This window comes from Phalangium opilio, unplaced genomic scaffold (genome assembly GCF_054372755.1).
Source record: "Phalangium opilio isolate 3A_F unplaced genomic scaffold, DU_Popi_V2 ptg000040l_1, whole genome shotgun sequence".
In the NCBI taxonomy this organism is placed as follows: Eukaryota; Metazoa; Arthropoda; class Arachnida; order Opiliones; family Phalangiidae; genus Phalangium; species Phalangium opilio.
Window position 1 is genome coordinate 1202610 of NW_028324164.1, and position 60948 is coordinate 1263557.

The 60948-nt window shown below is 38.3% G+C and overlaps 5 protein-coding genes and 1 non-coding gene across 6 annotated transcripts; 5 read left to right on the forward strand and 1 right to left on the reverse strand.

Moving 5' to 3' along the window:
• Nucleotides 1-28558: 28558 nt before the first annotated feature.
• LOC149679998 (uncharacterized) lies at nt 28559-30452 on the forward strand. Its single transcript, XM_089834724.1, has 2 exons — nt 28559-29972; nt 30334-30452. The coding sequence occupies exons 1-2, from the start codon at nt 28559-28561 to the stop codon at nt 30450-30452; spliced, it is 1533 nt and encodes a 510-aa protein (XP_089690850.1).
• Nucleotides 30453-41146: 10694 nt separating this feature from the next.
• On the forward strand, nt 41147-42655 carry LOC149679999 (uncharacterized). Its single transcript, XM_089834725.1, has 4 exons — nt 41147-41476; nt 41552-41657; nt 41721-41928; nt 42368-42655. Exons 1-4 carry the CDS (start codon nt 41149-41151, stop codon nt 42653-42655), a joined length of 930 nt encoding a protein of 309 aa, XP_089690851.1. The 5' UTR covers nt 41147-41148.
• Nucleotides 42656-44499: 1844 nt separating this feature from the next.
• Nucleotides 44500-44572, forward strand: TRNAV-CAC (transfer RNA valine (anticodon CAC)). Its single transcript has one exon. It is a non-coding gene; the product is annotated as a tRNA-Val (tRNA).
• Nucleotides 44573-53624: 9052 nt separating this feature from the next.
• On the forward strand, nt 53625-55943 carry LOC149680001 (uncharacterized). Its single transcript, XM_089834727.1, has 7 exons — nt 53625-53789; nt 53883-54467; nt 54587-54750; nt 54828-55325; nt 55473-55498; nt 55604-55857; nt 55914-55943. Exons 1-7 carry the CDS (start codon nt 53625-53627, stop codon nt 55941-55943), a joined length of 1722 nt encoding a protein of 573 aa, XP_089690853.1.
• Nucleotides 55944-57559: 1616 nt separating this feature from the next.
• On the reverse strand, nt 57560-59212 carry LOC149680002 (uncharacterized). Its single transcript, XM_089834728.1, has 4 exons — nt 59146-59212; nt 58636-59005; nt 58225-58522; nt 57560-58120 (listed from the first exon to the last, which is right to left on the reverse strand). The coding sequence occupies exons 1-4, from the start codon at nt 59210-59212 to the stop codon at nt 57560-57562; spliced, it is 1296 nt and encodes a 431-aa protein (XP_089690854.1).
• Nucleotides 59213-60243: 1031 nt separating this feature from the next.
• LOC149680003 (uncharacterized) lies at nt 60244-60698 on the forward strand. The gene is made up of 2 exons (XM_089834729.1): nt 60244-60428; nt 60539-60698. The coding sequence occupies exons 1-2, from the start codon at nt 60244-60246 to the stop codon at nt 60696-60698; spliced, it is 345 nt and encodes a 114-aa protein (XP_089690855.1).
• Nucleotides 60699-60948: the final 250 nt, after the last annotated feature.

Sequence of the window (60948 nt, forward strand, 5' to 3'; positions counted from 1 at the left end):
GGTAAACCTTGACGCATAATTACGCCCATTTTTTTTAAATTTATCGTAGCAAGGCTGATATATACTATAATGCCAAACAACTAAATCGACTTTAGGTTCAAACACTTAATCCTTATTTTCAATTATTAGTTTACATAAAACGGTTTTACCAGATCCCAAAGACCAAAAATAAACAAATTTCCAGGTGTAGTGAACGGTATCATAGCTAATGCTCGAATGAAATTATCTGTAACTATCATTCGTACTTAAACGTATTCAATTAATACGCGAACGCGCGCGTGCACCCCGGGTCGCGAACCCCAAACGCGTGGGGGGGGGGGGTAGGGGGCCCACCGCGAACACGTTGAAATAATTTTGAAAAGTAAGGACATCATGCTGCCTTTCACTACAGTAGCCTCTATAAGCTTTTAACATGTACTGTCACTATTTGAGATGGTAAATACGGTTAAACCAAAGACCCTCGTACGGTCAATCCAAGAAACGCTGAAGGGGTTTCTCTAAATGTCCCCAAAAAAAAGAAAAGTCACCTGAGAAACTATAGTCCAATGGCAAGGTTTCTGATAATTTTGCCCGCGAAAATTTTCTACCCTCGTACATGTTAAATACCTCGAAGTCACTTGTCTGTTCTCGAACACGCCTTGACTCTAGTAAAAAGTATACAAGTTGGGAAACCAAAATAAACCTCTCCGAGCCGAGACGAATTTACTTTCTAAACACAGGTCCACCAGCCAATGAGAAAAACCGGAAATACAGAGTTCAAATTGGCGAAATATTGCCAAGGTCTTTAGCAAAGGCTTAAGCGTTTAACAATTTCCTTTGTATCCTCAATAATTCTAATGAGGACCTAAAATATATCACTGAAGGGCGTATTTAACTTTCGGCTCACACTGAAACGTTAACACCTCCTATAAGAGGAGGCGAAACAAGGTCATTTCTAGTTTAAATCTAGAGTATCTTATTTCACAGACCCAATCGTTTCAAAACTTGTGAATAGATGAAGAATTAACATCCATATTATCTAATGAATATAAAAAATGCATTTACACTATATGTATATAAATGTAGTAAAGCTGAATTAAAAAGTAAACACCAAATTTGAAATGGTAATATCAAAAGATGTTCTTGGAATATTAAGATGAAACAGGGCTTTTGAATATTTCCATTTAATATTCTGCAAAAAGGAAATGTTATCGTTTTGTAAGAGATGTTATCATCCTACTCGCTTTATTTTAACTTTGATATGCGTGTAGTGTTTCGATTCGGATGCAATCTTGATTACTCGTTCTATATAAACTCTCACTTGAGTCATTACATAGAAAAAGGTTTATCGCCAGTAAATAACTTTAAAAATAGTTAAATCGTTTAAAATAAAGTTGTTCCTATTATCTTTCGAAACTTTGCTAATATTGACGTTTAAAGTAAAGGGTACCCCTCTTGCCCGCTTTCATCAAATTTTGGGATATATATACGATTCGATTCCATTATTATAATAGATTAAAACGCATTCGCGTGAACCGATGGTGGAAGCCCTGCCATTTGGAGGCTAGACGTTTCTCATAACCCTAGCCGATCGCCGCGTATATCTTAAAACCAAACGATAACGATGGAGAAAACCCGGAATGGACAAAGACCTGAAGATGGTGGTGCATAGAAGCTGGTGTCAATGTGGCATTGACGAAGATGGTGGTGCTTACGAGCCAGCAAGTACAGGCTAGTGTCCATGTGGGATGGACAAAGACTAGCAGATTGTGGTCCTTAGAAGCCAGTTAGTAAAGTTTGGTGTTGGTAGATGAATGGCCTAATTTCCGTGAACCGCGAACGCGTTCCGGAAATCGGGTTTTTGTTTGCTCCGATTTGTAAACTGCGAACGCGGTCACGTGGGGTGTGAAAGACACACAGACAGACACGTCCAGTGTAATACCTCTCTAAAAAGTAAATTTTCGGGGATCTGAAAGTATTTGGTACTTCTAAACTAAAATAGGCGTTTAATATTTTACAGAATGTTCGCGTATGGTGCTCAATTTCTTTGACCATTATTTTATTATAAGTCAAAGAAATTCTTTGCTTGCAAAGATGCAATCTTAGCGCTCCCGGGAATTAAATTCATTTTAGTTCCATCGGGTGTATATGCGCATGCATTCTTGTCCCAATGGATCGAATCCGAAACCCGGAGAAGTGCGGGTTTTCGCTCCAATGGGACTGTCCCAATGGACCGAATTCGCCAAAAATGCGGGTTTTTCGGTTCATTGGGACTGGTTTCGGTTGAATGCGATTCGGTCCAATGGGGCAGAGCCAATGTATCAACCATTTACTGTAACATGCTTATTTACCCTAAATTAAATATAAATTGGTCTTTACAATCATCATTTTACAATAATATCAAATGAATTGCGTATTTCACCTTTCTATTATATTTACATAAGACTTCAAATCGTTGCTACGCAATTATTATCGGAAAAACATGAATATGGTCACATTCGTCAAGTCCCTGGTGGCTATATACCACTTATTGTAAACCGCCCAAGGCGCGGGAGTTTGATCTAATGGAATCTCAGCATTTAGGTTACGGTCGAATGGGGATACGGTGCATTGGAAAGAAATCAACACAAATATCGAGGGTCGGAATTATTGGAGATATAATGGTCCACTAAACTATTCAAAACTATGAGAATTTGTCATTTAAGGCTGTCAAAACTAGCACTGTGAGCTTTCCAAATTGTCATTTACACCATTCAAAATTGACACATTATCTTTGTCAAATTATTAACTATACTGTTCAATTTTGCATCTCTAAGAAGAAATCTTACCACACACAGTGTTCATTAATGAGCATGAAAGTGCGCAACCTAGCACACTATTTAAGTGTTCAATTTTGGTCCCTGTAATAACTGGTCAAAACTGAACGCAAAAGTGTCCCCCCAGTGTGTTGAGGCCCTGCACAATTATTTGTTCAAATTAGAACAAATATTTCTTAGAGTGATAGGTACCCGTTTTGAAGTTTTAACTGTTTTTTCGTCTTCTCATTAGGTTTTGTGTGTTGGTCGTTGTTCAGTAAAATGTTAATCGTCAATGGTGGGTGAGAGCAATCTACTTCAACGAGTAGTGTTTTATCTTTTAGAACCTCTGTTTCCGTGCAGGGGGTTAGAACCAGATCCAAGATGTTTCCCGAAATATTATGTATTAGGGTCAGCTGCCCTAATTTGGAACACTTTTCTTAAAATCGTCATAACTTAAGTTAGAGAGCTTCAACAGAATATTTTAAGGGCTCATTTGGAAGAATGAACATCTCTCTATCCATAAAACACGGTCTCAAGACTCTATCATAAATTCCAGAGACGATACGAGCGAAAATAGACAACCTCATATTTTGCATAATTTATGTTTTCCAAAATGAAGGGAAAGTTCTCCCATGGGTCTTGGGAAATAAGCTTTCACGGCCAATGGGAAAAACATAGGCTTACGAAAATGATTCCATATAAAACCTCGGATCTTTCTCTTCAAATTAGAACCTTTAAACGCCAGGTTAGGCCCACAAATTATTGAAAAACTCCAATAGAAAATATGCCATCATTTGCGTAAAATGGAACACCCCGAAACACGGAAATTTACTCAATTTTTTACATCCATAACTAATGTTTTACTCACTAATGGACAACAAAAAAGACCTAACAAGAAGCGTTGATTCATTACCTGTCCAATAGTTTTGGTCCCGTAAGCGTAGATGAAGATGCGGAAAAGATACGGGAATTATTAGCCCAGTACCCAGATTAAGCCATAAACGTGATGCAAATTTTAGCTGATTTAGCATGTGGCCGAGTGATATTGGGTTTAGCTATACTTCCAAACACCGTATCATGACTCACTTGAAGTAAAATGTAGATTCGACATAATTTCGCCACAAAAACATAACAGTGTAGGTTACTTTGATCTAACTTGGTAATTATTTCATTCGAAATACCGTTAGTGTGCATTTAATTTACAATGTTTAACCGTAATGAACTGAAAGCGCGCCAATTTTTGAAGCTTTAAGCAGATGACACTCAGTGCCCTTTAAAATAAATGTACAGGTATAAAATGGCTAGCGTTGGTCGCTAGAAGGTCGTAGCATCGCTAACAAATTATATTTGCTTATTATTAGTTACAAAAACTCAGATATTTTCGTATTTAAATTAGGGTGTTCCAAATTAGGACGGGGTGTTCCAATTTAGGACGGGGGCGTTCCAATTTAGGACGGACCGTTCCAAGTTAGGGCTGAAATCGACCTTTCTTAAAACCCATTTTGCAGGAAAAGTACGCGTCTTAGCAATCTTAAAATGGGTGCAATCGATCGGCAATAGTTCATACTTATTTTATTGGTCTGCTTTTTAACTTCACTAACTTATTTGGTACTGAAAAATCTGACTTTCCAAAGAGCTTGACAAAGAGCTCCAAGATAGGGCTACTGACCATACATTACGTTGATTGAGGTTTAAACTTAGAACAAAATGAAGGACAGTTTCTGCCTTTGGTTTAACCCAGGAATTACATGCTGTCGTCAACGCTAGTTCCCAGTTGACTCAAGGAATATTTTAATCTCCAACGATTATATTGGACATGAAATTCATCGAAATATTGGATATATATTGTTACTTTGCTATCTGAGGTGCGAAGTAGTGATTTCGGATCAAGGTGTTCGATCCATTTCGCCAGTCTATTTGAACCAATACGCACTCGAGTCTATACTCTAGATCAGTTCTTCTCTTAACGGAAAGATACTACTTTGCCATAATCAAGATGCTTCCCCTCTTTTGTCCTTGATATAAGTTTGTACCCGATCGGCTCTAAAAACATTCATATTCGGCGGAAAAAAGTCATTGTCAAAATGTGTGTGGTTTAAGCAAAGAATGGTTTCGGTCAGGCATACTACGTCGTCATCGTTGTTAAATAGGTTGGCCTTTACGATATCTAGTTTAGGCCTCTGATATTTTTATAAGCGACTCGCAGCTGTCGATTAAAGCAAGGCAACAAATTTCTAGTGCTTCCTCTCTTCATAATTTCGCTACTCGGTCCTGTCACTGCACAATAATTTGTCCGGATATTGTAGTCCTCATAAATTTGTTATTTCAATGTCAGGACGGGTGTCAGTGTCTTTATCAAGGCTCTCAGCTGAAGACTTGTCATTTTTGTCTAGTAACTTATCATTGTTCGTGCCGAATGATTTGTTCCTTGGTCTAGCTTCTTGGCCTTCAGGGTTAATTTGGTTGTTGTATAAACTCGCGAAATTGTTTGACATGTACATTCTTTGGCCAAATATTGGGATCCTATAGTCTTTCATATTCATCCTGTAAGGCGGATATGTAGAATGAGGAGAATTTAAGGTGTGTTAATTTAAATTTTAGACATTTGATTGTTGTAAAGCCATGTCTATCCAGAAGCCAATATCTCAAGTCGACGCTAGTCAGTCCAAATTCAAAACGATTTGCAAATACGGCCTTTTTTCGCAGCACAGTTGTATGCTCTTTTTCTCCAGCTTTGAATAGGGCCCCTGATAAGCTTCCGACTACGATTTGCTTTCGCTTATTCAACCCTAGAACACTTGCCATTTTTCGAATTTTTCGTTGTGTTTGACTTTGGTTTGTTTGATTTTCTTCTCGTCACTCTAACCGATGCTTGACCAGTAGTATTGTTGGGCACGTTCTGGTCCTCAGTCATGTTCTTGTCCTCAGTTCCATCAGGTATACGGGTCATGAGCGAAGTGTCATCCTTTTCGTTTAATTCAGAGACCTCTCTCGAAGGGTGTCCGTTTATCCTCGATTGTTTAAGTTTCAGTGTTTGAATTTCAGAGGTCAGGTTTTCCAGCTTAATAGTGTCCTCCGATCGTGCGGAGAGGTTGTCTGCCAATAGAATTGTCAACGTTTTATTTTCGCATTTTAAGTACTGTATTTCCACTAGCAGATTTTCTAGCTTTGAAGTGTCCATCATAATTGTCGATAATCTGATGTTTTCAGCACTCACAGCCTGCAGCTCTTTTCTCAAAGCGTTCACCATTACCCCTAGCGACTAGATTTCCCTCGCTTGCGTTTCAGTTACTGATTTTTTAAGTACTGTATTTCCACTAGCAGATTGTCCAGCTTTGTAATGTCCATCATGATTGTCGATAATCTGATGTTTTCAGCACTCACAGCCTGCAGCTCTTTTCTCAAAGCGTTCACCATTACCCCTAGCGACTAGATTTCCCTCGCTTGCGTTTCAGTTACTGATTTTTTAAGTACTGTATTTCCACTAGCAGATTGTCCAGCTTTGTAATGTCCATCATGATTGTCGATAATCTGATGTTTTCAGCACTCACAGCCTGCAGCTCTTTTCTCAAAGCGTTCACCATTACCCCTAGCGACTAGATTTCCCTCGCTTGCGTTTCAGTTACTGATTTTTTAAGTACTGTATTTCCACTAGCAGATTGTCCAGCTTTGTAATGTCCATCATGATTGTCGATAATCTGATGTTTTCAGCACTCACAGCCTGCAGCTCTTTTCTCAAAGCGTTCACCATTACCCCTAGCGACTAGATTTCCCTCGCTTGCGTTTCAGTTACTGATTTTTTAAGTACTGTATTTCCACTAGCAGATTGTCTAGCTTTGAAGTGTCTATCATAATTGTCGATAATCTGATGTTTTCAGCACTCAAAGCCTGCAGCTGTTTTCTAAAAGCTTTCACCATTACCACTAGAGACTTGATTTCCCTCGCCTGCTTTCAGTTACTGATATTACTGCGTCTGTTTGTTATCGTAGTTTTCCAATACCGTTCTCGTGCGTGTACTTATCAACTTCGCAACATATTCCGAGATGTGGTCTTGTTGGGATTTTCTTTCCCTCGAATAGAAGGTCTTGATAGAGTTAAGGGAGCCGGCTGTCAAATTAACTTTTGATACTTTCATTTTACTTAAATCTTCCTTACATGAGAAGTTATGAGGGCCACTGGTTGGGAATATATAACACTAGTTTCTTTATCTTTGTTCCCAGTTACATTACTTCCCATATCATTTGTTTCTAGCTGCGGCGTCATTGGCTTGCGATGAATTAAAGGATTTAAAGGTAGGAAACCATCTTTTCTTTTTCTTTTACAGTTATTGCACGTATGTTTAGACAGAACCCCATCCCAAAATTCTAAATTATCCTCCTCAGCAATAATGTCTAAACACTTCGTATGTACTCTAGCGGAACATAGCTTACAAGGAGTAAACCTTTGACTTCCATAAACTCCCTTTCCACATTTTGGATATAATATTAGATAAGCGGCCATTTAAACAATTGTTTTTTCCTCCGAAATTAAAAAGGGTGATTAAATATAAAAAGTGCTCACATTTCTGAATTGCCTAGTTCAATCGTAAAACCTCAGATTAATAACCCCCTGGATATGAAAGGAAATAGGGAGGCATACTTGAATAGGGCATCGGCATCTCTAGCGCCTCTATAGTCGAAACTTGGAAAAAGGTTACCCCAAACAGACTCAGTAAGCGCGTGACCGCGTTTGCTACTCCATGCTCAGCTACTTTTTATCCGCGGTTCCCGTTTCTTTTTCTCTTCTCATCCCGGTACCTGGTCCGGAGGTTTTAGTCACTAAATTTGGTAGGTTTTTGGTTTTTTGTTTATGTAAAAATTAGATTAAACTATAAATTTGATAAATCAAATGACATGAAAGAAATAATGGTCTTCGGAGACACAAAAAAACCGTTTACGTTTGCTAGGTCTTGTAAGGAAAACCATACAATTCAAACTGCGTCGTCTGCATGGGGTGACAAAGTTTTACGTTTTGACGTCTGAGGGCGCCACATGGCGATACTATTTGAAAACGCCCGGTTTTGCTTACCTTTCATATCCAGGGGTTATTAATCTGAGTTAAAACTAACATGAGCGTAAAACTTCTGAAAAAAAAAATATATTCCCCAAGTGCTCCTTTTCGTGGTAGGAATAGAAAGTACTTTACACTGTTTTTATTTCCAGGAACAGAGTGTTCTCAAGACACAGAGAAGTTGGCGTGGCGATAAAAAATTTCACGGGTACCGTAAAACGGGCCTCGATCACGGGTAAAATTACTTAAAGCATAGCGCGGCTCCTGTGAATCCCCTACAAGTTGGCTTTCCTTGCGAACTCCAGTTTTGGCTTGGCGAAGGTAGGAGGCATTTGTGGGCGGGATTTATACATGCATGTATAAATCCCGCCCACTAGTCCTTGCCAAGCCAAACCCGGAGGAAAGTCAACTTGTAGGGGATCCACAGGAGCCGCGCTATGCTTTAATAAATTTCGACGCGGTTTTCACTCTGTTTACAGACTTCCATGGTTACTCTGGCGCAACTAAAACGTTTAATAATGATAATAGTAAGAAAGTCGCCCAGACAAAAAAGTTCGGTGTGAACTGAGAGGTAACCCAGCTTTAACTCCATAAATCAAAATTTAAAAAAATTTGTAAAATCCCAGGTCTAGTCGTTCAGTACACGAAAAGATAATTTGTTTTCAAAAGGGTTTGCCACTCATATGTTGGAGTGGCGATATAAAGTTAATATCCCGTGGTTTGTAAGATCAAATAAATTATGCATGACGTCAAGGTGACGAATTCTACACCTCCATTTAATTCAAGCAGAAAGACCCAGAAACTGGCCAGTTAAAGATCTCACCAAAAACATCTCTGTAAAAATATGCCAAGTTGTTTGGCCGTAAAAAGAAGTGAGATCTAAAATACGGCCAAGTTATCATCTCCAGGTGAACCAACATTTTATTCGACTTAAGTTAAAACTTCTCAAGAATGTTTTTCTGACTTGGCCATTTGCATATCAAGGATTCGTTTAATTCCAGATATGGATCGAAATTAAAATATTAAATCAAATTGGTTAAATATTCTTGATAAGCCTTTGTGGTTAAACTTGTAATTTCCGTTATTAACCTTCACGGGTGCAAAGAAGAAGGATGCAAGTTTGGAATGCTAATGGCCAAGTCAGAAAAACATTCTTGAGAAGTTTTAACTTAAGTCGAATAAAATGTTGGTTCACCTGGAGATAATAACTTGGCCGTATTTTAGATCTCACTTCTTTTTACGGCCAAACAACTTGGCATATTTTTACAGAGATGTTTTTGGTGAGATTTCACTCCTTTTTGTACGTGCATGTTCTTGTAGATTTATAGAAGTAGGATTATGAAGTGAAATAAACATTTGTACTTTTAGATTTTTATTTGTTCTTTCCAAGAGTTTTACTTGGCTTTGCCTTTTTCAACTTTTTTGCATTCAACTTTCTTTTTTTTTCTCAGGCTGTGATAATTGTTAACCGTATTTCTATTCGAAGAACACAATATTGTGGCAAGTAACACTTTTAATCAACAGAATAGATTTAAGAAAAACTAAATGAATCAAAACACGCTTAGAACCATTTCAGACGAAATGAAAAGGAAATGAGTAAAAAATTTAATTACCAAAACATTATGTAAAAAAAATAAATTTTGCAATAATACGAAAAAATCATATTAGTAAAAAATATTAATATTAAAAGACGAAAAAATTAAATTATAATGTCCTATTACGAGGGGATATAAATTATAAAACCCCCATTTCAGGGGCTAACACGGGAAAATTCCCGCTTTTGGGACTTTTTCCTTTCTTTGTATGCTAATTCCTACTTGTATGCCAAATTTTATCATTCCCGCAACACCGGAAGTGCCCTAGAGGTTTAGATGATGACTCTAATTCTAAACCCCCATTTCAGGGGCTAAAAGGGGAAAACTCCCGCCTTTGGGACTTTTCCCTTTCTTTGTATGCTAAGTCCTACTTGTATGCCAAATTTCATCATTCTAGCACCACCGGAAATGCCCTAGAGGTTTAGATGATGACTCTAATTTTAAACCCCCATTTCAGGGGCTAAAAGGGGGAAACTCCCGCTTTTGGGACTTTTCCCTTTGCTTGTATGCTTAGTGGTACAAGTATGCCAAATTTCATCATTCTAGCACCACCGGAAATGCCCTAGAGGTTTTGATGATGTGTCAGTCAGTCAGTCAGTCAGTCTCATAATGTGTCATTTTCACATAGGATTATCACAGAAACCAAATGAGTTAGAAAGCTGGAAGTTGGAGGACTTCCTAGGATTAACACTGTGCCCTTGAGGTGCAAATATGAGTGGTGTACTATTCCCCAGTACCGAGTTAAGAGGGGGTCAAAATGAGGCTGAAATGTTTCGGGTAAAGGATTGCTGGTAGTGCACGACAACTTGGCGGGTGCACTGCCGTGCACCCAGATTCCAAGTAGAAGAAATCAATGTTTTCCTGCTAGTACTGAATTTGTACGAGACTATACGAATGAATTGCACTTAAAGCCGACGAATTACTTTTTAAACGCCTTTCGCGCATATATTGGTTATTAAAAAAATTATGGCGAAAATAATCTATAATGATTTCCAAAACGAGGGTCAATGATGACAGCGACAGAAGGACCAGCCATAGTTGAAGAAGGGTCGCGATACTCTCAAAGGAAAGCGCAAGAGGAGCCGTATCTACTTCAACGCCAAGATCCGAGTTTAATTTAAAGCCTTCGGTTCTTTCCAAACGACGATAGAATGGAATGTGTTGATTAAATTCAAAGAAAGATCGTAGCCTAAAATGAGAGATCGCATTTGTAAAAAAATCGGTTATTACTAACACCACGGATAGATTTAATTTTAGAAGTAGGAATGGAGAATGGTTTGTATTTAATTCAGTCCGACTCATAGCCCAGAATAGAGTCCCTCCCTCCAACACGTATCGAAAAATTTTAATTATGTTATTGGCTCAATTAAACTACGTTTTGATGACATTACTGACGGGAACGGTGCAAAATAAGTAATTCATTTTTACCTCTGTCGCTATGACCCGCCTGTTCATTCATACCCCTCCGTCCCTCGTGAAAGGAGGTTCCGGACTAAACATACTAATATATGGTATTCCATGCAGCAAATCTAATAATAATTATCGAAATCATTGAGGACTTTATATTAGAATGTCTTCTGCTTATATTTTGGTTCCACCCACAATTCTCGCTTCACAAAACTGGTAGCGGATCGTCTGCATGGGTTATGACCAATCACGAACGCTTGTAATTCTCTTTCCTGGGAAAGTCTTTAGTAGGAATTGAATTTTTTTCTAATACCTGAAAATATTTTTTGCATTTCCTTATTCTAATTTTCTGTTCATTTCAAAAATAAAAGAACGTTGTGATACATCGTTTCTTTAAATATACTATCCCATTCTTAGCCAATAGGGGGCCTCCAGATCAGGTTGCGCCCGGGGCCACACAAAATCATGATCCGCCACTGGCAACGTCACCAATACGTAGTTTTAGTGAGCCAATAAGATAATTTAATTTTTTGGTTACGTGTTGAAGGAAGGGGCTATATACTCGGCTATGAGTCGGACTAAAGTAAAGTCCAAACGTTGTGCATTCCGTCTTAAAAAAAATCTATCCCTACCTAAGGTTTCTAAACTAATTTAATTAATATTGAGACTGAAGTAACAGATATTAATAAAAACTGTCTTTGTAGACAAAGACGGGAAAAAGTAAGAGATAAGTGTAGAAAATTAATTTCCTGAAGTAACAGGTATTCAATTTTCACTTTTGAACACATGATTATAAAACATCAATTATTTTAAAAATTTCTTATCTTAGTTTTTTTCACCAAAATTTCATATGCGAACATATTTTTCAACATTATTTCCCCTTGAATTTTGATTCCAATATTAGCTCTAGAAAAAGGCTTCTTCTAGAATTTTTAAGGGATACTAGCTTGACACTACGTTTTACCAGGGAGGAGAGACTTGAGACTGAAGTCTCTCCACCCTGGTTTTACTTTCGACTGACATGGCCTTTAAGGAGATTCAAATACTTGCATATCTGAAAAAATTGAGATTTATGAGTTTAATTTTCATATTTTTAAATGAGAAATATTGTGAAGCGGAAAGTAACATAGGCAGTTTGATTTTGATGTTGATATTAGTGTCAAAAAGATCTGTAGATTGATCGTGATCTTTAGAGAGCTATACATTAGGTCAATATTTGAAACTTCGAATTACGAACACTTCTCGTTTTGATACGGTCTACACTTTATCAGCGATTAACGTTTTTCTATCTTCTATCAATTGTAAATATTTGAGAGAAAAAATGGAAAACGCGAATTATTTTTAAAATGATATATAAGTGTCATATTAATATATTTTTTTCTAGGTAATTTTAGTAATTTTGGTGAAAAAAACTAAGATAAGAATTTTTTCAAATAATTGATGTTTTATAGTCATGTGTTGAAAATTGACTAGTGAAAATTTAATATCTGGAACTTCAGGCATTTAATTTTCTACACTTATCTCAAAATTTTTCCCGTCTTTGTCTACAAAGACAGTTTCTATTAATTATATCTAGACATTATTATTTAAACGTTTACATAACTTTCGGCTCACTCTGAACCGTTAATGTCTCTTCTTAACAAACAAGAAAATCAAAACCCATAGTTTAGTTCATCTTGGGTCTCAATTATTTCCTCTTTGGTTCACTAAGCCTATTACGGATAATACTTAATTACCCGACGAAAAAGCTTTCTTCTCCTGATCACTATAGCAAGGATTATTCTATATACAGATGTAGTATGGCTTAAGTAATATATAAACAGCTATTTCAAATAATAATAATAATATTAAAAAATATCCTTGGAATATCAAACTGAAACAGAGCTTTACAGCTACAAAACTCATCGTAATTACGAAACATATTTCCACGTATATGGAAAAAGGGAATATTAAGGTTCAGTAGGATTTCTTTACACATCAACACAAGACGAACTGCTAACGTGATGCACTAGTGTAACAACAAACGGACACACATAGACTGCTTTTTTAACCCTTTTCATATTACTTTTGAGTTGAAAAATAAGATTATCTTAAATACTAAACTAAATACAATTAATATTATACATTTTCTTCGTTAGTTATTCGCCTAATTAAGCTCTACATCGTTTTAAAAAAGAACAAGTAATCAATCTTGAGAGTCCTGACTAAAATTGACGTTTGAGATGAAGCATACGCCTGTTGCTTCGCTCTACTCAAATAGGTAGTAAACATATAAAGGTTTCGAATCGCAGCTATTGGTAATAACAGCGCAATTGTGTGAACCTTTGGTGGAAGCCCTGCCATTGGGAGGCTAGACGTTTCTCGTAACCCTAGCCGATCGCCGCGTATGTCTAAAGCTTTGTCCACATTAAGCTCGCAGTAGCGTGTTCGCGCATTCGTTTATTTGCATCTTCGTAACAGTACATGAAACATGTTTGCCCTACTAGTCAGATACACGCAAATATTTTGCTTTTCCTATTCTGAGAGCCAATGAAATTTTAAAAATCATTGCACCATCTACGTTGACCATATTTTTTAATAGTGACTCGATTGAGCTGCACGCTGCTTCCGTCATTGTGAAAAAGTGATAAAATCGAAACTAATCGACACCCTGCACACCCCACCCTTCCTCATTGGTGCTTTTCTCGCGAAGGCGCGAAATTCTTGGCCTAGTCGCAAGAAGTTTGCATCTTCGCGAAAGGAGCACGCGAAGTAACGAAAACCCAATTTGGAAAGTAGAGCGATGTTGCAAAAAAGCGAAGCAAAGATGCGAACGCCCAAAATGTGTTAGTCTGGACAGGCCTTTAACCTTAACGATGATGATGATGGAGATAGAAGCCAGTATGTACAGACTGGTGTCCATGTGGGATGGAGAAAAAGACCAGATGATGGTGGTGTTTAGAAGCCAGTACATACAGACTGGTGTCCATGTGAGATGGAGGAAAAGACCAGATGATGGTGGTGTTTAGAAGCCAGTACGTACAAACTGGTGTCCATATGGGATGGACAAAAAACAGATGATGGTGTTTTGAAACCAGGATGTACAGACTCATGTTTATGTGGGGTGGACAGAAGGTCAGATGATGGTGGTGCTTAGGAGCCAATAAGTACAGACTGGTGTTCACGTGGGACGGACAAAGAGGCAGATGATGGTGGTGTTTTGATGCCAGTAAGAACAGACTGGTGTCCATGTTTGATGAACAAATGACCAGAGGATGGTGCTGATAGACAGACATTGGAGTAATAGCCACTATAAGTGGAATATAATTTTCCGAATTTCCGGGAACTGTATATGCGTTCCGGAAACTGAGAACACATTTGATCCGATTTTCCAACTGCCAACGCGGTCCCCTGGGGTGTAACAACAGACAAACAGACACACACACAGACAGACACGTCAAAATTAGAACCTCTCCGTGACATACGTCCGTTGGAGAGGTAAAAACTCGCACAATATGTATTTTCAGTTTTTTTATTGAAATATTGTGCAAAGTGTATTGAAAATGAAGTTCCATTTCCCAAAAAATATTGTGGCTTTGAACTTTGCGCAAATGTTAGTCTGGATAGAAAATGTTAGTCTGGATAACGTTTATTTATACTTTGTAAGTAAAACAACCGGTCCCACGTTTTTTGCGCAAATCATTGAGCGTGTAGTTTGGGGTTTACATTAACATACAACTGGGAACATAATAGCATGCCAATGCTGCTAATGAAATCTGGACTAAAGACTATCCCAGGAAAGAGAATTACAAGCGTTCGTGATTGGTCATAACCCATGCAGACGATCCGCTACCAGTTTTGTGAAGCGAGAATTGTGGGTGGAACCAAAATATAAGCAGAAGACATTCTAATATAAAGTCCTCAATGATTTCGATAATTATTATTAGATTTGCTGCATGGAATACCATATATTAGTATGTTTAGTCCGGAACCTCCTTTCACGAGGGACGGAGGGGTATGAATGAACAGGCGGGTCATAGCGACAGAGGTAAAAATGAATTACTTATTTTGCACCGTTCCCGTCAGTAATGTCATCAAAACGTAGTTTAATTGAGCCAATAAGATAATTTAAATTTTTCGATACGTGTTGGAGGGAGGGACTCTATTCTGGGCTATGAGTCGGACTGAATTAAATACAAACCATTCTCCATTCCTACTTCTAAAATTAAATCTATCCGTGGTGTTAGTAATAACCGAATTTTTTACAAATGCGATCTCTCATTTTAGGCTACGATCTTTCTTTGATTTTAATCAACACATTCCATTCTATCGTCGTTTGGAAAGAACCGAAGGCTTTAAATTAAACTCGGATCTTGGCGTTGAAGTAGATACGGCTCCTCTTGCGCTTTCCTTTGAGAGTATCGCGACCCTTCTTCAACTATGGCTGGTCCTTCTGTCGCTGTCATCATTGACCCTCGTTTTGGAAATCATTATAGATTATTTTCGCCATAATTTTTTTAATAACCAATATATGCGCGAAAGGCGTTTAAAAATAATTCGTCGGCTTTAAGTGCAATTCATTCGTATAGTCTCGTACAAGTTCAGTACTAGCAGGAAAACATTGATTTCTTCTACATGGAATCTTTAACCGGCCAGTTTCTGGGTCTTTCTGCTTGAATTAAAGGGAGGTGTAGAATTCGTCACCTTGACGTCATGCATAATTTATTTGATCTTACAAAGCACGGGATATTAACATTTATATCACCACTCCAACATATGAGTGGCAAACCCTTTTGAAAACAAATTATCTTTTCGTGTACTGAACGACTAGACCTGGGATTTTACAAATTTTTTTAAATTTTGATTTATGGAGTTTAAGCTGGGGTTACCTCTCAGTTCACACCGAACTTTTTTGTCTGGGCTACTTTCTTACTATTATCATTATTAAACGTTTCAGTTGCGCCAGAGTAACCATGGAAGTCTGTAAACAGAGTGAAAACCGCGTCGAAATTTATTAAAGCCTAGCGCGGCTCCTGTGGATCCCCTACAAGTTGACTTTCCTCCGGGTTTGGCTTGGCAAGGACTAGTGGGCGGGATTTATACATGCATGTATAAATCCCGCCCACAAATGCCTCCTACTTTCGCCAAGCCAAAACTGGAGTTCGCAAGGAAAGTCAACTTTTAGGGGATTCACAGGAGCCGCGCTATGATTTAAGTAATTTTACCCGTGATCGAGGCCCGTTTTACGATACCCGTGAATTTTTTATTGCCACGCCAACTTCTCTGTGTCTTGAGAACACTCTGTTCCTGGAAATGAAAACAGTGTAAAGTACTTTCTATTCCTACCACGAAAAGGAGCACTTGGGGAATATATTTTTTTCAGAATTTTTACGCCCAAGTTAGTTTTACCTCAGATTAATAACCCCTGGATATGAAAGGTAAGCAAAACCGGGCGTTTTCAAATAGTATCGCCATGTGGCGCCCTCAGCCGTCAAAACGTAAAACTTTGTCACCCCATGCAGACGACGCAACTTGAATTGTATGGATTTTCTGGCAAGACCTAGCAAACGTAAACGGTTTTTTTGTGTCTCCGAAGACCATTATTTCCTTCATGTCATTTGATTTATCAAATTTATAGTTTAATCTAATTTTTACATAAATAAAAAAACCAAAAACCGACCGAATTTAGTGACCAAAACCTCCGGACCAGGTACCGGGATGAGAAGAGAAAAAGAAACGGGAACCGCGGATAAAAAGTAGCCGACCATGGAGTAGCAAACGCGGTCACGCGCTTACTGAGTCTGTTTGGGGTAACCTTTTTCCAAGTTTTGACTATAGGGGCGCTAGAGATGCCGATGCCCTATTCAAGTATGCCTCCCTATTTCCTTTCATATCCAGGGGGTTTATTAATCTGAGGTTTTACGATTGAACTAGGCAAATCCGAAATGTGAGCACTTTTTATATTTAATCACCCTTTTTAATTTTGGAGGAGAAAACAATTGTTTAAATGGCCCCTTATCTAATATTATGTCCAAAATGTGGAAAGGGAGTTTATGGAAGTCAAAGGTTTACTCCTTGTAAGCTATGTTCCGCTAGAGTACATACGAAGTGTTTAGACATTATTGCTGAGGAGGATAATTTAGAATTTTGGGATGGGGTTCTGTCTAAACATACGTGCAATAACTGTAAAAGAAAAAGAAGAGATGGTTAACTACCTTTAAATCCTTTTAATTCATCGCAAGCCAATGACTCCGCAGCTAGAAACAAATGATATGGGAAGTAATGTAACTGGGAACAAAGATAAAGAAACTAGTGTTATATATTCCCAACCAGTGGCCCTCATAACTTCTCATATAAGGAAGATTCAAGTAAAATGAAAGTATCAAAAGTTAATTTGACAGCCGGCTCCCTTAACTCTATCAAGACCTTCTATTCAAGCGAAAGAAAATCCCAACAAGACCACATCTCGGAATATGTTGCGAAGTTGATAAGTACAGGCACGAGAACGGTATTGGAAAACAACGATAACAAACAGACGCAGTAAAATCAGTAACTGAAACGCAGGCGACGGAAATCAAGTCTCTAGTGGTAATGGTGAACGCTTTTAGAAAACAGCTGCAGGCTTTGAGTGCTGAAAACATCAGATTATCGAATATTATGATGGACACTTCAAAGCTGGACAATCTGCTACTGGAAATACAGTACTTAAAATATCTTTAACTGAAACGCAAGCGAGGGAAATCTAGTCGCAAGAGGTAATGGTGAACGCTTTGAGAAAACAGCTGCAGGCTGTGAGTGCTGAAAACATCAGATTATCGACAATTATGATGGACACTTCAAAGCTGGACAATCTGCAAGTGGAAATACAGTACTTAAAATGCGGAAATAAAACGTTGACAATTCTATTGGCAGACAACCTCTCCGCACGATCGGAGGGCACTATTAAGCTGGGAAACCTTACCTCTGAAATTCAATCCCTGAAACTTAAACAATCGAGGATCAACGGACACCCTTCGAGAGAGGTCTCTGAATTAAACGAAAAAGATGACACTTCGCTCATGACCCGTATACCTGATGGAACTGAGGACAAGAACATGACTGAGGACCACAACGTGCCCAACACTACTGCTCAAGCATCGGTTAGAGTAACGAGAAGAAAATCAAACAAACCAAAGTCAAACACAACGAAAAATTCGTAAAATGGCAAGTGTTCTAGGGTTGAATAAGCGAAAGCAAATCGTAGTCGGAAGCTTATCAGGGGCCCTATTCAAAGCTGCGGAAAAAGAGCATACAACTGTGCTGCGAAAAAAGGCCGTATTTGCAACACGTTTTGATTTTGGACTGACTAGCGTCGACTTGAGAGATTGGCTTTTGGATAGACATGGCTTTACAACAATCAAATGTCTAAAATTTAAATTAACACACCTTAAATTCTCCTCATTCTATATATCCGCCTTACAGGATGAATATGAAAGACTATAGGATCCCAATATTTGGCCAAAGGACGTACATGTCAAACAATTTCGCGAGTTTATACAACATCCAAATTAACCCTGAAGGCCAAGAAGCTAGACCAAGGAACAAATCATTCGGCACGAACAATGATGAGTTACTAGACAAAAATGACAAGTCTTCAGCTGAGAGCCTTGATAAAGACACTGACACCCGTCCTGACATTGAAATAACAAATAAATGAGGACTACAATATCCGGACAGATTATTGTGCAGTGACAGGACCGAGTAGCGAAATTATGAAGAGGAAGCACTAGAAATTTATTGCCTTGCTTTAATCGACAGCGGCTAGTCGCTTATAAAAATATCAGAGGCCTAAACTAGATATCGTAAAGGCCAACCTATTTAACAATGATGACGACGTAGTATGCCTGACCGAAACCATTCTTTGCTTAAACCACACACATTTTGACACTGACTTTTTTCCGCCGGATATGAATGTTTTTAGAGCCGATCGGGTACAAACTTATATCAAGGACAAAAGAGGGGAAGCATCTTGATTCTGGCAAAGTAGTTTCATTCCGTTAAGAGAAGAACTGATCTAGAGTATCGACTCGAGTGCGTATTGGTTCAAATAGACGGGCGAAATGGATCGAACACCTTGATCCGAAATCACTTCTTCGCACCTCAGATAGCAAAGGAACAATATATATCCAATATTTCGATGAATTGCATGTTCAACTAGAAGCAGTCCAATATAATCGTTGGAGATTTAAATATTCCTTGAGTCAACTGGGAACTAGGGTTGACGACAGCATGTAATTCCTGGGTTAAACCAAAGGCAGAAACTGTCCTTCATTTTGTTCTAAGTTTAAACCTCAATCAACGTAATGTATGGTCAGTAGCCCTATCTTGGAACTCTTTGTCAAGCTCTTTGGAAAGTCAGATTTTTCAGTACCAAATAAGTTAGTGAAGTTAAAAAGCAGACCAATACAATAAGTATAAACTATTGCCGATCGATTGCACCCATTTTCAGAATGCTAAGACGCGTACTTTTCCTGAAAAATGGGTTTAAGAAAGGTCGATTTCAGCCCTAACTTGGAACGGTCCGTCCTAAATTGGAACGCCCCCGTCCACAATTGGAACACCCCGTCCTAATTTGGAACACCCTAATTTAAATACGAAAATATCTGAGTTTTTGTAACTAATAATAAGCAAATATAATTTGTTAGCGATGCTACGACCTTCTAGCGACCAACGCTTGCCATTTTTACCTCTTTGAGTGACGATGACGTAACGGAGAGGTATTACACTGGACGTGTGTATGTGTATTGGCATCAGGTTTATGACTAAATCTTGGTACTGGGCTAATTCCCGTATCTTTTCCGCATCTTCATCTACGCTTACGGGACCAAAATTATTGGACAGGTAATGAATCTACGCTTCTTGTAAGGCCTTTTTGTTGTACATTAGTGAGTAAAACATTTGTTATGGATGTAAAAAGATAGAGTAAATTTCCGTGTTTCGGGGTGTTCCATTTTAGGCAAATGATGACATATTTTCTATTGGAGGTTTCTCAATAATTTTTGGGCCTAACCTGGCGTTTAAAGGTTTTTATTTGAAGAGAAAGATCCGAGGTTTTCAATGGAATCGTTTTCGTAGGCCTATGTTTTTCCCATTGGCCGTGAAAGCTTATTTCCCAAGACCCATGGGAGAACTTTCCCTTCATTTTGGAAAAAATAAATTATGCAAAATATGAGGTTGTCTAATTTCGCTCGTATCGTCTCTGAAATTTATGATAGAGTCTTGAGGCCGTGTTTTATGGATAGAGAGATGTTCATTCTTCCAAATGAGCCCTTAAAATATTCATTTGAAGCTCTCAAACTTAAGTTATGACGATTTTAAGAAAAGTGTTCCAAATTAGGGCAGCTGACCCTAATACATAATATTTCTGGAAATATCTTGGATCTGGTTCTAACCCCCTGCACGGAAACAGAGGTTCTAAAAGATAAAACACTACTCGTTGAAGTAGATTGCTTTCACCCACCATTGACGATTAATATTTTACTGAACAACGACCAAAACAAAAAACCTTATGAGAAGACGAAAAAACAGTTAAAACTTCAAAAGGGTACCTACACTTTAAGAAATATTTGTTCTAATTTGAACAAATAATTGTGCAGAGCCTCAACACACGGGGGGGACACTTTTGCGTTCAGTTTTGACCAGTTATTACAGGGACCAAAATTAAACACTTAAACAGTGTGCTAGGTTGCGCACTTTCATGCTCATTAATGAACACTGTGTGTGTTAAGATTTCTTCTTCGAGATGCAAAATCGAACAGTATAGTTAATAATTTGACAAAGATAATGTATCAATTTTGAATGGTGTAAATGACAATTTGGAAAGCTTACAGTGGTATTTTTGACAGCCTTAAATGACAAATTCTCATAGTTTTGAATAGTTTAGTGGACCATTATATCTCCAATAATGCCGACCCTCGATATTTGTGTTGATTTCTTTCCAATGCACCGTATTCCCATTCGACCGTAACCTAAATGCTGAGATTCCATTAGATCAAACTCCCGCGCCTTGGGCGGTTTACAATAAGTGGTATATAGCCATCAGGGACTGCACTTGACGAATGTGACCATATTCATGTTTTTCCGATAATAATTGCGTAGCAACGATTTGAAGTCTTATGTAAATATAAGGGAAAGGTGAAATACGCAATTCATTTGATATTATTGTAAAATGATGATTGTAAAGACCAATTTATATTTAATTTAGGGTAAATAAGCATGTTACAGTAAATGGTTGAGACATTGGCTCTGCCCCATTGGACCGAATCGTATTCAACCGAAACCAGTCCCAATGAACCGAAAAACCCGCACTTTTGGCGGATTCGGTCCATTGGGACAGTCCCATTGGAGCGAAAACCCGCACTTCTCCGGGTTTCGGATTCGATCCATTGGGACAAGAATGCATGCGCATATACACCCGATGGAACTAAAATGAATTTAATTCCCGGGAGCGCTAAGCTTGCATCTTTGCAAGCAAGGAATTTCTTTGACTTATAATAAAATAATGGTCAAAGAAATTGAGCACCATACGCAAACATTCTGTAAAATATTAAACGCCTATTTTAGTTTAGAAGTACCAAATACTTTCAGATCCCCGAAAATTTACTTTTCAAAGAGAATTGTAGGTTTTTTACCTCTCCGAGTGACGATGACATCATGGAGAGGTATTACACTGGACGTGTCTGTCTGTCTGTGTGTCTTTCACACCCCACGTGACCGCGTTCGCAGTTTACAAATCGGAGCAAACAAAAACCCGATTTCCGGAACGCGTTCGCGGTTCACGGAAATCTGGCCATTCATCTACCAACACCAGTCTTTACTAACTGGCTTCTAAGGACCACAATCTGCTAGTCTTTGTCCATCCCACATGGACACTAGCCTGTACTTGCTGGCTCGTAAGCACCACCATCTTCGTCAATGCCACATTGACAGCAGCTTCTATGCACCACCATCTTCAGGTCTTTGTCCATTCCGGCTTTTTCTCCATCGTTATCGTTTGGTTTTAAGATATACGCGGCGATCGGCTAGGGTTATGAGAAACGTCTAGCCTCCCAATGGCAGGTTTTCCACCATCGGTTCACGCGAATGCGTTTTAATCTATTATAATAATGGAAACGAATCGTATATATACCCCAAAATTTGAAGAAAGCGGGCAAGAGGGGTACCGTTTGTTTTAAACGTCAATATTAGCAAAGTTTCGAAAGATAATAGGAACAACTTTATTTTAAACGATTTAACTATTTTTAAAGTTATTTACTGGCGGGCGATAAACTTATTTCTATGTAATGACTCAAGTGAGAGTTTATATAGAACGAGTAATGAAGATTGCATCCGAATCGAAACACTACACGCACATCAAAGTTAAAATAAAGCGAGTAGGATGATAAGATCTCTTACAAAACGATAACATTTCCTTTTTGCAGAATATTAAATGGAAATATTCAAAATATGTTTCGGAAATACGATTCTTTAAGTAGTTGTGTAGCTATAAAGCCCTGTTTCATCTTAATATTCCAAGAACATCTTTTGATATTACCATTTCAAATTTGGTGTTTACTTTTTAATTCAGGTTTACTACATTTATATACATATAGTGTAAACGCATTTTTTATATTCATTAGATAATATGGATGTTAATTCTTCATCTATTCACAAGTGTTGAAACGATTATAGGAGGTGTTAACGTTTCAGAGTGAGCCGAAAGTTAAATACGCCCTTCAGTGATACATTTTAGGTCCTCATTAGAATTATTGAGGATACAAAGGAAATTGTTAAACGCTTAAGCCTTTGCTAAAGACCTTGGCAATATTTCGCCAATTTGAACTCTGTATTTCCGGTTTTTCTCATTGGCTGGTGGACCTGTGTTTAGAAAGTAAATTCGTCTCGGCTCGGAGAGGTTTATTTTGGTTTCCCAACTTGTATACTTTTTACTAGAGTCAAGGCGTGTTCGAGAACAGACAAGTGACTTCGAGGTATTTAACATGTACGAGGGTAGAAAATTTTCGCGGGCAAAATTATCAGAAACCTTGCCATTGGACTATAGTTTCTCAGGTGACTTTTCTTTTTTTTGGGGACATTTAGAGAAACCCCTTCAGCGTTTCTTGGATTGACCGTACGAGGGTCTTTGGTTTAACCGTATTTACCATCTCAAATAGTGACAGTACATGTTAAAAGCTTATAGAGGCTACTATAGTGAAAAGCAGCATGATGGCCTTACTTTTCAAAATTATTTCAACGTGTTCACGGTGGCCTACCCGCGTCAGCCGCGCTTCCCACCTCCACCCCCAGCGTGTCGTTTGGGCCCCCTACCCCCCCCACGCGTTTGGGGTTCGCGACCCGGGGTGCACGCGCGCCTTCGCGTATTAATTGAATACGTTTAAGTACGAATGATAGTTACAAATAAATTTCATTCAAGCATTAGCTATGATACCGTTCACTACACCTGGAAATTTGATTATTTTTGGTCTTTGGGATCTGGTAAAACAGTTTTATGTAAACTTATAATTGAAAATAAGGATTAAATGTTTGAACCTAAAGTCGATTTAGTTGTTTGGCATTATAGTATATATCAGCCTTGCTACGATAAATTGAAAAAAATGGGCGTAATTATGCGTCAAGGTTTACCCGACGTCACTATATACGATGGCTATAAAACAATATTAATCGTCTTAGACGATCTCATGTTAGAAAGTAAAAATAATATTTTATCAGAAATATTTACTAAGCAATCGCACCATAGGAAATTATTCGTCATCACCGTTTTACAAAATATATTTGAAAAAAACTTGAGAACAGCCTCCTTAAACGCGCATTACATGATTCTTATGAAAACTGTGAGAGATCTTATGCAATTAGTGGCTCCCTCTAAACAATTGGCACCCAAAAACTCTAAATTTATTGTAGAATGTTATCTGGATGCGACTGAAAAACCACACGGGTATTTACTTTGCGATTTAACCCAGAAGTGTCATTCCGATTTAAGGTTTAGAACAAATATTTTACCGGGAGAACAAATAGTCATCTATACTCCCAAGAAGAAAACGATATAATTTAACGACATTACTAAACTTTAATCATTCTTTACGATGTCACCATCGCGAAAGGTCAAGAAAAAATCGGGTAATAAAAAGAAACGTTTAGCCTCTAAAAACATCAATTTGATAGCAGCGTTGGGGCAATTAATAAACCTCAAAGATTAGCTATTCTTAAAAATTCTAATCGAGAAATTATTGATTCAATCAGCGAGTGCTGTCATAACGCCTTACAAGGAGCTGTAAATCTGAAACCAGACGTATATAATAAATTGTGTAAGCATAAGAAACATATTCGCAAAATTTCTTGCAAAAACACTCATTGGAAAGCCGAAAGAACCATATTATCTAAACAAACAGGAAGCGGTTTCTTAGTGTTCTCTTTCCCGTAATTTCAAGCCTTTTAGGTGGCTTATTCTCAAAATGAATAAAACACTAGTTTACGCTAATAAAATGACATTAGTACCCTTGGAGCAACAACAACAATCTGAACAAAGTCATAGCCCATCAAATCAATTAATAAAATCAAATAATAAGATTTCAAGAAACAATACAGTGTTATCGGAGTTGGATAAGGAGATGAGCACGATTATCTCAAATTAATCTTTAGATGAAAGAACTAAATGGGTTTTTTATGAAGAGGCGATGAAGCGCTACCAAAACATCTCGAAACCCCGCCCATCGAATAAACAAGACAGCTGGATTAATATGTTTCCCCTGAAATATAGAGGAGCGGCGAAGAAAATATTCGACCACTTAGCAAGTAACGCTCCTAGTATACGTTGGGATGACTCGCGGGTTCTCTTCGTGAACGACCTTAAGATCCCAGATTCAGATATAGTTCAGCTAGTTTATTTTACTATATAACCTACCTTCTTCAATAAGTACGGAGTAGCCTGTTCACTCGTAGGTAATCCACCGAGGGGTGGACAGAATTTCAACCCTTTGTGCAAAACTTTCTAGCGCCAAAAAGCAAATCAACGTCTCGATTAGCACCGCCCCCCTCAACCAAGGCATCGCCCAGTTCTGTACCGCTGAAGAATCGGCTTCGACCCCGAACGTATATAAGAGCGAAGAAGAGATTAACTTTTGAAAATAAAACGAGCCCTTTAATTTCGAAGAAACAACCTTTTAAAGCCAAGAATACATTATGGGAGGTTTATCGAAGCTGCAAAAAGTAGAAACTTTAAAGAATACTTATCTCAACAGCAAACAACGGTCAGGGTTCACTGGTTTAAACCCATTGTACAAGGCTGTCAAATCTCAAGGTATTTCGAGAAACGAAGTCAAAACCTTTCTAGAAACCACTGACGTTTACACACTGCATAAAACAGCTATACATAAATTGAAAAGGCGTAAAATCCCCGTCTTTAACATCTCGGATAGATCTAAAGTAGATTTGGATGATCTGGGGTCAATCGCTAAATACTATGACGACTACAGATATCTTATGGTGGGTATCGACTGCTTCTCCCGAAAAGCTTTTGTAGTACCCATGAAAAGAAAACACGCAACCGAGGCTACGAAAGCTCTCGAGGTTATCATCGAACAAAGCAAACCTAAAGCCATCTGGTCTGATTTAGGTAAAGAATTTATTAATTCACAGACGCAAAACCTTCTTAAGAAAAATAAAATCAAATACGGCTCTATGACGTCAGAAAAATTCCACTGTCCATTTGTTGAACGTTTGCTGCTGTCTAACAACCAATTGTTTCACCCAATGCCAACCTGTATTTAATGGTTTCTAACAACAACACCATGCACTAGTCTTTGGTGTACACCACATACGCCACACGTGAGACATGAGAAATGTCTAGCCTCCTAATGGCAGATCTTCCACCCGAGGTTCAGGCAATCACGCATTTCTTATCTCTTAGTGTGAATCAATCACCTTATATACCCAAAATTTACAAAAGTTCTGATATAGGTGTTTCCTAGAAGTATATTTTTATAGATAGCTATGTATAAAATTATTTTAGGAATTAAGTTTCTTAACCGACCTAACTATAATTATCGAAAAATACTGACAATTAAAATAATTCATATCACTTATATTAATTTAATTATTTAAGACTCCTGTTTAAGATAAACTTCTTTCTTTGGAATGACAAAATTAAGAGTATATATAGAACGAGTAATGAGGATTGCATCTAAATCGAGACACAACACGCATATCAAAGTTAATATAAAGCGAGTAGGATGATAAGATCTCTTACAAAACGATAACATTTCCTTTTTGCAGAATATTAAATGGAAATATTTTAAATATTTTTCGGCATTACGATTCTTGTAGTAGTTGTGTAGCTATAAAGCTTTGCTTCATCTCAGACACACAGATACGTCCAGTGTAATTTCTCTCCGTGACGTCATCGTCACTCTGAGAGATAAAAACCTGTGTCAAGAGGAAATTCAAGTGATTTTTTACGAATTACTCTAATTCCAAGACATTCCAGCACATTTAACTCTTCGAGAATTATTTTGCAATGCTTGAAAAATCAAAATAAGTATAAATTCCCTCAAATATTAGAAAAAACTAGTCCTAAAAATATAAAATAATTTTGTTTTTTAAAATCTTTGGGATATTTTTAGGATGCTTCACTATGCAGGTATAATTAGTAGATTATTTCCGCCTAAGCTCATATCGATAACGTTTCACTTAAACAACAATATATCAGCTAAAAATGAGTAAAGTAAAGCGGCAAAGGTGTTTATTCGCACCATTCAAACAGATTTATATTAATAACACTACTTCCGTTTAAAAAAATATTAACTAAGGGTCAATTAACACCTAAAGGTGTGTCTACGTGCCTGTGAATCACCATTTCCTGAAAAAATACCTTAAAAGAGTCAACTAGCACCTTTTTTCGGAGGAAACACCATCTCAGTTAATAAACACTCAAAAAAGAGTTTATAAACACCTCAATGTATTTCCGAACACCCATGAAACACCTTTTTTCTAACAGTGTTCTAGTCTTTCAATTTCACGGTCTTCCTCCTCAGATTAGGTAGGTTCCGCGGAGTTCGGACGTGCCGATTTTCCGCTCCCAAATCGCTAAGCCTAGGCTAGATTTTAGTAACTTAACCAAGTTTCTCCTTTTATGGAAACCCCGTTATTTTATATTTATTCATTCAGTTTTATATTCGTTTAGTATATTTTAACTAGAGATCTTAAATCATGAAACAGTGTTTGCCCGAGTGTTCTTTCCATGGAGGCGGGGAAAAACACGGCGCTATGATTACCTGCGGGTGTTGCCAAACATCGTATCATATAGTTTGCATAAAACTGAAAAGTGCAGTAGCTAACTTGTTTTGGATTTGTCCACAGTGCCTTAAGACAGTACAAAATATGAAAGATCTATCAGATCAATTTCATAAATTTAAAGAAGACGATACCAAATGGAAGCATTCCATGGATAAGAAAATTGAAACTATAATTGGTGATATGCAACAATTGAAGCAACAATCTCAGATTTTGCAAAACGATTTCGAAAAGCAGACGACAAAACTTTCTTCTGTGGCTACGTTGGACAACCTAAATACCGAAGTTGAAAATTTAAAGACTCATATCTTCACAGTAAATACCTCAATAACGCAAAATATATCAGAATTAGAAACTAAAATAGTAGCTACTAAAGCTAAATATAAGACACCGGGGCAATTCCTTTTGCCTTCAGCGATCCATTTACATCTACTGGAAGAGACAAAGGCCCAACAAATGGCCCTATACAGTGGGGTAATCAAATCAATAATCCCGGAGCCCCAAGGTTCAGGCCTAGGCCCTACACTACCCTGGTAAATCCGGAAATTGAACAAATATCCACAGCAGCAGACAGGTCCTCGGAAACCCTACCAACTACTGCACGAGCACAAACCACATCAAAAAGGAATCAGCAAAGTACAGCTAGTATGCACCGAAAGCTAAGGAAAAAAACACAATCGTGTTTTTGGATCAGATGAGACTCCAAGCTCGTCATGTCTTGCCCCTAGTGAAGAACTCATAGAATTCTATACATATTATTGGAATAAGGAAACTTCTAGACAAACTTTTGTGAAATACTTAGCCTCCAAAGAAATTCACTACGTAAGGCATATCAACGATTATATACCCAAGGACCAACGAAATTGGAAAGGTTTTTTCTTCAGGGCTCCAAGATACAAGATACCTGAAATACTATCGCCCGCCCTGTGGCCAATAGGAACAAATTGCACCATTACGAGGAAACACCAAGAAAAAGATGCCCCAGTGGAACCTACTCGGGGTGTAGGCATATTAGAAGATGGAGATACGTTTGTTGCTCCTGATTCAATACTTATGTTTCTTGGGCGATTAGCTGAAAGTATCACATGTCAAACCGTTCAACTGCATCTAGAAGAAAAGTTCATAACTGCTATTGATATCGATGGATTGACACCACCAGAATACAGCGTTGCCTAGTCATTCAGAGTAAAGATACTCAGGAAAGACCTGAAAGCCTTTCTCTCCCCGGAAACCTGGCCACAAAGGGTCGTAGTAGACTACTACAAAGAACCAAAGCCTACGCCAACCCATATCCGGAAAGAAGCAGACACTGACCAGTGACTGAGCGTGAGAGATCTCACCTTCTTCTACACGAACGCTCGCTCTCTCTCATCAAACCATCATGAGATAATCACAGCTTGTCAATTAATAAATACCCATATACTAATGTTATCTGAAACTCATCTAAGTCCCTCAATATCGAATGTGGGAATATTTCCTCCGAACTTCAAAGTCTTCAGAAAGGACCGTAACACTCATGGTGGTGGAGTAGCCATAGCAGTGCATGAATCTATAAAGTCTGAACAAATAAGCATAGCCCCGGCACCCTTGGAAGCACTAACCGTCCAAATAAACTCAGGACAAAACTCAGTCATCATCTCCTGTGTTTATCGCCCACCTAATAATGATACACAGTTAATGGAAAACATTAGCTCCTTACGTGAAAACTACCCAAGATCTCGAATCATCAATGGAGGCGATTTTAATTGCCCAGATATAGACTGGGAAAAACAGACAACAACCTCGCAGTTTCAGAGGGAACTTCTCCACGCTTCTTTGGAAGAGGGGCTTACGCAACTTGTATCCGAACCAACAAGACCTTGCCCCTCTGGAGGTAATATCTTAGATTTACTATTTGTAACTCATCCTACTGCCATTTCGGATGTAAGGATTCTACCCGGGATTACTGACCATGAAATTGTAACCTGCAAAATACACATGTTGGACAAGGCTCCCAAGATGCGCAAGCCAGGGACCCGCTTACTTTACCATAAATCAGATTTTAATGCTATGACAAATTATTTAAATGAAACTTTGCCTGACATATTTGCTGGACCAAGTGTATCTGTAAATGACGCCTGGGAGGCTATTAAAAATAGCATCTACAAGGCTATTGAAAAGTTTACTCCCAGAAGACCTCTCACTGTAAGAAACCACGTTCCATGGATAGATAGAACAATGAAACTACAATCAAAGAGACTTAAACGCCAGTACTCTCAAGCCAAGAAGACGAACTCAGCTGATAAATGGAATTTGTTTCGAGACACCCGAAGGAAACAAAAACAATTGCTGAAAGCAAGTAGAACCACATACTACAAAAACCTCCTAACACAAAACCCAGGAAGACGCAAATTTTTTAAACTTGTCCGACCGGAGAAGTCTATCCGCTCTAGTGTCTTACCAATCCCGAGTCACAAACCGGGTACCCTACTCCCTGCCAAAAACAGAGCCGAACTCCTTGGTCGGCACTTCACATCGGTGCATAACCGAGATGACACTGATCCAGTACCCTTGCTACCAAATAGAGCTCCTCCGATGCTGACTATCATGGTAACGGAGTCAGGGGTGCTTAAACTTCTCAAGGGACTTTGCCCGCACAAAAGCCAGGAACCTGATGACATACCACCTGTGCTACTAAAAAATTGCTCTGTAGCACTAGCACCGGCACTAACCAAACTTTATCAACTGTCATTAGATACGGGTACGGTCCCACTTGATTGGCAAACGGCAAATGTCGTCCGAATTTACAAATCAGGAAACAGGAAGGACACTACAAACTACCGACCTATATCCCTCACAAGTATGCCATGTAAATTACTGGAACATATACTAACGACCTCAATATGGAAGCATCTTGACGAATACCAGCTGATAACAAGTTCTCAGCATGGATTTAGAAGAAACCATTCCACCGAAGCACAGCTCTTAACTTGCATTAAAGTAAGAATTTCGTTATGCAGGCTAGATGCAGTGTCATTGTGTTTGACGATTTGTTCTTTAATCGATTCTTTCAACACATCGAAAGACGACTGCTTTTCTCGAAGTTCAATTTCAGTGTTGATGACCCGAGTTTTTAACTGCTCAATTTTTTCGTCCTTTAGTTCAACGCTTTGTTTTAGTAAATTTCTTTCATCGTTAATTTTGGTAACTTCTTCTTCAAGGGTTAAAATTTGGCAATCCAAAGATTGTTTCAACGTATCGAAGAAAGACAGCTTTTCCCGTAGTTCAATCTCATTGTCGAAGACACGAGTTTTCAATTGCTCAATTTCTTTGTCCTTGAGCTCTAACGGTTTGTTCTAGTAAATGTCTTTCATCATTGATTTGGGAAACTTCGTTCTCGAGCTTAAAATTTGGCATTCCAAAGATTGTTTCAATGTATCGAAGGAAGACAGCTTTTCTCGAAGTTCAATCTCATTATTGATGACACGACTTTTCAATTGCTCAATTTCTTTGTCCTTGAACTCAACGGATTGTTTTAGTAAATGTCTTTCATCGATAATTTGGCAAACTTCTTCCTGGAGTTTAGTAATTTGACATTCCGATGATTCTTTCAACGCGTCGAATGATGACTGCTTTTCACGAAGTTCTAAATAATGTTTGACGACCTTAGTTTTCATCTGTTCAATTTTTTCATTATCGAGATCAAGTTCCTCTTTTAATGAATGATTTTCTTCATACAGTTTGACAATTAGAGCCTTGAGCGAGGTATTTTGCCGATCAAAGTCACGAAGCGAAGACTGCTTTGTTCGAAGCTGCACCTCAGTCTCGATGGCTTGCGATTTTAACTGCGCAATATTTTCGACATTTTCGGCAACAATTGGTCTTAAAGAATTAATTTCGTCCCTAAATTTGGCTTCTTCATTCTGAACGCTTTCAGTAAGGCAATCTGAAGTTTTTTTCAACGAATGATAAGTATTGAACCAAGACGTTTTTTCTTGAACTTCCTGTTCCAATTGCATTTTGTACTGTTCAATCTTTTCATCTTTAACGATATTTGTTTTGTTCAGAGTACATATTTCTTCACTTAGCTAACTAACAATTTTATCCAACTTGGAATCTTTAATCTCGAAGATATTATTTTGATCCTGGAAATTTTCTTTCAGCGTACTTAAAAACGCCTGATTTTCCTGGAGTTCAGTTCTTAACTCCTGGTTTTTTTGTTCCTTTTCAAACATTTCTTTTTCGTAAACCACAAATTTTTCTTTCAATTGTTCGTAATCTTTAAGTTGTTCCATAAGCCTATAAATTTCGTCATCGGCTTTTGACAATTTTATCAAAGCAGTATGTTTAGCTTCGATAAATTCGCGATTTTCAGGAGTTAACTGTTGCGTTGTCAAACAAACTTGATCTTTTGTAACGGGACTTTGATCAATTGTAAAGGACACCTTAAATAAATCGGAACTTAGAAATCCATGTAACAGCTACTGAAAAGACTAATAACTTTTCCTTTAAATATTTACATGTTTTTCTGCTGGTTGAATAGCTATGGATTGAGCATTATTGGCAATACCTGCAATGGCCGTGCCTGACCTACTATTGAATTGATACGCTTGACCTTTGGGACAGGTGATGGAGACATTTATGCTCCTTGGTTTAACCATAGCCCACTCGATCACGCGCATCACGACGCAAGCTGCTCGCGCTATAGCTAAATTACCGAGATTATACAATAGCAGACGACGGTAACCACGTAACCGCGAATTAACACAAGACTTATCTTAAGGGAGTGAACAGTCCCAGTATAGCTACGCCAATAAAACGGTCCACTACGGCGAAACTCTGATGACTCGCGACTTTTGGCCATTTTCATACTTTTCCTCTCATCCACTTTTGATAATACTAAAATTAACTAGCCCCATAATTAATATTTTTCTATGTATAAACTAACCTAACCAGAACCTGGTATAATAAATTTTTGCCACCTAATTTTGTCTCATAATTTCTTACTCTGTAAACCTCAGCTTTTTAAGCAAATCGGTTACAAACTTTATTATCTAAAACATGAGTATCTTTAATTTACTAGCGGTTAATTATATCGAACAGATTTTTTAAACAGACGTGATAAATTAGAATATTTAAACAGGATTTAAATCGAACCCTTACGGATTAAAACATAAACATAGAGCATTCGAAACAACTTTATCACTCTAACTGGAAAAATAAATGGGACTATGGCGCGCGAATAATTAGACATCTTATACATTCTCCCTAATAAACTAGAAATCACTTCTTGATTATAGGTAATCCGTTTGTCTGTCCCAGATTAGGGTGCAGTGCTCTTATGACTTCTAAAGTTATAAATACGCCCTTCAATTCATGGTTTCCAGCAGGGGGTTATCATTTCAATCAAGCTATGGGGTTACCTTAGGGTAGACCAGGTGATATTTCAATATGAGTAAGCCATATCATGCAATTTAAATAAATTAGGAGATTCGTATTATTTATTAATAGCTTAGTTTTATTGTTGACATAAAAACGCGGTACCGATGATGGATATTGTTCATTCATTGTTTAGTAGATATGTTTAGTTTATTTTAAAACCAAATATATTCGAGACTTTTGAATTATTTTTAAAAAGAACTTCACACGCTATTACCCTATGGTTAATTTTTCTTCGGGATTAAAATATACTGCAGTTTAAGTTAATTTATAAAGTTTTTCGAGTATGGTAGGTTTAACCTTGGCCTTAGTAACATTTCCTATTGAAAACTTGCCGTTATATTATAGGGTAGTAAGAGCTTAATGATTCGTTTCTCAAGTTTTCCATGCAAATGTTGCCTGTTTTTTTGAGAATATTATGTAGAGAAAGTTTTTGGGGTCGGTATATTCTCCGAAACGGAAGGAAGTCGCTAGAAACGGGGCGCCCGGCAGCGCCGGCGAGCGACGAACGGACGCAACAGCTTGATGGTGACCAAAACTTGCAGGCACTCCTTCCCCCCTTCAGCCTTTTTTATATTTAATGGGCTTCGGAAACGCGGAAACAAGAAATTTTCTCGAGAAAGTCGCGTGCCGTCCATATATACACTATAATGCTCCTATAAGTTTATAAGTGATATATTCCATAAGTATGACACTACTTCGTTATGCTATACTGAGAGACAACTGAGAGCTAGTTCGAGAACGTCGTAAGCGAGAATTGAAGGCCTACACCCGGTGGTTAATGTTTCAGGACAGGACTTCCATCTAGGTCCTATATAGTCTGTACTAAGCCTTTGACAGCGCCTCAATAGGCGTATATTCGCTTTATGAGAATCCACAACCTGCGTTGTCACTTCATGACAAACTCCAGTTAAAAACTTATGGTGAACATATCTTATGAACTTATGAGTTATCCGTGCTCGGTCTAGCCAATTCCATACTCTACCCTCGGCTATGGCACCCTAATTTTTCCAATTTTTGCACCGCCTAAAATTTAAAGGGATAGTGCAGCCTCAGTTTATACATAGTTTACAGACTAGGACGATTCATACCATTTACACGGGAGGCCAGGCTTAAGGTGTTACGGAAGGAGGCCTGACTCACTGAATGAGTCTAAAACCAGGCCTCCTTATGTAAATGGTATGAATCCTCCTAGGTATGTAAGCAATACAGGATGAAACTTACCATGGTCTTACCCTTTTCTTCAGCCTGTTTTTCAGTCCCTTTAATATTTTTCTCTATTAAAATCAGCCTCCATTAATGTGAAAATAGTCCTGAAGTAAAACAAAGGTTAATACCGAAATAATAAATGTCTTTATTTCAAAATCTAGTCAACAATATGGAAAAACTATTCTCTATAACCGATAATTGCAACGTAACAATGAATATTTTTTACGGAGTACCGGAAACAGGGCTTGGAAATCAACGCCATGGGGCAAGAAGTGGGCGGCGCCCAATTGATCGAGCACCAGCGCGCCATCCTCAAGCAAACCAGGCCCCTGCTGGCCCGGAATTAAACCAGCAAGCCGCCGCTGAATTTATTCAGCGCCAAGCGCGAGAGGAAGTAGACCCAGCGGCGGAGGAATTTAGGCAACAACTCCCAGCCAACGACGTGCAGCATCCAATACGGAGAGCTGTTGGCCGGCCGAGCGGCCGGCGGGCAAATTGGCCTAGGGCAATTGGACGAGTAGATGGCAACGAACGTCCTCGAGTCGGTCGGCCTCGAGGCCGTGGGGGTTGTCGGCGGTGTAATAATAATTGCAAATACAAGTAATGTATTATTTCCCAATAAAGTGGTAAGACCGATGTACAATGGGTGTGTTTATGGGGAAATTTTGAGTAACATACATTTAATATATATATATATACATTTAATATATATATATATAATTCGGTGTGTTTTTCATTAAATGATTTTTAATCATATTCCGATCCAATAGTAATGCTCATTTCATCTCCAACAATTAGTGTTTGATGAGACCAGATATTTGTGTCCAAAACAACTGTTAAACTATGAATATACAGTTTAATATATACCGTATATATATTTTCTGCTAGTAATGATATATTTAGGGACTAAAATCTATACCATTTTTATAAAAAAAATATTATTTCTAAAATTCCCCGTTACACTTGTCTCTAAAGCGGCAGTATGAATTCATAGCTTTTTATAGGGTTTTACGGTCAACTAACAATAGTCGTAAATAATATAAAATATATACACTCCACGTGTCTCTATGGTATGCGCGGCGGTATCTTTGAGCATAGAAGCATGGTTCTACCACCAAACCATTGGAAGGGGGGGAAGAAATATTGTAAGTTTCTTAGCGAGTTACCTTGATTGATAACTATGGGCTGAAGGGTTTGCGTCCATCGCCCCGCGTTTTCGCCGGTAGACGTAGCGCGCTCACCTCCTGTCTCATCTGCCAGCTCTGACCCCCAGCCCTCCGTTTCTACCACTCTCAACTTGCTACCGTCGCATCTTTCGCCAACTCCATCAACGTCCGCCCTCGCGCCCGCTGTCGCTGCCGTCCCAACTGTGTCAGATCACCGCCTATTTCCAAACGCGTGCTCTTTCCATCCCAGCCCTGCATCCCCAGGTCATGCGGTCGCGCTCTTATCCAACGTACGAAGTATGAACAGTCAGTACGTCTTTGACGAACTCGCCACCCTTGTCCGTCGCCATAAGGTTAGCTTCGTGGCCCTCACCGAAACCTGGCTGAAGCCAGAAACCTTGGACTGTGAAGAATCGATCCCTTCGTTTGCCTTCTTTCGCCACGAACGACTTGCCCCTACTAATGGTGGGGGCGTGGCTCTCTATGTCTCGGACCTATACACGTCACGCGCGGTCCCGCTCTTTGATCTAGTCACTTGGTCCCGCTTGTCTGTTGACCTTGGCCTCGATATTTTAACAGTCTTGTCCGGAAATGGGGCATCGGCCCTCCTGGTATGCGTCATTTACCGTTCAACGTCCTACGACAACCACACTCCGACTCTGGTAGCGCTGCAGTCCATCAGTGACTACTGCTCCTCGCGGGATTTGGGCTCAATCATTTTGGGTGACTTTAATTATCGTCACATCAACTGGACAACGTATTCCCTTGAGATTGGCGCGTGCCCTCATGCAAGGGCCTTCTTGGAAGCCACCATGGATCACCACTTCTGCCAGCCACTCAAAAACCCGACCCGCCAGGGTGGCCCCAACGGTACTCCGGGAACCCTTGACTTGGCCCTTAATACGGACCCCGACCTGGTGTTTGACATTCAGAACCTCCCTGGCGTGGGAAAGAGTGATCACGATGTGCTCTTACTCAAGGTGTCCTTTTGCTCCTGTCCGCAACCCACGAGGCCCCGCCTCCTTCGCGATTACTTTAAAGGCGACTACGTTGCTTTTAATGACTTCCTAATGCAAGTCGACTGGACCACCGTCTTCTCATCGCGATCGGTAGACGAGTGCTGGACCAACTTCGTGTCGCTTCTCGACCGCGGTGTCTCTCTCTTTGTGCCGTTTCGTTCGGTTCGACGGTACACGCCTCCCGCCGTAGCTCAATCGAACCAATCTTTTGTGAGTAAGCGTGTCACGTACCGTCGCTTTGTTCGACTTAAACGTCGCCAAGCCAGCCCGGCCCTCCTGAACCAGGCCTACTCGGCCTTTCAATGAGCTCGCAACGCTCTCCACCGCGCTCAGCGCAAAGTCAAGCGGAAGCTCGAGGCTCGATTGGCCTCGGAAATCACCTCCAACCCCAAAGCCTTCTACGCTCAAGTAAACAGCAAGCGTAAGTGCAAGTTCGCGATAATGGAGCTTCTCCGCCCAGACGGGACCCTTACCACCGATCCCGCTGAAATCGCGACACTCTTCAACGCCCATTTCTCCAGGGTTGCGTCTAACACGGCCGCTCTCGTGGACGATCCTGCAACTATTTTTGTAATTATACATACAGTATGAAACCAGTTTTCGCAAAAACCGCAGTACACCATTTGTCCATGTTTTTCTCCTCCACCTTTAAATTGGTAGTCGTCAAAGCAATGTTTCGTCATTTAAATTGTGGGATAAATAAGCGTTTAGAGTTCTAATAAAAATTCGGTCTTAATTGATTTAACACGTAGAAACTTGTAAACTTTATAAAATCTTGGTTAAGCCAATAGTTCTAAGAATCGAGCTATTATTTGCGATGTTATTTTCACAAACAATGATGTGCTTATTAATAGGGGTTTATCACAAATCCTATCACTATCCTTCACCAAATATATCCACTTCTGGGGTTAACGTCTCCACTGGATAAATCCAAGTAGACAGCCCGGGTGTACTTGAGGATAGGGCACAGGGAACAAGCGTAGCCCACACCCCATGTCCCTTCTCGGCAACATCACGTGGCCTTTGTAAATATGTTTTCGGAAAACTTGGATTACTTTGGGCAAATTTGGACAGTGATTGGACTCGTGTTTTTAACAGTGAAGGAAGTTGCCTCTTCAAAATTGGAGATGCACTATCTGAGAAGAAAAGTGCCAATGAAAATGTCGAAGACGATTGTTAATTGGGAAACATTTTGCAACTATCACCATCGTCCGTTGAACCATCGATATTTTTATTGATACCACTACCGCCAATCTTGCTAACATTTTCTTACATTCTCAATCGATAATCCGACAAGGAAACTTTCTTTATAGGCGCTGTTGAGACACTAGGCACGGTCGTCCTACTAACGGGACTCTTAGGAGTCGTAGTAGGTGGAGGCGAACAAAGCCTATTTAACTGAATGCTTACTACAGTGTCAGTTTTAGGGGCTTGGCTAGTGTCCATTGGCAAAAGAGCGGAGTTAGCGATAACCGCGGTAAGGGTTCTACGTTTGAACAAACGCTAGCACTAGGATTAACGTATCCCGGAATGACAACGCAAGAAGACGTTGCGAATTTAGAATCTTCTGACACAACTGCAATTTCGGCTACGGTTTGAATTTCTAACAACGCGGAAGAGATGGGAAGTAGTTGAACCAAGTAAGGCCTTCTTTCTCCAAGGCTCAACATTTCTTCACTTTGAACAAGATTCGCGCGCATTTTGTGGTGGTATCAAACATACATCACTCGATTAATCCGTGGAAGGGTTAACAACGGTAGAAGTTCTAAGAATCGAGCTATTATTGGCAATGTTATTTTCACAAACAATGATTTGCTTATTAATAAGGGTTTTATCACAAATGCTGTCACTATCCTTCACCAAATATTGCCGCTTCTGGGGTTGGCGTCTCCACAGCCCGGGTGTACTTGAGGATGGGGCACAGGGAACAAGCGTAGCCCACAAGTCCCTTCTCGGCAACATCACGTGGCCTTTGTATATATGTTTTCGGAAAACTGGGATTACTTTGGGCAAATTTGGACAGTGATTGGACTCGTGTTTTTAACAGTGAAGGAAGTTGCCTCTTCAAAATTGGAGATGCACTATCTGAGAAGAAAAGTGCCAATGAAAATGTCGAAGACGATTGTAAAATGGGAAACATTTTGCAACTATCACCATCGTCCGTTGAACCATCGTTATTTTTATTGATACCACTACCGCCAATCTTGCTAACATTTTCTTACATTCTCAATCGATACTCCGACAAGGAAACTTTCTTTATAGGCGCTGTTGAGACACTAGGCACGGTCGTCCTACTAACGGGACTCTTAGGAGTCGTAGTAGGTGGAGGCGAACAAAGCCTATTTAACTGAATGCTTACTACAGTGTCAGTTTTAGGGGCTTGGCTAGTGTCCATTGGCAAAAGAGCGGAGTTAGCGATAACCGCGGTAAGGGTTCTACGTTTGAACAAACGCTAGCACTAGGATTAACGTATCCCGGAATGACAACGCAAGAAGACGTTGCGAATTTAGAATCTTCTGACACAACTGCAATTTCGGCTACGGTTTGAATTTCTAACAACGCGGAAGCGATGGGAAGTAGTTGAACCAAGTAAGGCCTTCTTTCTCCAAGGCTCAACATTTCTTCACTTTGAACAAGATTCGCGCGCATTTTGTGGTGGTATCAAACATACATCACTCGATTTATCCGTGGAAGGGTTAACAACGGTAGAAGTTCTAAGAATCGAGCTATTATTGGCAATGTTATTTTCACAAACAATGATGTGCTTATTAATAAGGGTTTTATCACAAATGCTGTCACTATCCTTCACCAAATATTGCCGCTTCTGGGGTTGGCGTCTCCACAGCCCGGGTGTACTTGAGGATGGGGCACAGGGAACAAGCGTAGCCCACAAGTCCCTTCTCGGCAACATCACGTGGCCTTTGTATATATGTTTTCGGAAAACTGGGATTACTTTGGGCAAATTTGGACAGTGATTGGACTCGTGTTTTTAACAGTGAAGGAAGTTGCCTCTTCAAAATTGGAGATGCACTATCTGAGAAGAAAAGTGCCAATGAAAATGTCGAAGACGATTGTAAATTGGGAAACATTTTGCAACTATCACCATCGTCCGTTGAACCATCGTTATTTTTATTGATACCACTACCGCCAATCTTGCTAACATTTTCTTACATTCTCAATCGATACTCCGACAAGGAAACTTTCTTTATAGGCGCTGTTGAGAAACTAGGCACGGTCGTCCTACTAACGGGACTCTTAGGAGTCGTAGTAGGTGGAGGCGAACAAAGCCTATTTAACTGAATGCTTACTACAGTGTAGGTTTTAGGGGCTTGGCTAGTGTCCATTGGCAAAAGAGCGGAGTTAGCGATAACCGCGGTAAGGGTTCTACGTTTGAACAAACGCTAGCACTAGGATTAACGTATCCCGGACTGACAACGCAAGAAGACGTTCCGAATTTAGAATCTTCTGACACGACTACAATTTCGGCTACGGTTTGAATTTCTAACAACGCGGAAGAGATGGGAAGTAGTTGAACCAAGTAAGGCCTTCTTTCTCCAAGGCTCAACATTTCTTCACTTTGAACAAGATTCGCGCGCATTTTGTGGTGGTATCAAACATACATCACTCGATTAATCCGTGGAAGGGTTAACAACGGTAGAAGTTCTAAGAATCGAGCTATTATTGGCAATGTTATTTTCACAAACAATGATGTGCTTATTAATAAGGGTTTTATCACAAATGCTGTCACTATCCTTCACCAAATATTTCCGCTTCTGGGGTTGGCGTCTCCACAGCCCGGGTGTACTTGAGGATGGGGCACAGGGAACAAGCGTAGCCCACAAGTCCCTTCTCGGCAACATCACGTGGCCTTTGTATATATGTTTTCGGAAAACTGGGATTACTTTGGGCAAATTTGGACAGTGATTGGACTCGTGTTTTTAACAGTGAAGGAAGTTGCCTCTTCAAAATTGGAGATGCACTATCTGAGAAGAAAAGTGCCAATGAAAATGTCGAAGACGATTGTAAATTGGGAAACATTTTGCAACTATCACCATCGTCCGTTGAACCATCGTTATTTTTATTGATACCACTACCGCCAATCTTGCTAACATTTTCTTACATTCTCAATCGATACTCCGACAAGGAAACTTTCTTTATAGGCGCTGTTGAGACACTAGGCACAGTCGTCCTACTAACGGGACTCTTAGGAGTCGTAGTAGGTGGAGGCGAACAAAGCCTATTTAACTGAATGCTTACTACAGTGTCAGTTATAGCGGCTTGGCTAGTGTCCATTGGCGAAAGAGCGGAGTTAGCGATAACCGCGGTAAGGGTATTTACGTGCAATTCGTCTCTTACGAGAACCTGCGTTGGTCCAGGTTTTGGCATTGGCAAGATTAAACGCTCGTTTCTTGGGAATATGGAATATCGCCCGTACATTTTTCTCCTGAGTTGTTGCGATTTCTTCAACGGGCGAAGCATTAGAAACTAGCGATTTTTGAGATAATGGAGATGGATTGTTTCAGATTTTCAAAGCGGTTGACTGGAGAACCAGTGGGTGGTGGTGACTTCGATGGATTCGACTAAGGCTAAAACTGTATGAAATGAACGTGGTGGTTCGTGTTATAATGCGCGGGGTGATGCTTGGGTCACAGCGGCATTGTAAAGAGATGGCAAACAATTTTCGATTTTTTCACTGGCATTTTCGAACGAGTCAACAACTTCTATATTGGATATCCAAAGTTGTTTATAAACCAAGATATTTTCATCATCTTGTTCAATGATTTCCTCTTCAAGGTTTTTGCAAATTGGTTCGGAGGAAACGAGAACAACAGTTTCGGGTGAAAGTTCTACGTTTGAACAAACGCTAGCACTAGGATTAACGTATCCCGGACTGACAACGCAAGAAGACGTTGCGAATTTAGAATCTTCTGATGGCGCGTTCACACTATCCAACTTTAGTCAGCTGACTAGTCTTCCAGACTCCTTGTCAGGTCAGCTTCGATCCAGGTTCACCGTTCACACTACCTGACTTGTCAGTCCGATATGTTACCCCTTTTGGACGAATCGGTCGCATAACAAACTGAACTGAATTGAGTCAATGGATAGTTTTTACTGAACAGTCGTCTGCTTATGAATCTAGATTCTAGACTAGGCCTAGGCTGACTTTCAATTTGCAATCCTCCTATCCCACCTATGATAGAATATGGATCATCAAAGAAAGAAAGCTGTCGCTTTGGTAGGTGTTATGGTACTAGCCAAAATGAAGCGTAAAAGAAATACAAAGAAACGAAATGTGTGGGTTAAACCGTGGATATCCAGACGAAATGAAAAAGGAGCCTTTAATAATTTACTTAATGAGCTAAGGCTCGAAGATTCGCTGGATTACCGAGGTTACCTTCGTATGTCCCACGAAACCTTCACGTACATTTTGAACGCCGTAAAATGTAGGATTGAAAAAGCAGATACGTTGTTTAGAGACGCAATACCAGCAGATGAAAGACTCGCCGTAACACTCAGATTTCTCGCCACAGGTGTGTTATATGTTTTATATTTCCTTTGCCCTTTAAGGAGATAGGTTGATAACAGGTATGGTTTCGTTTTCATAGGAGAATCAATCCGTTCCCTTAGGTATCAATTCCGTTTGGGACTCAGTACCATTCATAATATAGTGTACGAGACCTGTGAAGCTATATACCAGCAACTAGCACCAATGTATATTTAAAGCTTAGGGGATAAATTATTTGAATGGTTTCTAAATGATATTGGATTCGACAGGCACATTCTCTACCCCACATCCACCGGTGACTGGATTAAAGTGACAGAAGGTTTCAAAAACAAATGGCAATTTGATCAATGCATCGGAGCCCTTGATGGAAAACATATCATCAACGTAACAGCTCCACCAAACTCCGGCTCTTATTTTTATAATTATAAGGGGACATTCAGCGTGGGGCTTCTAGCTCTGGTGGATGCTAACGCTAAAGTAAAAACAATGCACACTTGTCTTACAAGATAATGTATTTAGCACTATCATTGTCGATTCGAGGCGATATTTGTGGACGTAGGTACAAATGGACGTTGTCATGACAGTGCCTTTTTCGCAAATTCAAAACTTTATGAAGCTCTGATAAAGGGTGAAAATAAATTACCGAAACCTGAACCATTACCTGGCCGTAAGATACCTGTTCTTTATGTTGGGGACGAGGCTTTCACGTTGAAACCAAATGTTATGAGACCTTATTCTAAACACGAGCTGAATTTCCACAGAAGAGTTTTCAACTATTTATTTAAACCAATAAATAAATTACTTTTTTCATTAAAAAAACACATAAATAACGTTTGTGATAATATTTAGACTCTCAAGAGCAAGAAGAATCTCAGAAAATTATTTTGGTATTCTCGCTAGTCGTTTTCGCATTTAGCTGGGGACGATTCAATGCACCCCTGACAACATAGAAACGATTGTTTTATGCATTTGCACTTTGCATAATATTTTACGTGATCAATCAAATGCCGAAATAGAATATGATGATGACGATGGTGTGGAAAATAATAAGAAAAATAAAATAGATGCTTCCACTTTAACAGCCCTGGAACATCAAGGATGCAACCCATCACAAGTAGCAAAATCTGTTAGGGATGAATTTATGGCATTTTTTAGTAATGAAGGTGCTTTTGACAAACAGTGGACAAGATTGTATAACTATTAACTTATGCAATTAAAAATATTCAATAAATCGCAGGACCTTTCAAATTGTTAATGTTTAATAGAACATGCGTGGCAATGAACAACATGAATGTTTACATTGAACAATAACTTCTTTTATGCTTCTTCTCAAAAACTAATTTCATTATTTCCAACTTTAGTTCATCGGAGTCTTCCAAGCTCAAAACTCTCATTTGGGTAGCTAAAAATGCGGCAAATTTATCGTGCTCATCCTCCGATTCTTTAGTTTCGGTTTTAGATTTTAGGCATTTGAGGGCTTCCTCCATAAAATCAGTTTCTAAGGAGCTATCATCGTTCTTCATTCTTTTTCTCCTTGGAGAGGTTTTTTCTTTTCATTCAAGGTATAAAATCCGGCACTTGAGCTTGAACTGGGCATATTTTTAACTCCATCGCTGATCCTTGACGCTTGCTCCTCAATATCAGAAGGCTCTACTATTTCGTCTTCAAATAATCCAACACTTTCAACTGAGAGGGGATCGGTTTCTTTCGTAATCTGTTAAACACAAGTTTAAGTCAATTATAGCTCATAAATATAAAGGCAAAGTCAATAAGGCGTAACTCTTTCCGGTTCTTCCAAATCCATGTTTGTCTGCCCTTTCCTTGGTTGAACAGAGGTTCTCATAAATCCCATATCGGTAAAAAATTCCCATTTCGGCGTATATATATCATCTGTTCCAGTGCCACTGGTCTAGGGTTGCGAAACTTTTGTCATTTCTCGCATGAAATTGGTTCTTAAACCTTCCCAACGTGCCTTTACATCAGTTACTGGATTCAAACGTTTATTAATTAGCATTCAAAACGTTTTATTAATTAGAATTTACTAATATCACCCCCGACGCTCAGTGCTACTAGTATTCGATTTCTAAACTTCACGTTTAACGAACCTGAACAATCAATACTAGCAGCGAATTCCTAAAAAACTTGATCCCGAAGTTCACTTTTCTTGTAATCCTTGTGCTTTGGATTATGTATATGCTCATGATCTTGACGATTTCAATTAATTTCCTTGTGTTCATGGAGTTCCAGTTATATTTCTATGAAGCAAAGCCCTTAATTAACATTAAAAAACGTAAGGTAAACAAAAACTTACCTCGTTTTTCTTTTTGGAACACATATTTTAGCACTTATCTTAATAGATATTCTTCAAAAATCTTAAGCCTCTGTTTAATGTTTCCTCCCTAAACGAGCAGACGACAATAAGAAGCGAGAGTAGAAATATTACAATTTACGTCAACGATCACGTGCATATTCTCGCGTGTTTTATTGGCTATTGAACCATCCAACTTTAGTCGGCCTGACTCAAGTCGGGTAGCTACCCGATAAAAATCTGGTCCGAAATCTGACAAAAGTTGGGTCAGGTGTCGCGTTCACACTACCTGACCTGTAGGCACGACTTATCAGGTCAGCTTTGTCAGCTGACTAAAGTTGGATAGTGTGAACGCGCCATCAGTCTAAGTATGTTAATTTTAGTTAATTACAGACGTACGGCTTTGACCATCGTGATTATATGTAATAATTAGCTAGATCTCTTGGAAAACTCAGTATTACTACGTATCTGTAGTGCGGTGGTTATCACGTCCGCTTCACACGCGGAAGGTACCAGGTTCGAGCCCTGGTAGTTACATGTATTGAGCATTGTGATTGGACATAAGAATTAGCTAGATCTCTTGGAAAACTCAGTGCTACCACGTATCTATGGTTCAGTGGTTATCACGCCCGCTTCACACGCGAAAGGTCCCAGGTTCAAGCCCTGGTAGATACATGTTTTGACCATCGTGATTGGGCAAAACAATTAGCTAGATCTCTTGGAAAACTCAGTATAACCACGTATCTATGGTGTAGTGGTTATCACGTCCGCTTCACACGCGGAAAGTCCCAGGTTCGAGCCCAGGTAGATACACGTTTTAACCATCGTGATTAATTAGCTAGATCTCTTGGAAAACTTAGACTTACCACGTGTCTGTGGTGTAGTGGTTATAATAAATATTTAACAATTATTTCACTTCACTTGGTTTAATAATCTGACATAGGTAGCGTACTTTTTCCCTACTTTTATAACCATTAAACTAAGTAATATTAGAAGTTCAACAGATTGTCCAAAAAAGATTTTAAAAGCCACTGTAAATATAATATTAGTAAATGTCGTGAATTGATCATAGAAATGGGGTTAAAGTACACCCTAAATGATGTCTTTTTGGCACTGGAAAAAACAGCATATATGGTGTTTGAATGCACCATTATATTTTAGAGTGCAAATGTATGACGGTAAAGCAAACATAATTATTCAAATGTTTACCTCTCCGAGTGACGGGTGTCACGGAGAGGTTCTAATTTCGACGTGTCTGTGTGTCTGTCTGTCTGTCTGTGTGTCTGTCTGTCCGTTGTTACACCCACGTGACCGCGTTCGCACTTTGCAAATCGGAGCAAACGTGTATTCAATTTCCAGACCGCATTTACAGTCCCGGAAATTGTATTCCACTTACAGGCTATTACTCCATTGCCTGTCTAACAACTCTGTTCATTTGTCCACCCCACTTAACTTACTAGCTTCTAAACACCACCATCTTCTAGTCTTCGCCCATTCCACATGGACACCAGTCTGAACTTACTAGCTTCTAAACACCACCATCTTCGAGTCTTTCGCCCATTCCACATGGACACCAGTCTGTACTTACTGGCTTCTAAACACCACCACCTTCTCGTCTTTGTCAATTCCACATGGACACCAGTCTGTACACCTGGCTTCTAACACCACCAACTTCTGGTCTTTGTTTTGGTCCATCCCACATGACACCAGTCTGTACACCTGGCTTCTAACATCACCATCTTCTGGTCTTTGTTTTTGTCCATCCCACATGGACACCAGTCTGTACACCTGGCTTCTAACACCACCATCTTCTGGTCTTTGTTTTGACCCATCCCACATGGACACCAGTCTGTACACCTGGCTTCTAACACCACCATCATCCTTAAGGTTAAGACATACGCGGCGATCGGCTAGGGTTACGAGAAACGTCTAGCCTTCCAATGGAGGGGTCTTCCTCCAAGGTTCACGCAATTGCGATGTTCTTATCTACAGCTGCGATTCGAATCCTTTATATACTACCTATTTGAGTAAGGCGAAACAACAGTCATATTCTTCAATTCAAACGTCAATATTAGTCAAGTCTCTCAAGGTTGTTTAATTATTCTTTTTCAAAACGATGTAACGCTCAATAAGGCGAACTACTAACGAAGAAAATATTAAATATTAATTTTATTTATTTTAATATTTGAGAAAATCTCTTTTCACAATTCAAAATTAATACGGAAAGAGTTAAAAAGCAGTCTATTTTTTGTCTGTGTGTGTCTGTCCCATAGATATATATACGGGTCTAGATACCCTACTGAATCGGGGGAAAATACGGAGATGACAGCTAGCAGTCGACGCGATTTTCCCGGGGGAAGATACCTAGTGCGCCATCTATCGCTGAATTTTGAAAGCTAAAAAATTGGATAAATAACTTTTGCCAGCGGGCGTGCTGATGCTTTGCAATTGTATTTGGTAGTTATAATGTTATTATTTGGTTTCGAGGTGGTAAACAAACTTTTAATCATACTTATAAAAAGATATTCCTTTCCAGAAGTTGATAAATTATGACAATGTGTGAAAGAACAACTGTTAACCATCTTTAATGCCTTATTTCACTAACATTTCATTAAAAACACTACTCCTTTTACGTAAAAACTATTTATTTCACTTAAGAACATAATTACACGTATAAAGGAGATCAAAAATACGTAAAGCTATTTGAAAAGTTAAGCCTAATTTGAATTTCCCGCTCTTTTCATATTCGAATTTTTCGTTTTTTTGTTTCTTGAAACTCTCAATAGATGGCGTTTGGATCTAATTCCCCCTCCGTAAAGCGTCGACTGCTAGTTCTCACCTCCGCATTTTTTAAAGGGCCTAACAGAGGGGAAGTGTATCTAGACCCGTATATATATCTATGGTCTGTCCGTTGTCACACTAGAGCGCCGAGTTAGCAGTTCGCTTTGTTTTGATGTGTTAAGAAATCCTACAGAACCTTAACATTCACTTTTTCCATAATATAAAGTGAATATGTGGAAATCTTTTACGTAATTACGATGCATTTAGTACTTTTGTAGCTTTAAAGCTCTGTTTCATTTTGATATTCCATGGATGTTTTTTAATATTATTATTTGAAATGGCTGTTTATATATTACTTAAGCTATACTACATCTGTATATAGAATAATCCTTGGTTTAATTATTTCAAGAAGAAAGCTAAGGCCTGGATTTTTTCGGGTAAATCAAGTTTGATCCGCAACAGGCTTACTGAACCAAAGAGTAAATAATTGAGACCTGAGGTGGAGTATACTTTAGGTTTTGATTATCGTGTCTGTAATGAAGGGACATTAACGGTTTAGAGTGAGCTGAAAATTAAATACACGTTTAAATAATCAGATTTAGATTTTATAATAGAAGAAAGCATCATGGTAGCAATTAGATCAGTGAAAGGGCTAATCGTTATCGGGTTAGTGGTATGCATCAGAGAATAAAATTTAACATAGAACTTATATATTCTTTGTAAATAATGATTTGAAACCTAGGATTAGCGGATGATTATATATTTTGACAATGTAGAGAAAACTATTCAATGGCTTAAGCCTCGTTAGACAAAACAAAGCGAAAAAATGTTGCTCTAGTATTTCGATATTGAGTCGTATACTAGTCTTTTCCCCGACTCGGAGAGGTAATATTTTGGTTTTCCCAACTTGTAATTACATTAAGACCGAAGTGACAGATATTATATAAAAACGTCTTCGTTTGGACCAAGGCCGAAAAAACAAACGATATGTGTGAGGTTTATCAATTGACTAAAGTTCAGAACTTGAAATTTTTTTCTAGTTATTTTTATCCACCCAATCCTTAATTAATATTTAATTCAATCAACTGATTTTATTGTTAATTGATCTAGTCCCTCTAAATTAATTGAAAAAATTACATATCTACACTTTTTCAAGAACAATTACATTTTCCGAAAACATTTTATCATGAAATTCATTATTTTGAAGGGATTTCGTGTCGATGCACACTAACTTGTGAGCACCTTGACCGACATAGTTTTAATTGTTGCTGGCTTGACAAATTTTCAAGTTTGCACCAAAAGAAGTTTAAATCTGTTTTAAGTTGTTGATAAGACTGTCGTTTAGAGTGAATGTCGTCTAATTAAGACAAAGCAACAAAGTTTATCCTGTGTGGTAAAGGGTAAAGATCACATATACAGAAATACTTCTCAGTACTTGTTATATTCATTTCCCGCAGAAATAATATGGTTAAACACATCAATCATTACTAGTTATGCCAAGAAGGTCACATTAACTCCGACACCCCCTCCCTTCCTCTATTTTCCCAATATATGGCATTTTATAATCACCAGTGGTTTCAGTGTATGGGTCATCTGAGCCGTTGCAACACACTCAGCCAATATTACCATAGACTGAGTTATGACCAAGAAATTATTAAGTACGGAAATGGAAGTTCCAGTGCAACTTTACCACCATAGAGGAGAAAATAGAAATATAGCATTTCGATATACGAAATTAAATGTATAAATTCGCGCAACACCCTTGTTTGGCATCCACGATTAAATTTTACATTTTCCATTCGAGTTATGCCAAAGTTCGCTTGCTCTTTTTAGACATCCAGTAGAACATTTCAATTATTCAATACTGGATCCTCAACACGTACTCCCTTTAAAATAATTAATTTCATGATAAAATGTTTTCGGAAAATGTAATTGTTCTTGAAAAAGCGTAGATATGTAATTTTTTCAATTAATTTAGTGGGACTAGATCGATTAACAGTAAAATCAGTTGATTGAATTAAATATTGATTAAGGACTGAGTGGATAAAAATAACTAGAAAAAAATTTCAATATCTGAACTTCAGTCAATTGATAAACCTCACACATATCGTTTGTTTTTTCGGCCTTGGTCCAAACCAAGACGTTTTTTATATAATAATATATGTCTTACTAATAATAATTATAGTCTTTCGAGTAATATTTATTGTCTTTCTAATAACAGTTATTGCATTACCAATAATATTTGTCTTTCTATTAATAATTTTGCTCTTTGTAATAATAGTTTTGGTCTTTGTAATAATAATAATTTTGGTCTTTGATATAATAATTTTTGTCTTTCAAATAATAATTTTGGTCTTTGTAAAAATAATTTTTGACTTTCAAATAGTTTTTTCCTTTCAATTTTAATTATAGTATATTGTCTCTCTAATAATCATTGAAGTATATTGTCTCTCTAATAATCATTGAAGTATTATGTCTCTCTAATAATCATTAAAGTATATTGTCTCTCTAATAATCATTAGTTATTTTCTCTCTAATAATAATTAAATTATATTGTATCACTAATAATAATTAAATTATATTGTATCACTAATAATAATTAAATTATATTGTATCACTAATAATAGTTAGAGAATGTATCTCTAATAATAGTTAGAGAATGTATCTCTAATAATATTCAAAGTACATTGTTTCTTTAGTAATAATTAAAGTTTATTTTCTCTCTAATAATCATTTAAGTATATTGTCTCTCTAATAATCATTAATGTATATTGTCTCTCTAATAATCAATTAAGTATATTGTCTCTCTAATAATCATTAAAGTATTTTGTCTCTCTAATAATCATTAAACTATATTTTCTCTCTAATAATCAATGAAGTATATTGTCTCTCTAATAATCATTTAAGTATATTGTCTCTCTAATAATCATTTAAGTATATTGTCTCTCTAATACTCATTTAAGTATATTGTCTCTCTAATAATCATTAAAGTATATTGTCTCTCTAATAATCATTAAAGTATTTTGTCTCTCTAATAATCATTAAACTATATTTTCTCTCTAATAGTCATTAAAGTATATTTTCTCTCTAATAATCAATGAAGTATATTGTCTCTCTAATAATCATTTAAGTATATTGTCTCTCTAATAATCAATGAAGTATATTTTCTCTCTAATAATCAATGAAGTATATTGTCTCTCTAATAATCATTTAAGTATATTGTCTCTCTAATACTCATTTAAGTATATTGTCTCTCTAATAATCATTAAAGTATATTGTCTCTCTAATAATCATTTAAGTATATTGTCTCTCTAATACTCATTTAAGTATATTGTCTCTCTAATAATCATTAAAGTATATTGTCTCTCTAATAATCATTAAAGTATTTTGTCTCTCTAATAATCATTTAAGTATATTGTCTCTCTAATAATCAATGAAGTATATTTTCTCTCTAATAATCAATGAAGTATATTGTCTCTCTAATAATCATTTAAGTATATTGTCTCTCTAATACTCATTTAAGTATATTGTCTCTCTAATAATCATTTAAGTATATTGTCTCTCTAATAATCATTAAACTATATTTTCTCTCTAATAGTCATTAAAGTATATTTTCTCTCTAATAATCAATGAAGTATATTGTCTCTCTAATAATCATTTAAGTATATTGTCTCTCTAATAATCATTTAAGTATATTGTCTCTCTAATACTCATTTAAGTATATTGTCTCTCTAATAATCATTAAAGTATATTGTCTCTCTAATAATCATTAAAGTATTTTGTCTCTCTAATAATCATTAAACTATATTTTCTCTCTAATAGTCATTAAAGTATATTTTCTCTCTAATAATCAATGAAGTATATTGTCTCTCTAATAATCATTTAAGTATATTGTCTCTCTAATACTCATTTAAGTATATTGTCTCTCTAATAATCATTTAAGTATACTGTCTCTCTAATAATCATTTAAGTATACTGTCTCTCTAATAATCATTAAAGTATATTGTCTCTCTAATAATCATTAAAGTATATTGTCTCTCTAATAATCATTAAAGTATATTTTCTCTCTAATAATCATTTAAGTATATTGTCTCTCTAATAATCATTTAAGTATATTGTCTCTCTAATAATCATTAAAGTATATTGTCCCTCTAATAATCATTGAAGTATATTGTCTCTCTAATAATCATTAAAGCATATTGAATTGAAAAGTTGTTTATTGTGTATAAAAATAATCATATAAAGATTCACGAGAATATACACTTGGTGAAAACATCATGGCAAAATAGCAAAAATATTAGTTATGTACAAGACGTTTAACTCGAAAAATTAACAGTGAAATTATAAATTATGTATTTGCTTAATACTGACAAAGAATATGTCGAACTGTCCTTTTAAAAGATTGCAAGATCTCTGCATCCTGTTAATAGGGATTAGGCTTGAGCTGTTTACATAGAATGTATCAGGGTTGATTCGTAAAAGTCGGGGAACATTAAAATTTAATTTTTCCAGTTGGGAGGGTATTGGCATTAAATTATGTAACAATTTGAAAATAAATTTGAAATCAGTGAGTAAACACAGACTTTTTATAGTAGGGAGTCCAAGGAGATTAAGGATACCTTCATAGTTATATTCTAAATTTTTAAGATAATTTCGAAAACAGTACTCAACAAATTTTTTTTGAACTCCCTCTATTTTAGCGAGAAGGTAGGCGCTACAACCCCCCAAGCAATCCAACCAAATGTTAGTCGCGATCGGACCAGACTTAGAAATAGGAGCCGAAAATGCGAAAGAGAATTCAATTTCTTAGTTAACTTGTATGAAACCGCGAGTGTTCGCCGGCAACGGTTTACACAGAAGTGAATATGTTCATAAAAATAAAGTCTGTGGTCAAACTGTACGCCCAGATCTTTAATAAGATCTTTTCGAGGAATTTTGTTTGAATCGATGACGTAATTCGTGATCACTTTTCGGCAAATGCGTCGCGTGTAGGTCACATGGACTGATTTGACTGGATTTATTGGCAAGTTATTCTTAGAGCACCAAAGAGCTAACGAATCAAGGTCCTGTTGCAATAGTGCACTATCAGATTTACAATTTATACTCTTGCATATTTTATTATCATCGGCGAATTGGAAAAGCTTGGAATGATGTACGGCAAATTGCAAATCAAAAATGTAAACATTGAACAGAAGTGGGCCCAATGATGACCCTTGAGGAACGCCACATTGGACAGGATATATCACATTGGTTAGTTCACCGTTGCATTTTAGGACATTGACCCGAGTGCTCAAGTAGTCTACTACCCAGGATAAAAGATTGCCACCCATACCCAGAGCTTTTAGCTTGTCTCTTAAGAACCGATGGGAAACCCTATCAAATGCTTTCGCCAAATCCAGATAAACTGCATCGACCTGACCTCTATTTATTACCTCAGGAGCTACCATATCCATAAAGGAAGCGTGATTGGTGTCAACACTCTTTCCCTTTGAAAAGCCATGCTGGCATTCGTTGGGAAATAACTCTAACCAACCCCGCATAAATCTATGCATAATCATATCGAAAATCTTACCCAAGACGCTTAAGAGGGAAATAGGGCGGTAATTCTTGGGATCTGTAGACGATCCATTTTTGAAAATGGGCACCACTACAGCTGTTTTCTCTAATAATCATTAAAGTTATTTTCTCTCTAATAATCATTAAAGTTATTTTCTCTCTAATAATCATTAAAGTTATTGTTTCTTTAATAATAATTAAAGTTTATTGTCTGTCTAATAACAAATGTGGATGAGAGGGAAAGTATGACAATGGCCATAGAGCCTGTGTTAAAAAACGCGGACATCAAAGTTTCGCCAATAACTATTTGGTCTACTAGTCACTGATGGACTTGCAAACTCGCGACTGAAAGTAGTTCAGACATTTGTGCTCCTTGGTTTAAACATAGCCCACTTGATCACGACACAAGCTGCTCGCGCTATAGCTAATTTACCGAGATTTGTTTTAAACGTATTTAGTTTTATGTGCTCTTCTAATGCTTCGATAACCTTACTTAAATCCATATTATACCTTCAAATACCTTTTAAAACACTACCAGCTACTCTGCCCTGACTACAAACACAAATCGAGGAAGTTCTAGCATACACAATAGCAGACGACGGTAACCGCGTAACCGCGAATTAACACAACTTACATAAGACCTATTTTAAGGGAGTGAACAGGCCCAGTATAGCTACGCCAATAAAACGGTCAACTACGGCGAAACTCTGAGGACTCGCGACTTTTGGCCATTTTCATACTTTTGCTCTCATTTGCTAATAATCATTAAATTATATTGTCTCTCTAATAATCATTAAAGTATATTGTCTTTCTAATAATCATTTAAGTATATTTTCTCTCTAATAATCATTAAAGTATATTGTCTGTCTAATAATAATTAAAGTATATTTTCTCTCTAATAATATTTAAAGTATAGTCTCTTTAGTAATAATTAAAGTTTGTTGTCTCTCTAATAATAACTAAGTATATTGTATTTTTAATAGTAATAAAATTATATTGTCTCTCTTGTAATAATTAAAGTATATTAGAGCGAAGTGCTCCACAGTCACTTGCTGACATCACCACCCGTCATCAATCTTCATCATTGTACACCAACTTTACTGTTCCTCTCGCTCAGTTTCCAGGTCCTACCGCATTTGTTTTTGCTGCTCACTTGTCCCGCGATGGCCGTTTGGCTTCAACCAAAAACCCATCCAAGCCTGTGAAGACTGGGTCTGCCACTATCACTAAGCTCAAAGCAATAACTAAATTGTCGCCTCAACGTTCCGTTGCTCTCCAAAGACTAACAGTACACACTCTCTGAAGAAGCTGGTATAATGACTGCTCATTGTATTCGACTTAAACCTAAAAACCCAGTGGCAGACCATTCCTCTTTTTACGTAAATTGTACTGATGCTAATGAGTTTGAAAAACGTTCTGATCTGGCCATTACATTGCATAATCACTGACTTCCACGGTGTTCTTCCGGATACTTACAAACATAGCTCTGGATTAAGTGATACTACCGATCAAACTTATGAATAATATTATGACAGAGTTTGCCATTGCTTACCAAGATGTTCGCGGTCTTCATACAAAATCTGATGAGTTTTTCAGAGAAATTGTTATCATGGACTTGGACATAATTTGTATCACAGAAACGTGGTTGAATAATTCACATTTTTCAAGTGATTATTTTCCGTCCCAATACACGGTACATCTTGCCGATCGCCTTGACCCTCAACTTTAAAAATGTTCGAGGTGGGGCTCCCTGATTGCTATAAAGAATTCTATTGTTTGCCTTCAGAGGCATGCCCTTGAGGCTACTTCTGAAAGTGTGTTTGTAGATATTAAACTTGATTCCCGTCGTTCCCTTATTCCGGGCACTACCTATCTTACCCCCAGTATTTCTAACTTAGAGTACAAAGAGTATAATAACCGATTAGAATCTTTCATAGACTCCTCCTTGACAAATGTAATTTTACTCGGTGATTTTAATCTACCGGGAGTTGATTGGAAGCTTTATGGCTGTCAGGGCTGCTCCTCCCTTATCCAAGCTAAAGCTACTCCCATTATGGATTTGTGTTTTGCTCTTAATTTGAACCAGGTTAACCTTACCCCTAGCACAGTTAATTTTTTAGACCTTTGCCTAACTAATATAAATGGACTAGTTGTTGAACCCCTAGTTGTTGCGATTGATAAGTATCACCCACCGACACCGTTCACTATGACTTTTTCTGTTAACATTGTCTCTGTGACTCCGCCTCAAGGACCTGCTTACGTTTACATTCAAGGGGACTACAATCTCCTCTATACCACCCTTCGAGATTGGTCTGATGTTCTCGCTTCTACTGATGTTGATTATTGTGCTGAATTAATTACCATTCGTCTTGTTACAGCTATGAACTTGCCAATCCCTAAGAAACTTAAGCGCGGAGCAAAAGGATATTTCCCAATTGGTATTCACAAGATCTTAGAATAGCACTAAAACAAAAACGTTACTATTTTAAGAAAAAAACCGGTGCTCTGTCTGATGCCATAGAATTTCGTAGACATCGTGCTACAGCTAGGCGGCGCCTTCTCTTGCGTGATCGTGCTGCCATGGTTACGGCCACGTGTCAGCGCGCACTTTCGCACCCTAAAAATTTTGGAGATATATCAAAGGCAACCTCGGGGTAAGGTCTGACACCATTGCTTTAAAGCGGGGAAAAGCTTTTGTGACTGATCCTTGCGAACTTGCGGAACTTTTCAGGGCTCACTTTTCGGGTATTGCTGTCGATAACACTGACCGTACTGGGACATACACTTTTGACACCACTAGCATTGTTAATCACCCTTACTCTAATCAGGTTATAACACAAGCGGACATTCGTCGGGCGATTGTTAAACTCCCTGCTAAGTTCTCCACTGGGGTCGATGGTGTTCCTCCTTTTGTTATCAAGGGCTGTGGGGACCTCCTACTACCTCTGTTAGAACATGTTTTTAATTTCTCTCTTTCTACCGGAATATTCCCTTCCCTTTGGAAAGAGGCTGTTGTTGTACCGGTTTTCAAATCTGGTGCCGCTTGCGACTCAAAAAACTACCGACCGATCTCCCTGTTGTGTGCCCTTGCTAAGGTTTTTGATATTGTTTTGCATGTCCATGTCCAGCGTTGGTTTACTATGTTCCCTAATGATTGTCAGCATGGTTTTGTCCCGAACAAAAGTGTGGACATTAATCACGCTGCTTTCACGGACTTCGTTGCCTCTGTGTATGAGACCCGTGGTCAGGTCGATGTGATTTACTTAGACCTAGCCAAAGCGTTTGATAGAGTTCCCCATAGATTTTTACGCGATAAATTATTTACATTTGGAATTCATGGTAAACTACTTGATTGGATTTGTAACTAATTGCATAGTCGTACCAATGTTGTCAAGTGCAATGGTACGCTTACCTCTGTGTCATATCCTGTACATTGTGGGGTCCCACAGGGTTCATCCCTGGGACCTCTTCTTTTTAACATTTATCTATATGACCTTCAATACGCAGTTCGTCATTCCAATCTGCTTCAGTTTGCCGATAATAATAAACTTATTAAAGTGATTGATTCCATTCAGGATAGGTTGTTTCTACAAAGTGACATTGACGCTGTGTCCCTATGGTGTAATCGCAATAACATACCTATTAATCCGTTAAAATCTATTCATATCTCATACAGTCGCCGCATTAGTAGAACTATTACCACTTCTTACGTTATAGACCACTCCGTTATACCCACTTCAACTACGACCAAAGATCTTGGCGTAATTTTTGATTCCCGCCTACTTTTTGCGAATCATGTCAATAATTGTGTTAATAGATGCATGCGCACTCTCGCGATATCTCTTAAACTTACACGAAAGATACACTCATTAATACATTTCAGAATCTTGTACCTCAGTCTTGTAAGATCTCGTGCCGTTTTTGGATGGGTTGCTTGGGTTGGTGTTAGTGCCCACCATGTTGATAAGATTGAACGTATTCAAAGAAAATTTGTTGAATATTGCCACACGTATTTTATACCTAAAGCTCGCTATGACTATTTATTCTTACTTGAAATTTTAGCCCTTCCTACTTTGCGCTGTCTCTTAGATTTTTATGAACTAAAATTTGTCTATAAACTTATCCACAACTTTGTATACTTACCTGCCCTTTTAGGAAAATTAAACTTCCAGGTCTATCAGACATCGCGACACCGCTCCGCTTTTTATATAGCGCATACTAGTTTACACCCCCTCGTTAGGATGCAAAACACGTGCAATAAATTCAATGAAACTTTTGATATTTTTTCTATTAAATTTTGGGAACTGAAATTTGAATTGTTTTATAAAAAATGCACAAGAAACTTGAAAATCGTTCAGGAAATGGTTGCAGGCATGGTTTTTCTGACCCAACTGAGGATGAAATGGAAAATAAATTGGTTTTAGCAATTGTATACTTTCCTCAGACGCTGATTCATAGCTTTCTCTTTTTGTAGATGAACATAGGAGATGGGGTTTTCGTGAAGACATCCGATGTTACCCAAGCCGAGTTTTCTTCTAACGGAAATGGGCGGTTTTTTGCCAGAAATCTCTTACTGAAGGTATTTACTGAATTGGAAATTGTCAACACGTCTCTTACTGGAAAACAATCAAATGCCTACAAGCACAACGGTTCAGAGTGAGCCGAAAGTCAAATATACATTTAAATAATCGGGTTTAGATTTTAAACTAAAATAAAGCATTATGGTGTCCATCAGATTACTGAAAGGTCCGGTCGTAATCGGTTTCTAGCTACTATGAATATAGTTGGGGTGAAACGAGAGGATGGTGTTTACACGGCAATCGAGAAGTTAATGTAGCTTTCATCATAAAGGGTATAAATATCATCCATGGTGGGAATAATAACGGTTAAAATATCATCGATTATGGGAATAATAACGGTTTAAAAAACATCCATGATGGGAATAATAACGGGTTAAATAACATCCATGGTGGGAATAATAACGGGTTAAGAATCATCCATGGTTGGAAATATGATGGTTTAAATAACATCCATGATGGGAATAATAATGGTTAAAATATCATCGATTATAGGAATAATAACGGTATAAAAACATCCATGATGGGAAATATAACGGTTAAAATATCATCCATGATAGGCATAATAACGGTTAAAAGAACACCCATGATGGGAATAATAACGGGTTAAATAACATCCATGGTGGGAATAATAACGGGTTAAGAAACATCCATGGTTGGAATAATGATGGTTTAAATAACATCCATAATGAGAATGATATTGGTGCTGTACCGATCCATTACAAATGCCCATAATGGTTTAAATAACATCCATGATGGGAATGATATTGGTGCTGTACCGATCCATTGCATATGACCATAAGGGTTCAAAACCAAACCGGATAGGGTTTTGTTTTCTGACAAAAGTGATATATCCATTAATGGAATAGAAGTAAACCATTATTTTTTACAGTGTAGATAAGGCCAAAGATCGGTTGAAGAGGAGATCCAATGGGTGAATGATAGCCGGGGACATGAGCTTGAGTAGTCTTGGAATCACTCCATCTGGGCCACATGCGGAACCAATCTTCAGGCTGTTGATTGCACGAAGAACGTCTGACTGATCTATTGTTTCAAGAAAAAATTCTGGGCCAGACGGAGGGTGTAATGGGAGGGTCAGAGCAGAGTCCGGAATACTGAAGCTGTCGTAGAAGAAGTCGCTAAATAGGTCGGCGATGGAAGCAGAGTCTGACAATGGACCACTAGGCGCATCGACGGAAGAGGGCGGAGGTAGCCGTGATTTCGCTCGAACGAAACTCCAAAATCTCTTCGGGAAAGAAACAAGGGACCCGTGAAGATTATTGACATTCGTGTCATACGCCATTCTCGTGTTGCGTCGTAATAGGTTACTGAACCGTCTAAACTTGTTCCAGTCGGCATCTCTGGTAGATTTCTTAGCTTTCTTGTAAAGATAGGTCTTAACGTGGCTTTGGTGTACAATTTCACCCGTAATCCAAGGACAGCGTGTCTTCCCTCGCAGGGAGATGGTCGCAATATTGTCGCGAACACAGGCCCAAAAAAATCAAGCCATAGCTCCCAAGACTCATTTATATCTTCAAAGGAGAAACATACGTCCCACGGTGCATAGCGTACAGTATCGCATAGGTCATCCACGTTAAGATTCTTGTAGTTCAAAACAGTCCGTTTGACACTTTTATTTAATAATTTGAGCAAGTCAAATAGGCCGCACACCGCCTGATGATCGCAACGTGGCAAATTGTCGCACACGGTAGTTTCTGGCATATATCGGAGATCGTTAACAAAGTAAAGGTCAAGGAAGTTATTACCCCTCGTCGGTTCAGCAACAGTTTGTTGTAATCCTAAACCCAGAATAGTCTCCACGAAAATACGCTCATCTGCCCAACTGGGTCTGGATTCGTCCAATTGACATGAAAGTTGAAATCCCCCATTATCGAGAAAATGTCATGGAACGGAAGGGTTCCGTGGAGATAGCCAAGTAATTCGCATAAGGAGTCGGTATACTCAGAAGTAGATGTAGGTGGGCGATAAACGCAGCCAATCACAGCTTTGCGACCACCAGAAGAAAATGAGGCGAAGGCAACTTCTAGAGGTACCCCATCCGCACAAGTGAGAAATTCGTCCGGAATTTCAATAAGCATAGGATTAAGATCGTCGCGTATGGCGAGAAGAACACCACTGGCGCGTGTAGGGCGATCACACCGAAATAAAACGTGATCGGATGCAAAGATCTCAGAGTCTAGAACCGAATTGTCCAGCCATGTTTCGGTGAGGGCGTAGATAGTGCTAAAAGCGAGATGTCCCGTAACTTGTTCCGAATGATTCTGAGATTTGACAAGAAATATGATACTTTCCTCGGTGTCGTTGCTGTCTCCTTGACTGACGAAAAAACATCGTCGAGTTCCGTATCGGTAACAGTGAAGAACGAATCACTAAACGCAGGTAAAGAGCAAGTAGGGCAAAGGTAAGGTTCATCCGAGAATCCTTAGCGTTGGTACTCGGCTTTCGTCATACGGAGACACTTGGCATGGAACCATCTAAGGCAGCTGGGAGATTCGCAAAATATGGCCATTTGATTCATCCTAACCGTTTTCTGACAGTGACCGCAAGGAAGCCTGGTGTTGATAGCCGGCCCCGGATTAGTCTCAACATCACCACAAACTCGTAACGCGACAAACCGGATGGCAATGAATGAAGTGGTCACAGGCCAATAATAGATAGAAATCCAGGACGGGACTTGTGTAAATTTACGACCGATAGGTACTTAGTACTCGTCTTGCTTGATGAGTACACCAACACACTGCAGCCTACCGCAAATCAAAACAACGTGGAGAACGAAGAGAAACGCGAAAAGCCGTAAAAAATAATAAATGCTCTAAAAAACTAAACCTAGTACTGGAATATGGCGCCTCTAAGCCTCAGGCCAAAATAGGGGGCCGCATTTCCACAATCCAGACCACTCGGCTAATTTTGTAGAAAAAACTGTCGAAAATTAAGTAAATTGAAAAATTTTGCGCTTAGCCTAACATAAAAATCAAAAACAGTATTTGAAAAGTATAATTTAAAAAACGGGCGCGAGCGAAAAAACATGCGACCACGCGTCACGAGATCTAAACTCATAGGAGTATATAGGGGAACTCAATTTGCGGATAGTAGGATTTTTCCCCGTCGTCTGCAACAGAAGCCAAGTTGAAAATGTCATCGTCGACGTCGAGTGATAGCTCGGAATCCAAAATTTCAGACGGGCCTGACTCTGTAATAGAATCGGATAGTTTAGACTCAGTTGAATCTTTCGAAACTCGTGAATCAAGTGAGGAAAATTCAAATTCGGATAATGATGGTCAGGAAGAATTTGGTAATCATCCTTACCAATTTGAGCCCTTGCTTCCTGAAGAGCCTGCTAAGGAAGGGGAAAACTTGCCTGTGATGGAAGTCGATCACCCCAGACTTCATAACAATGACTGGTAGTTAATTTTAATTTACATTTTTAGTAAACTGATCAATAAGACTCAATATTGCTAAGTTTATGTTGTTGTTATTCGACATGTTGAACAGTCAGACAGTTTTGATACAATTCTCTTTTCTAAGGTGCAACTGTAGTTTTTTTTCTTGATGCCAACAGTAGAAGAGAGTTTTTGCTGCAGAGATGAGCCTCCAAATGAAAGACTAATTGACGAAATTGGCCCCGTAATAGAAATGAATACATTCAATGATATATTGAGACCAAATAATTTGAATATCCTATTTGATGAATTTAGAGAGAATAACTTTGTGCCTGCTGAAGATGAGATTAATCCGTACGTTTAACCCCAAAAGTTGAGATGCAAAACTTCCATATTACTAAATCATGAATGTGGAAGTTAAAGTGATAAATATTAATTATAATGATTTTCCTTTTGTGTTATAGGACCTATAGATACTTAATTTATCGCTTGTATATACGTTGGATATACAGAGTTTTGGGTAGGAGAGTAAGTCGCTTAATCCCGAGTTGCGCGATAAATAGAATAAGGAGACAATATCCATCAGATTTATATCAAGGTTATACTGAACCTGGTCCAGTTTAAGAAAATAATGCACGAAATAGTAGTTTTGTGAAAACCTCTTTTTAATAAAACAATATAAAACCAATTATTATGCATTATTTATTTTGATGAAAATAGCGATTACTAATGGGAAAAACGACGTGCTACTTTGAGACCTTCAATTGCTTCTTTTTCTGGGTAAACATATTGCTCTGATAATGGCCTTGGTACAGGAAATTGATTCGCTGGGGTTGCATTCAAAGCTTCTTCATATTGATACTTCTCCAGTAGC

Bases quoted from the DNA above. Each gene is read 5' to 3' on its own strand.
- LOC149680002 (XM_089834728.1), bottom strand. From the start codon at position 59,212: ATGAATCAAATGGCCATATTTTGCGAATCTCCCAGCTGCCTTAGATGG. The intron at 59,006-59,145 runs GTATGACGAAAG...TCGTCAGTCAAG, and splicing joins GTTCCATGCCAAGTGTCTCC to GAGACAGCAACGACACCGAG. The intron at 58,523-58,635 runs GTATACCGACTC...GGACGAATCCAG, and splicing joins CCACCTACATCTACTTCTGA to ACCCAGTTGGGCAGATGAGC.
- LOC149679998 (XM_089834724.1), top strand. From the start codon at position 28,559: ATGTTATCTGAAACTCATCTAAGTCCCTCAATATCGAATGTGGGAATA. The intron at 29,973-30,333 runs GTATGCCATGTA...TTCTTCTTCAAG, and splicing joins CCGACCTATATCCCTCACAA to GGTTAAAATTTGGCAATCCA.
- LOC149680003 (XM_089834729.1), top strand. From the start codon at position 60,244: ATGCCAACAGTAGAAGAGAGTTTTTGCTGCAGAGATGAGCCTCCAAAT. The intron at 60,429-60,538 runs GTACGTTTAACC...TTTGTGTTATAG, and splicing joins GCTGAAGATGAGATTAATCC to GACCTATAGATACTTAATTT.
- LOC149679999 (XM_089834725.1), top strand. From the start codon at position 41,149: ATGGATCATCAAAGAAAGAAAGCTGTCGCTTTGGTAGGTGTTATGGTA. The intron at 41,477-41,551 runs GTGTGTTATATG...TCGTTTTCATAG, and splicing joins ACTCAGATTTCTCGCCACAG to GAGAATCAATCCGTTCCCTT. The intron at 41,658-41,720 runs GTATATTTAAAG...TGGATTCGACAG, and splicing joins TACCAGCAACTAGCACCAAT to GCACATTCTCTACCCCACAT.
- LOC149680001 (XM_089834727.1), top strand. From the start codon at position 53,625: ATGACAGAGTTTGCCATTGCTTACCAAGATGTTCGCGGTCTTCATACA. The intron at 53,790-53,882 runs GTACATCTTGCC...GTTTGCCTTCAG, and splicing joins ATTTTCCGTCCCAATACACG to AGGCATGCCCTTGAGGCTAC. The intron at 55,858-55,913 runs GTAATTTTTGAT...TTGTGTTAATAG, and splicing joins CTACGACCAAAGATCTTGGC to ATGCATGCGCACTCTCGCGA.